Source organism: Aegilops tauschii, chromosome 6, assembly GCF_002575655.3.
Source record: "Aegilops tauschii subsp. strangulata cultivar AL8/78 chromosome 6, Aet v6.0, whole genome shotgun sequence".
NCBI classification, from domain to species: domain Eukaryota; kingdom Viridiplantae; phylum Streptophyta; class Magnoliopsida; order Poales; family Poaceae; genus Aegilops; species Aegilops tauschii.
The window spans coordinates 473,193,672-473,264,395 of record NC_053040.3 but is presented as its reverse complement, the minus strand read 5'-3'; the positions used below and the strand labels follow the sequence as shown (position 1 = coordinate 473,264,395).

Here is a 70,724-nt window from a genome sequence, read left to right as displayed (position 1 = left end):
ATGAACCATTACTAGTCGATGATTCACCTCTCATCTCCCGCCACTTGAGGACCATAGAATTTAGATTCCTTGACCTCGTAGATTCCTCAGTAGATTTCTCGGGCTGCCCAGTATTAGAAGAGCTAACAATAGAAAGATGCTACGTCGACGCAGAGAAGATATGTTCTAATTCACTAAAGCATCTGCGGTTAGTTGGGAATTGTACCTTCTCCGAGGATATCCACATTCCTATTGCTGCCCCGCGCCTTATCTCACTGGAATTAGGTAGTTTTCAGTGCTTGAGTCCTTTCCTTGAAGAGATGCCATTACTGGAAAAAGCATCTATTTTGCTTGGCAATGGGTGTTACAATGTGTGTCATAGTGACCGTAAATGTGGTGGATGTTCTCACAAGAAGTGTCTGCTTCTCAACGGATTATCCAATGCTGTTGATTTGAAATTGATTGCTGCGCCTGAATTGGTATACTTACCACTATCTTACTCCTACTGTTATTTGCCAGTTACCACCCGTGGTTTCTCTTGTACCTATAGTATCTATATCCATTGTTAGTGTTGCATATAGTCAAGTTGTTTATTTTCATCTCCACATCTTGCTAACTCTATCTTCACTCGGTGGCCCTTAAATCAATATATTAATAACATGATTTCTTGATAAAATAAAATGTAACAGTTCAGGGCCTATGGTGTAGTTTTCCTTTTCCCTAATTTTGTGTTTGAAGTACCCAACTATATTTCCTAATATATTGTATTAGAGTCTGAATTTTTTTTCTGTTCATTTGCAATTTGTCCAGCCTATCTTCAAACGGGATTTGGAATGGTGCCCTGAATTTGACAAATTAAAGACTCTGAAACTCAATGATTGGTTTACGGCTACTGACCTAGTTTGCATTCTCCAACACTCTCCAAATCTTGAGAAGCTCACTCTTAAGATCGATTTCCCTGAGGTATTTGATTCAAATATGTTGATGTATTAGTAAAGGTTTTATCTTGTATGACATTTTGTCGCAATGAATTTGTGTATCTTGTAGAACTTTGTAGGGGGAGAAGGATCCAGGCAATCATTTGTGTGTCCGCCTCATTTGGTTGTGAACATTAAATGTAGAAAAGTTGATAACGGTGTTTGCAAGATTTTGGACGTCTTGAGGACATGTGGCATACTTCTTGAGCAGATTAGCATCAAGTGTCGTGATCGCACTTAGATTGTAAGTTACCTCCATCTATATTTGCTATCCCTACCTACTTGTTCTAACCGGTCTGTTGTAATTACACATCAATTAGAATGTACGACAAACCTTTGAAATCTATCCATATTGTGGGTTTGCATGCCGATGGAGTGTAAAACAAATGTCAGATTTAACACAATTTATTATTTAGTAATTTGTGGTGACACTAGAGTAGTTAGCACACATTTCTGGTGTGCCTATAAATCTGTACCGTACATGCAAGTTTTTTATTCTCTTACCTTTTATTATTTTCGGTTCAAGAATTTACAATTTTCCTTTTGTTTCTTAGTTACTAGTGAAAATAGCATCTCTTAAAATCCAGCTTAGCTCTTCTCTCGTATTCCATTTGGTAGAATACATTTTATAATAATTGATAGTGGGTAGAATGCGCACTATAGTACTCTACATCCATCTAGCAAGGACCGCCTTTGCCTCATTGTTTTTACTGTTGTCCAAGCCTGTTGTCGGTATGATTATCAGAGATCCGTAGTCAAATTGCATGGGTTCCAACTTGTTTCAAGCCTAAAGCGCTCTTGGGTCTTGAGGCCTCTTTGAATGGTCATATTTTTCGTAGAGTTGCCTCACAAGGCTAAACTATTCAACTACCCAATTTTGCTCAGGAAGTAGTTTATTTCCTCTAAATCAAAGTACTATTCAGGATATTTGAAATTTTCATCTACGTCATCTGGGTAAATCTTTGAAGCAAACTTATTGTGCTTTGTCTTGTTTGGGCAGGTTCCATCCACTGATTGGGACTAAGATGTGAGCTCAGTCATGATGTTTGTTTGCCGATTTATGTTTCTCTAAAGAGTCATCAATAATGGTGCCATGTGTCGGCGGTTAGCCTGTTACCATGATGTTTTAGTTTTTCCTTCCCATGTATTGTCCCAGCTGGAAACCTATCATTGTGGTTTCTCTTGTGCAACTTAGCAAAACAGTCTAAACTTTGTTGAATTGTTAATGTGCAACTTAGCAAAATGATGGTTGTCAGAACATTGTTTTTTATGGAAGTTTGGAAGCGCATTGACATTTCATGTTCTTGTCATATTTAGTAGATCATTGATATTATACCAGAATTTTCTGGCTAGCAGAATTTTAGTTTATGTGCGTGCATCCTTTCATGTCCCTTTGCCCTGCTCAAACCTAGTTCTTGTCGTCTGATTGCACATCACCCAGAAATCCTGGGTGTCCATGGCTAATGCACTGTGCTTTCATGTTTCTTAAGAGAAAAAACCTTCTTGAGGGAAACAAAGACCGGCAAAAACCTTTTGTCTAAATCACCTAGTATGCATACTGACATTGGCACGTTATCACCCGAAGACACAAGTTGATAACTAATTGGTACATAGATTTTGTTGATGGGTAGTATACTGCACTTAGATATTTGCTTGGTAGCCATTGAAATCTGGGCATGCACGGTTTGACATTGGAAAGTCATGATGCAGCCATGTTTTGACTTAGTTTAGTGTACATGTCTAACAAAAAACAACTGGGATATTATCAGGTCCTAGAGCCCTGTTGGCATCCATTGAAAGCATGTTTAATTTCCTCCTCGAAGAAATGTCTAGTTAAACCTAATCATCATCATTTTTTCAAGGTCATGTTTTCCTTCCAAATATCAACATAGGATAAATGATATCTGAACTAAACAGAAACAAGCCTCCGGTGGAAGGTTGTGAAGATCGTCGTATGACAGCGGAAGAAAGTCAAAAATTGCTCGTTAGTCAAACTACATTTCAGTAATCCGTCTGGCCTTAACCTCTACGCAAGGAGATCTTAAGGGAGGTGCGGGATACGACCCATATCACATTCTTGTGCCATAGCTTGCAAAATCATTAATCGCTTGCGGAAAATTTTTCTGATCCTCAAAGTCATCCTTACTGACGGAGAAGCGAATGTGCAAATCCTCTCCACCACCCCTAGTTGTGGCCCAAGGTTCAAATGGAAGTACAAAAGTATAGTACTTTCTTGGGATTATTTATGTATTAATTGATTAATTAATTTTTGCCAACACTTATTTTGTTTTTGACATGTGATCAAAATCAAAAGACCATTATTTCGTTTTTTCCATGTAATCAAAAGCAAAAGACCAAGATTGCTTGACACTTACTCTACAACCTTCCACCCACCCACAAATATTCGTGATCACTCGTTGGGAACACCTTTGACCCATCCCCATATGGCCTGATGAGCCCCCTTAGCAAACCTCTCCCCTCTCGTCCATCTTCCTCTCACGTCCTTGCACGACAAGTTGCCTCGTTCTGTGTGTATCGCTATCAATTTAGTGGTTGTCGTCGTAAGTTAAGGGCATCTATCTAAATATTCCTACCCTTAACCCTGACCTAGCGCTCACTGTTGACGCGTCCCGCTCGAGTCCAATCATGCATCCATCAAGGGCATTGCCTCCAGCTCAACATGCCTTTGTAGGCCATAGTACCTCTTATTGGCATGTGTCCTTGCATGCCAATATGGAAAGAAGGGCAAATGATATCGTCACCTCCACGCCGACACCCCCTCTAGCTCGATGGCGCTGGATGAAAGAAGGACAAGTGATAGTTCTTGTTGCGGATAAAAGGATTGCTACTGAACTGGAAAGCTTGAAACCTTCTGTAAACTACTGTTTGTAGAGGGTAAATATCAAGCGAGTAAAAAACTTGGATTTTTTTTCTTGTTGCGGATAATTTAGTGTTTTTCTTATCTCGAGTTGCTTGAAAAATCTTTGGTGTTTTAGTCAATTTGGAGACGACCGTGAGGAGCACCAAGCTAGAGACGGGGATGACATGATCAGCCGTGATGTAGCCATCGAGGATGAGCCGGGGGAGACGATACCAGCTGCAAAATCACTGACGAAGAGAAGTCCGAGCATTGGCCAGATGAGAGGGAGGGAGGGATCCTCGGCATCTAGAAAGGAAGCGGGGAAGGGGTTAGAGGATGGTCGACGGGGCGAGAAAAGAGACATGCTGGGTAAGGGTGTGGTGCAACGTCGGAGCCGGCCACGGGTTGCCGGCAGGCGTGTCATCTGAAAATCATTTGACGCTGCAAAAAAATTCCGGTCGATCGAAACAGACACCCCTTTTGTTTTGAAAAAACAACGGCTGTCCGTTCCGTATCTAAACCGGCCGGTTCAGCGTGGGCCGCCCATGTCAGCTGCTAGGTGGGGGACGCCTTGACCCGTTGCGAGTGGACGCCTTGAACAGGTGGCGGGCCTCCTCTTGTTCCTCTGCTCGTCTCTCCCCTCCCTCGCCTGCAGCCGCCGCCGCCCGGCCCGCGCGAGGAAGGTCAGAACCGAAGCTCGCGACGGCGCTGTGCTGCGTCGAGGCGACGGGTCGAGGCGCGCCGTCGACCCCCATCCCCCGTGCCTGCGACCGCGTCCCAGCCGCCGCCCCTACTTCCTCTGCTCCGGTGCTCCCCTTCCAACTCCGACGCCAAGGAAGAGAGGGCTTCCCGTCGGCCGCTCGCTCGTAGCCTGTACCCGTAACGCGCGTGGAGAGGGAAGTTGGCGAGGGTTTCGTCGGCGGGCACGCGGTGGGCGGAGGACTTCGGATCTGCCAGCACCCAGTAACGGAGTCCTCCTCCTGCTGCTCTCCCTCTTCCCCGCGGCTGCCGGCGACGGGCGCTTCCGACTGTCACGAATCGAGGTGATTCCAGTCTCTTTACCTCCTTTGAGAAAGCTACATGATTCCCTGATTTGGTGATGCCACATTCGACTGCGCTTGGTTTGCTAATTACTCTCCGCTCCCGCAGTGCCCGCCACCTGTTCGACGAAATGCTCGAGATGGCTGCTGCGAGTGACAGAGACCCTTTCGGAGACCTCCCTGACGAGCTCCTATGGCGTGTGCTGTCCTTCCTTCCGGCAGAGGATGCCCTGCAGACCTGCGTGCTCAACACCCGCTGGCGCGACCTCTGGAGGCGCCTGACCAGCCTGCTATTCGTCTTTGACGGGCCAACGTTCCCGCGATACAACCGTTTCAAACAGTTGGTGAAGCTGGTCATCTGTCTCCGCGGGGACTCGCCTCTCATCAGGTGCGAGATCGATGCCTATCCTGACGATGAGCCGGAGAACACGTTCACAAACACCAGGCTGTTGATTGACTACGCTCTGGCATGCAAAGCTGAGGAACTCGTAGTAAGAGCAGCTGACATTCAGTACGACCTACCAGTGTTCGATGTGCCTCTGAGTCTCATCTCCCAACACTTGAAGACCCTGCACCTTGAAGGGGTCAACCTCGACCACTCTGCTTTGAAGTTCTCAGGCTGCCCGGTGTTAGAGGACCTAAGGATTCAACTTTGCAACATTCGTGCATGTGAGATATCATCCATGTCAACATTCGCCGACTACTGTTTGTTACCGGACAATGTCCGTCTTCTGATTTGTGCCCCGAGTCTTATCTTGTTGCATCTAGAGGATTTCGAAGGCTTGACAACCTTTCCTTGAAAACATGCCATTGCTAGAAACAGCCCATGTTAGCCTTAAAGATGGATGCCATGATTTCTGTCGCAAGAACAGGCGTAATTGTGATGATCCTTGCTGTGGTTGTCATGCCTATCCTATCAACGAGGCGGTGCTTCTCAATGGTTTGTCCAATGCTGTCAAGTTGGACTTGATTGCTTTACCTAAAATGGTACGCTTTCACTTACTACCTTTTCTGTTCTTGTTATTTGTCACCTGAAAGTTTCTCTTTTAGTTTTTCTATCCATTGTTAGAACTGCAGATAAGCAAGTTGTTTACTTTCATTGTCGCATTTTGGTACTTTATCTTCCTCTAATGCATCTCAAATCGATGGCTAATAACATAGTGTCTTGGCTGGATAAAATATGATATTTCAGGTTGTTATAGCACAGATTATTTGATCTTCTAGAGTCTGAATTTATTTTTATTCTTTGCAATTTGTCCAGTTTCTCTACAGATGGGATTTGAAATGGTGCCCCGTCTTTGGCAAATTAAAGACTCTGTTACTCAATGAGTGGTTTACAACTGTTGACCTTGTTTGCATTCTCCGACACTCTCCAGTTCTTGAGATACTCACTCTTCAGCTTGATAACACCGAGGTATATGCTGTATAGATAGCGATGTTGCTGTATTTTTTAAGGTGTTATTGTGGATGTTGTATTTGTCTTTACTAAGCGCTCTTATCTGATAGAACATTGTAGGAGCAACAGGGGCCCAAGAAACAATAACACAATCATTTGTGTGTGAACGCCTAAAGTTCGTTTATATTGAATGTGAAAAGGTTGATGAGGGAGTTCGTTCAATCTTGAGTATCTTAAGTACATGCGGCATACTTCGTGAGCAAATTAGCATCAAGGAGGATCCATGTTCAGACTCAGATTGTAACTTACCCTTCCTACCTATTTTAACATGTCTGATATAATAATTAGGATGTATGACACCACCCCCAAATCCATCCAGATTTTGTATCCATTATCCTTTAGTACTAATTGGATTTGCATGCTGATGGAGTTTAGAATGGCTATTATATTTCAACACAGTTTATTGTTCTGTAATTTCTGATGACACCACAATAGTTAGCACAAATTTCTGATGTGTCTAGATCTGTACCAGCCATGCACAATCTTTTTATTGTTCTCTTCTCTCTTTTTTTCAGTTCAATAAATTATCTAATCCTTTTGCTGTTTGGTTGGTGATGAAAATAGTAGCTGTTCTCATCTTGAAATTCAGTTTAGGTCTCTCATATTTCATTTGGTAGAATACATATCACTAAGAATGATAGTGGGTAGAATGTACGATATAGTGCTCCTCATCCATCCAGCATTGACTGCCTTTGCCTTGCTGTATTTACTTTTATCCTCCAAGCCTGTTGTCAGTTTGATTAACATTTGACTGGTAGCCAAACTGCCTTTTCCTTGCTGTATTTACTTTTATCCTCCAAGCCTGTTGTCAGTTTGTTTCAAGCCTCAAGCAGTCTCAATGCCTTTGCCATAGCTTGGACCAAAACAGCCCGACCCCCGGGTCGCCACCACAGGCGACACGGGGGAAACCCTACCCACGCCGCCGCCGGGAACCTCCTCCGTCCCTTCTCGCTTTGCCTCCGCCGGAGGGCTTGCCGGCGAAGCTGTGCCGAGCCCCGGGATGGTGGCAGCGGGGCAGATCCGTTCCTCCCGCTGCGCCCCTCCCCCTCCACCCCGAGATCCACTCCGGTGCGGCTCGGGATGATCCTCTCCGACGGCTGCTTCCCGTCCCGCTATTCCGGTCGTTCGTCGGCGCTGGCATAGCCCCCTGCTCCGGCCACTTCCCTCCGCCATCCTCTGGTTGGCCAGTTCCCCTCCAACTCCGAGTCACCGTCCCTCAGGTCCATCTTCCCCCGCCAAATCCATGGCTCCTCTGCGGAGCTGCCGGATTCGGCCCCGTTCGACGCTGCTGCGGGCCCCCGTCCCAACCATCCCGCTCGGCTGCACCTTCTCCAACCACCAGCGTCGCCTTTCCTGGTAGCTCGCTGATTTGCAGCTTGGCGCGCATCTGCGGTGGAGTTTCAGCCCCGTCCTCCGGCTGCCTGCTTCCCCTGCCGGCCACCAGCCTCCGGTGCGTGCTGCGGCCAGGCCTTGGCCTGGTTCCGGCGTCTTTCCCGGCGGCAGGGCCCATCCTCCTCTTCGGGATGGCCATTTTGTGCTAGTGGCGGCAAGTCTGGGTCTTCTCTGCCCAAATCTGTCCATGGCGGCTCGGGTGCCTGCGCTACAGCGAGGGGGGTGCCGAGTGGTGGTGGGTCTTGCAGGCGCGTCTCTCCTTCCTGTGGTGGCTGCTCCAGCCAGCGTTGTCATGTTCGCGTCTCCGACTCCGACGACTTCTTTGGGATTGTTCGGTCTCTGGCCAGGCGAAAGCCCTGCTCGGCTTGCTGATGCTGGTAGTGGCGACACCCGAGGGTGCCGTCCCCGTCTTGATGGCGCTACCATGGCCTCTCTACCGTGCCCCTTGAGCGTCAGGGGAAACCCTTGGTCTGGTTCGCCGGATCGGACCGCGGCGGCGTCATGACGTCGCATCCTTCATGAAGGCGTTGTCTTGGTGCTCATGCAGTCTCCGGCATTGGATTGTGATGTTGGACACCGTGCTTGGTCTGGCTGCTTCCCAAGGCATGGGCTATCATGGCGCAATGTGCGAAATCACTGGCACTTCCTCGAGCGCTTCCTCCTCCGGCACGGCCGAGTCCTGCATCCTACTTGCCAACTCCTCTAGGCGCATAAGGTGGGGGTACGTTGATTTGGTCTGTGTTGGGGTGGTGGCCGCGCGATGGAGGTTTCATGTGTTGGTTTTGACGCGGTTTGTGTGCCCTGTGTACTTCTCTTTGCCATCCGTGGCTAGTGTTTGGGCTAGGCGAGTGTTTTGGATGTGTAGCTTGTTAGTGTGGTGCCCCCTCCCCCCTGTGTCTCTTTGCTGTAACTATTCTCCTCTACCTATCAATGAAATGATACGCAATTCTTTGCGTATTCGCGAAAAAAAGAGTCTCAATGCCTCTCGGAATGGTCATATTTGTGTTGGTGTTGCCCTTGCAAGGCTAATAAACTCTTCTGTTAGCAACTGCAGAAATTTGGTTGGGTTGCAGTATAGTTCCTCTACATCAAAGTGCTATCCAGGACATTTGAAATTCCCGTCTATATTTGTGACTTGTCTTGGTTGTGCAGATTCATCCACTGGTAGCTACTCCACTGATAGTGACTAAGATGTGTGATCGGTCATGATGTTCATCTGAAGACTTATGTTTCTGTAAAGAATCTGCAATGGTGGTCATGTGTTGGCTGTTAGCATGTGACCGTGAAGTTCTGTTTCTGCTTCCCGTCTTTGGTCTCTGCCGGAAATCTGTCTTTATGGTTTGCTTGGTGCAATTTAGCAAGACGTTTTCCACCTTGTCAGGAATCTGCCGGGAATCTAAATGATGGTTAAAACGTTGTTATGTTTTTATAATCTGCCGGGAATCTAAGTGATGGTTACATACATGTTTTGTAGATCATCAATATATTACCAGTATTGTAAATGCATCTCTTATGTCCCTGTGCGTCATCACTATATACCGGAATTGTACGTGCATCAGAAATCCTGAGTGTTGGTTTCAAAAAAAGAAATCCTGAGTGTCCAAGTGCGCTAATAATCTTGGGTGAGGTAGCGACGTAAGTTTTCCTCTTGATATGTTGACGATTGTAGGAACAGCACTATCATGTCGGTCTGAACTTGTCGGAGTGTCACCTCAGAAAAAGTCGAAGTTAATTACATGTTCACTCCATTTCAGTGTTTCATCTTGAAGCCAGGAAGGTGGTTCTGCACCTCTTGCTTCTGTCCAGTCTGAAACTTCCTGTCTTTGTTCTGATTCTGGTCATCTTGTGCACCTCTTGCTTCTGTCCAGTCTGAAACTTCCTGTCTTTGTTCTGATTCTGGTCATCTTGTGCTGAGTATGTTGTTTTTTGAGTCTCAGATTTGGTATCTAGAGATATATAAGGGCAAGGATTGTTATGATCGAAATGATAGTGTTGTTCCCACAATCTTCAACATATCAAGAGGAAACATACAGCATGTCCCAAATATGTCAACCGTACTAAACATTGTGGCCTCACTAAAACTATTAAGAGAAAGCATTGTAGCAATTCTATATTTATTTATAACTAATGAATTTGTATCTTGACTTCCTCCCCTGAGACTTATAGGATGATCTGAAGAAGCGGCATATTAGGATGAGATTGCTTGACAAATTATTTCACTGGGTTTGTCGAGATTAATGAGGTCCGTTAATTCACTGAATGAGGAACGTTTTGGTTTGTCGAAATTGTAGCAATGTCGACTTATAGGTTTGGTGTAGCATTGCAGATTTTCTGAATAGTAATGTTTTGCATGGTAGCTTCATTCCTCTGAATGAGGAACAAGTACTAGAGTAGTTGTTTAAGATGAGACGCATACTAGTACCGGCAATACCGAAGGTAATTAGTAGCAGCGTGTGGACGTGTTCACTCTGGCCCCTCTGAAACAGTGATGAACTAGTGGTTAGAAGAGCAGCTTAGAATCGGCTGGCAAGGTGACACGGACATTATAACAGAAGAGAAGCTCAGTGTGCTCAAATACACAATCGTGCTCGAATCACGCGGCACAAGCTCACACCATCAGAAAGGGCGGGTGCCTGGATCTCCTTGGCCTCGCACCCGCCGCGTACCAGAAGTGATCTGATGACACGAACGTGCTGCTATGCAGTTTCTGCTATAATAAATGAAGCAAAAGCCCCTGCACAATGAACTCATGGTATTGCTGGCTGAGGGCATCTCCAATAGTTGTATCATGTATGACTGAGTAACTGTGATGCTTTGGCGCACATTGCCACGCCGTCTATTTTTACAATGAAATGGTCAGATTTTGTGAAATTTATATAGACACTATTTAAACTTCCTCAAATACTGGCCAATGGTCGACTCATTATTTACTCAGACAGTAGAAACATTTGACAAACTTTTAGTAATTCAAATTATGGTGCATTGATGTAGATTACGATTTACGAATGGGGTACATTTGTTCAGAGTAGGTACAGGATCGCAAGCGAATTGCTAGAAGTATTGTACAAATCATCATTGAGCATAATGTTGCATAAAAGCAGGGGAGCAACATCGTTTGAATCAAGGTTTGACCACATATTTGACTAGCAAAATGTTAATTCATGTCACCACAAATTATATTGTTAGATTCGTGTTTGAATGTAGCTTTCGATGATATTATTTATTAGTTAAAATCATGATTAAAAAATAACCCAAAATACGAGGAGGAGGACTAGTAAACCAGGACATAGGTAGTAGATACATAGGAGAATAACTTGGCTAGCAACTGCTGAATAGATGCCAAGTGTAATCTTCCAACTGGAAGTGAATATAAACTTCACTTCGAAACGGGTACTTCTGCTATTCATCGGTAATTAAACGGTGGAAAAAGCAGAGGGCCAAACCCAAACAATTTTGCATGGATGATACAGACCATTTACAGGCAACAATGGCAACATGGAGTACTTTTGTTTTTGCGGGGAATAATGTGGAGTACTATTTGCTACCATTAATTCCAGAAATTTAGCAACAATTCTCAACTCCACCAGCATGCAGTACATTTATTACTATATGATGATGAATAAGTAATATAATTGTGTTGTAAAGAGTTTCATACACTCTTGTAAATGTTTAAGTACAGAAAACATGTCAGATCAAGTAGGAAATCGCATAAAGATACAAATGATGAAGCATGTCAATGATAGCTTACATTACTAGCGAGATAAGATCCGGGTCAAATCCGAGTGTGGAATTCCTGAAGGACCACAAAGAAGTCGGTGATGCAAAGACACGTTGGTAATTTCAGTACTTTTCAGTTCGCAAAGTAAAAATTTGTTGGGCCAATGTATCTTTTCAAGAAGTTATCAAATGGGACCTTAAACAGGCGGACTGGTTTACTTCAATGTTATTTTTGGCAAATCTACTAAGGCAAATAATGAAGTATCTTTTGGCTATGGGAATGTCCTCTGCAAACTCCAAAGGTCACATTGTTCTAAAAAAAACCAGGCTCTGGTATCCCTCTTTCATGTAAATGACTATTTTCACTGGTTAATGAATAGAGGTGGGAAAGGTCTCATCTGGAATGAATCCTATATAACTAAATAGTTGATCCTCACTAATCTATTCTCTCAACATGCATACAAGACACCTCAACAAGCAAGCATGCATGTGTGGAAAAGACCAACCTCAACATGCAAACATGCATAGTATCCAGTATTAGCTAGCAAACGTATGGACTCAGACTCAGTATATCACATATATATTTTCAATTTTAGTCCTCATATGATTAATACAAATGTTCATGTTCCACACAACCAAGTCCATCAAAATATATTGCAACAAATTCCTGCAGCAACATGTGACATGGCATCTAGTAACTTGGGTAAAGAAAGACACCATGCCAGATGGAGGCATGGAGCAAAAACCAAGGGCGTGTTTGGTTGCCCGCATCGAACCCAACCAGGCCCGCGCGGGAAGGGAGAGGCCTGTTTGGTTGCCTGGTTTTCCTTTGGGCCCGCATCGCACGCTTCTCAAAGCAGCCAGAGCCTGGCTCGCTGGAAACGCTCGGATCGGCAGTTTCTCGCGAGCCAGGCTGAGTGCGGCGCGAGGTCGCACGGGCGGGAGCGAGGCGAGGGCGAGGGGGGGTGGCGGGAGATGGAAATCTGGCGCGCCGTCCCGGCACCAAATTAGCCTCACCCCCCTTTCACTCGCTCACCCATAGCCACTGTCCCCCTTTCTTCCCTACTGCCTCACCACCGGCGGCGACTGCGATTTCAGATCTGCGCTATAGGCGGCGGCGGCGGAAGAGGCGGCGGCGTTTGCGGTGGATCTGGTGCTCCCCTTGCTGTTGGCCACCGTCTGGTCGACCTAGTCTGTGCCATGGCTCCCCCTACGCCGTTCTCGTCTCCGATGCCGGTAAGCAGCACCCTTCCCCCCTTTGTTAGCTCAGTGGTTAGGCCGTTAAGCTAGGTGTAGGATCGATTTCCCACTGAACGAACCGTCGATGTCGACTAGGTTATGGACGCACGGATGAGGCTGATAATCCAGGCTCAGCACTGATTAGTGTGATTCAGGCATGGGTCATGTTCATGCACCAGAGAGCTGTTCGTCGTGCTGGGAGACCTTTGATCCGCTATGGTCCATTGTTTCCCCGGAAGAGGAGAGGATCCAAAATCTAAACTACATCTACAACTGCAATGACGTCGAGGCTCTGTGGATGCTTAGAATGAAAAGAGCACCATTTGCCAGGCTTGTCGAGACCTTCAGGAGCAGGGGGCTGTTACAAGATAGCATCAACACCAGTGTCGAAGAGCAAGTGGCCATGTTCCTCCATGTTGTTGGCCATAACCAGAGGTTCAGGGTCATTCACAACACGTTCAGGAGATCAATGGAGACCATCTCTAGGTACTTCAAGCAAGTGCTTTTTGCTATTGGGGAGCTTAGAGGAGAGATGATCAGGAGACCATCCACTACTAGGAAAAGGGCTATAGATGGAATGGCCACTAATGGCGCACCAGACATGTGGTGCGCCATTGCTATGTAGCAGTGGCGCACCATGTGCTGGTGCGCCATTAGTGTGAAATACACTAATGGCGCACCAGACACACGGTGCGCCATTAGTAACAATTTTTTTCCAGACATACTAATGGCGCACCGGGGCACAGTGCGCCATTACTAGTTCTAACTAGTAATGGCGCACCAACCACACAGTGCGCCACTACAATTTTTTTTTATTTTTTACTTTTTTGCAAAACTACTAATGGCGCACCTGGGTACAGTGCGCCATTACTAGTTTAAGCTAGTAATGGCGCACTGTTCCCTGGTGCGCCATTAGTGTCTTTTTTTTGCAAAACTACTAATGGCGCATCGCCAGCAGGTGCGCCATTAGTAACCAGGGTTACTAATGGCGCATTAGGTGGTGGTGCGCCGTTTGTAACCTGGGACGAGTTAGATATTTTGGACAGCCACACCTACCCACTCACTTTCCCCACTTCATTCTCTCCTCCTCCTCCTCCAAGCTTGTCTCGGCTGCCTCCACCTCCTCACCTCATTTGCACCATAAATTCATCCAAATTAAGTGGTTAAACCCCTTTTTTTGATAGGTAAGTAAGGGGGAAGCTATCTTTATGTTGTTCTCCCTCCAACAACGTGCACATGCACTTTTTATGTCCTAGCTAGATCTATGTATGTTTGTGGTGTTGCATATGTTTGTGGTGTTGCATATATGTTTGTGTTTGCAGGTACCGGTATTTGAAATGCGCTAGTTGCCAATATTTTGCCGGAATGTTGATTCATTTCCGTTTCGGCGAGAATTTTGGCACTATGCATTCTTTTTGGTCCTATTTTTAGGGAAAGTCATGCCAAATTTTTTCTTGGTTCTAAAATATCGTTTTGCTCTACCCCGCAGGCGACCATGGTCCGCACGATGACCGAAGGCATCGTGAATAGGTTTTTGAGCTCCGCGAAGGCCGGGATGCTTGAAAAGAACGAGACGGAGATAAGATGTCCGTGTCGAAGATGCAAGCTGAAGAGCCTTATTGCGGACCCGGATTCCGGCAGGTCGGGACCACCTGCTCTTGCGTGGTTTCATGGATAGCTACGGTGGCAAGGTGATGAAGATGACTATGAAGTCGTCCATGGGGGTCGGGCAAGAAATGAGGATGGGCAGCAAGACAACCACCGCGGCTCGGGCGGGCGAGAAGACGAAGAATCTCCAGGACATGATCACGACGGTGATGTTGTACACAGTCATCATGTAGAAGATGCCGGACATGATGATGAGGAAGATGCGGGAGCAGACGAAGGGCATGATCATGAAGATGAAGATGCCGGTGGAGCAGACGACGATGGACCATCGATGGGCTGGGTGCAGGACCCTCATATTCAAGAGCTGCTTCTCAAGCAGACGGATAACGCAAGAGCTGCCGCCCGAGAGAAAGCCAAGCTGGATCAACTGGAGATAGACGCGGTTACTCCATTGTATGAAGGATGCAGGCCCGAGGATACCCGCCTGAAAGTAACGCTCATGGCTCTGGAGATGAAGGTAAAACACAAAATGACCGACGCCTGCTTCGACGAGAACATGTCATTCTGGCACGAACGTCTTCCCAAGGGGAACAAGTGCCTGACCAGTTTCGAGGAGGTGAAGAAAATCGTGTGTCCTCTGGATTTACCGCACGTGAAATACCATGTGTGCATGAACAATTGCATCATTTATCGGGACGAGCACGCGGAGTCTACCATATGTCCGGTGTGCGGCGTCACTCGATACAAGAAGAGAAAGAAAGCTCCTCGAAAAGTGGTGTGGTACTTTCCGATCACTCCTCGTCTGCAGCGGTATTTCGCGGACCCTAAGGTAGCAAAGCTCCTGCGTTGGCACCCGGATAGGGAGGACAAGAAGCGAGAAGATGACGCAAATGATCCAGAGATAAATAAAAAAGACAAGATGCTGAGTCACCCTAAGGATGGGAGCCAGTGGCAAGCGTTGAACTTCGAACACCCAGAATTTGGGAACGATCCAAGGAACATCATGCTGGGCGCGAGCACCGATGGAGTCAATCCGTTTGGCAGCCAGAGAAGCACACATAGCACCTGGCCTGTGTTTGTGTGGATGTACAACCTTCCCCCTGGTTGTGCATGAAGAGGAAGTACATTCACATGAGTATGCAAATTGAAGGGACGAAACAACCAGGGAACGACATCAATCTGTATCTGGGGCTGCTGAAAGAGGAGCTAGACACGCTGTGGAAAACGCCAGCCTATACGTGGGACGCCGCAGAGAAAGAATATTTCCCTATGAGAGCCGCACTGCTCACGACGGTGCACGACTATCTCGGTTACGGATATCTCGCGGGGCAGGTGGTCCACGGATTTTCTGGATGCGTCAGGTGCATGGATGACACAACGTATCGCCAGCTAGATAGAGATCCCGGGTCTTCGAAAACCGTGTTCATGGGACATCGAAGGTGGCTTCGCGACGATGACCCGTGGAGGAAACACAAGGATCTGTTCGATGGTGAAACCGAACCCCGAAGACGCCCGCGTACGAGGAGCGGCGAGGAAATAGTGTTGGGGAACGTAGCAGAAATTCAAAATTTTCTACGCATCACCAAGATCAATCTATGGAGTGATCTAGCAACGAGGGGAAGGGGAGTGCATCTACATACCCTTGTAGATCGTGAGCGGAAGCGTTCAAGAGAACGGGGTTGATGGAGTCGTACTCGTCGTGATCCAAATCACCGATGATCCTAGCGCCGAACGGACGGCACCTCCGCGTTCAACACACGTACGGAGCAGCGACGTCTCCTCCTTCTTGATCCAGCAAGGGGGGAGGAGAGGTTGATGGAGATCCAACAGCACGACGGCGTGGTGGTGGAAGTAGCGGGGATCCCGGTAGGGCTTCGCCAAGCACTAACGGGAGGGAGAGGTGTCACGGGAGGGAGAGGGAGGCGCCAGGGGCTAGGGTATTGCTGCCCTCCCTCCCCCCCAGTATATATAGGGCCAACGGAGAAGGGGGGGCGCAGCCTTGGCCCTTCCTCCAAGGAAGGGTGCGGCCAGGGAGGAGTCCATCCTCCCCAAGGCACCTCGGAGGTGCCTTCCCCCTTTAGGACTCTCCCTTTATCTTATCTCTTGGCGCATGGGCCTCTTGGGGCTGGTTCCCTTGGCCCATATAGGCCAAGGCGCACACCCCACAGCCCATGTGGCCCCCCCGGGGCATGTGGACCCCTTGGTGGACCCCCGGACCCCTTTCGGCACTCCCGGTACAATACCGATAATGCGCGAAACTTTTCCGGCGACCAAAATAAGACTTCCCATATATAAATCTTTACCTCTGGACCATTCCGGAACTCCTCGTGACGTCCGGGATCTCATCCGGGACTCCGAACAACTTTCGGGTTACCGCATACTAATATCTCTATAACCCTAGCGTCACCGAACCTTAAGTGTGTAGACCCTACGGGTTCGGGAGACAGGCAGACATGACCGAGACGACTCTCCGGTCAATAACCAACAGCGGGATCTGGATACCCATGTTGGCTCCCACATGCTCCTCGATGATCTCATCGGATGAACCACGATGTCGAGGATTCAATCAATCCCGTATACAATTCCCTTTGTCTATCGGTATGTTACTTGCCCGAGATTCGATCGTCGGTATCCCGATACCTTGTTCAATCTCGTTACCGGCAAGTCTCTTTACTCGTTCCGTAACACATCATCCCGTGATCAACTCCTTGGTCACATTGTGCACATTATGATGATGTCCTACCGAGTGGGCCCAGAGATACCTCTCCGTTTACACGGAGTGATAAATCCCAGTCTCGATTCGTGCCAACCCAACAGACACTTTCGGAGATACCTGTAGTGCACCTTTATAGCCACCCAGTTACGTTGTGACGTTTGGTACACCCAAAGCATTTCTACGGTATCCGGGAGTTGCACAATCTCATGGTCTAAGGAAATGATACTTGACATTAGAAAAGCTCTTAGCAAATGAACTACACGATCTTGTGCTAGGCTTAGGATTGGGTCTTGTCCATCACATCATTCTCCTAATGATGTGATCCCATTATCAACGACATCCAATGTCCATGGTCAGGAAACCGTAACCATCTATTGATCAACGAGCTAGTCAACTAGAGGCTTACTAGGGACATGGTGTTGTCTATGTATCCACACATGTATCTAAGTTTCCTATCAATACAATTTTAGCATGGATAATAAACGATTATCATGAACAAGGAAATATAATAATAACCAATTTATTATTGCCTCTAGGGCATATTTCCAACAAATAGACGAGTTGTTGAAAAATTGGAAAGATTGCCCACTGCCGGGAAAGAAGCAAAAGGCGCCAGAGCCGGGAAAGAAGCGAAAGCTTAAGGCGCCAGAGCCGGGAAAGAAGCGAAAGCTTAAGGCGCCAGAGCCACTGCTGAAGGTATGGAAAACGAGGTCTGTTTTCTGGGACTTGCCGTACTGGAAGATCCACCGTGTGCCTCACAGCCTTGATGTCATGCATATCACGAAGAACGTGTGCGAGAGTCTGCTTGGTACCCTGCTCAACATGCCAGAGAGGACCAAAGATGGGCCGAAAGCAAGGGCAGACTTGAAATCAATGGGCATCAGGGAGGAGCTTCACGCTAATGATGATGATGATGATGAGGCGAAGCAGGACACAGAAAGTCGTTGCAAAGGCAAAAAGGCGAAGAAGACCGGAAATGACTTCCCTCCCGCGTGCTTCACTCTAAGTCAGGAGGAGATCGATCAGTTTTTCACCTGCCTCGTAGGAGTAAAACTTCCTTACGGTTACGCGGGGAAGATAAGCAGATACCTAGACTCAGCGAAGCAGAAGTTCAGCGGGATGAAGTCTCACGACTGTCACGTGCTGATGACGCAGATACTTCCAGTTGGAATCCGTGGGATCATGGACGCGCACGTCCGTGAAACGCTATTTGGCCTATGCAACTTTTTCGACGTCATCTCTCGGAAGTCGGTTGGCGTGAGGCAACTCAGAAGGCTACAGGAAGAGATCGTGGTGATACTATGCGAGCTTGAGATGTACTTCCCGCCCGCATTATTCGACGTTATGGTGCATCTGCTGGTCCATATCGTGGAGGATATCATCCAACTCGGGCCGACGTTCCTGCACAGCATGATGCTGTTCAAAAGGATGAATGGTGTCATCAAAGGATACGTTCGCAACATGTCACGTCCAGAGGGAAGCATAGCCAGGGGCTTTCTGACCGAAGAGTGCATCTCCTACTGCACGAATTATCTAGGCATCGAGAACCCCGTTGGTCTGCCCGTCAACAGGCACCTCGGCAGGCTCGCTGGATGGGGTCACCGGGAGGGTCGCCGCGAAATGCATGTCGACTTCGATGGTCGACTCGCCGACTTTGAAAGAGCAAACCTAGTCGCGCTACAACACATAGACGTGGTCGATCCTTGGGTGGTAGAGCACAAAACGTTTATTGAGAAGACGTACAATGACCGAGGCCAACAGAGGACGGACGGAGATATAATCAAAGAGCACAACTCATGTTTCACGCGTTGGTTCAAGCAGAAGCTTCTGTCGTACCCTTTACATGAGGATTCTTCCGCGGAAGAACAACTCTTATTCGCCTTGTCACAGGGCGCCGAGCACAACCTGATGACGTATGAGGCGTACGATATCAACGGCTACACATTCTACACCGAGGACAAGGACATGAAGACCGATGGTTATCAGAACTCCGGGGTAACGATGGAATCCTACACCGGTAACGACAAGGACAGATACTACGGAAGGATCGAGGAGATCTGGGAGCTGAGCTACGCTGGAGAGAAGGTCCCGATGTTCCGTGTCAGATGGGCCAAGAGCGTCATAAAAGAAGACCGGTATTTCACCACCATGGTTATACCCGAAGCCAAATCCAAGACCGCAGGCGCGAACGTCACCGCGAAAAATGAGCCATGTGTTGGAAATATGCCCTAGAGGCAATAATAAATAGGTTATTATTATATTTCCTTGTTCATGATAATCGTTTATTATCCATGCTAGAATTGTATTGATAGGAAACTCAGATGCATGTGTGGATACATAGACAACACCATGTCCCTAGTGAGCCTCTAGGAGACTAGCTCGTTGATCAATAGATGGTTACGGTTTCCTGACCATGGACATTGGATGTCGTTGATAACGGGATCACATCATTAGGAGAATGATGTGATGGACAAGACCCATTCCTAAGCCTAGCACAAGATCGTGTAGTTTGTTTGCTCGGAGCTTTTCTAATGTCAAGTATCAGTTCCTTAGACCATGAGATTGTGCAACTCCCGGATACCGTAGGAATGCTTTGGGTGTACCAAACACAACGTAACTGGGTGACTATAAAGGTGCACTACAGGTATCTCCGAAAGTGTCTGTTGGGTTGGCACGAATCGAGACTGGGATTTGTCACTCCATGTAAACGGAGAGGTATCTCTGGGCCCACTCGGTAGGACATCATCATAATGTGCACAGTGTGACCAAGGAGTTGATCACGGGATGATGTGAGTTACGGAACGAGTAAAGAGACTTGCCGGTAACGAGATTGAACAAGGTATAGGGATACCGACGATCGAATCTCGGGCAAGTAACATACCGATGGACAAAGGGAATTGCATACGGGATTGATTGAATCCCCGACATCGTGGTTCATCCGATGAGATCATCGTGGAACATGTGGGAGCCAACATGGGTATCCAGATCCCGCTGTTGGTTATTGACCGGAGAACGTCTCGGTCATGTCTGCATGGTTCCCGAACCCGTAGGGTCTACACACTTAAGGTTCGATGACGCTAGGGTTATAGGGAAAAGATATACGTGGTTACCGAATGTTGTTCGGAGTCCCGGATGAGATCCCGGACGTCACGAGGAGTTCCGGAATGGTCCGGAGGTAAAGATTTATATATGGAAAGTTGTTGTTCGGGTTCCGGGAAAAGTTCGGGTTTTTCGGTATTGTACCGGGAAGCTTCCAGAAGGTTCCGGAGGATTCCGGAGGGGTCCGGAGGTCCGGAAAATGTTCCACCACGTCCAATACAGCAGCATGGGCTGTAAGGGGGCGCCCTAGCCTTAATGGGCCAGGGGCACCAGCCCCCCCAAGGCCCATGCGCACGGGAGAGGGGAAACCCTAAGGGGGAGGGCCTCCACTTGACTTGGGAGGCACTCCTCCCCCCTTGGCCGCCCCCTTGGATGGGATCTAGGGCTGGCCGCCTCCTCTTTGGGTGGGAAACCCTAGAGGGGGCGCAGCCCCCTCCCCCCCTATATATAGTTGAGGTTTGGGCTGCCCAAGACACAGGAGAACGTCTCTCGTTCGGCGCAGCCCTACCCCTCTCCCTCCTCCTCCTCTCCCACGGTGCTTGGCGAAGCCCTGCGGGATTGCCACGCTCCTCCATCACCACCACGCCGTCGTGCTGCTGCTGGATGGAGTCTTCCCCAACCTCTCCCTCTCTCCTTGCTGGATCAAGGCGTGGGAGACGTCACCGGGCTGCACGTGTGTTGAACGCGAAGGCACCGTTCTTCGGTGCTTAGATCGGAATCAACCACGATCTGAATCGCTACGAGTACGACTCCTTCATCCGCGTTCTTGCAACACTTCCGCATCGCGATCTACAAGGGTATGTAGATGCACTCCCCTTCCCTTCGTTGCTAGATTACTCCATAGATTGATCTTGGTGATGCGTAGAAAATTTTGAATTTCTGCTACGTTCCCCAACACCATGGGTACTGGCTTCCCAAGTGGACCAATGCTTCTTCATTACCGATCCGCCAAAGCCCAGTCGTGTTGTCGTGAGGAGAGGCAAAAGGAAGATCATCAGAATGGATGGAGTCGCCAATGAGCAAGACTTCGACAAGTACGGCGACCCGAAGATGGAACATGACGACGACGATGAAGTATCAGCATACACCACAAGAAGAAGCAGGACCACCCTACCTAAAGGACGTCCGTTCAAGAGAAGAACTCCATTTACAAAAAATAAGGGCAAGAAGATTGTGAACAGATAGCTAGCTAAGATCGATTATATTTAAATTGTAGTCTTCATTTCTCGATTGTATTTCATGGGCACTTTTTGAACTCATGAATGTTTTTAAATTTCATGGACACTCGATCTCGACCCCCCTCCATCTCGATCGCTATCCCACCTCGCCAGATCCGGTCCCCCTCGCCGGCGAGCACCCCCCGCACCATCTCCCCCGCTCCACCGGCCACCGCCGCCGACCCCCCGCATCCTCCCCCACTCCACCGCCGCCGACGACCCACCGCACCCTCCCCCGCTCCACCGCCGCCGAGCACCCCCCGCACCCTCTCCCCCGCACCCTCCCCGGCCCGCTCCACCGTCACAAGTGAATGCAACTAAAATTGCAAAAAAAACCAAACTTGATTATATTTTCAAATAACAAAATTGATGATCTTTTCAAATAATAAATTTGATGATATTTTCAAATAATAAATTTGATGATATTTTTAAAAAAATTATTACTGTTTTTATAAAAAATTATTACTATTATGATTTAAACAAGTTTGAACATATTTAAACACAAATAAATATCAAACATCATTTTAAATGCTTAAAAAAAATTGGGGAGCCTGGGAATCGAACCCAGGACCTACTAGTGTGTGTGCTGTGTGCTGACCAGTCGGGCTAGTGGGTGTGTTCTGATGGAGATAGGGTTAGGTGGAATATAACCTGACCAGTCGGGCTAGTAATTTCTAATGGCGCACCAGGGTGAGGTGCGCCATTGCTATCGTCGTACTTATGGCGCACTTGGGGGAGGTGCGCCATTAGACATACATCCCGCACTCCCCTATTCCCCTCGCACTGTGGCCTCCCTCCCTCCCTCGCCAGATCCCCCACTCGACCCCAACCGTACGTCGCCGCCCCCTTGCTCCGCCCCCTCCGTCCGCCGCGCCTGCACGCCGTCGGCGACGCCGCCGCCACTGTGGTCTTGCGCTGCCCCGATGCCGCCGCCCCGACCCCCGCGGGACTCCACCCCCGCGCCCCCCGAACGAGATCGGCCGAGCGCTCCTCTCCTCTCCTCCTCCCTCCGACGAGCGAGGGCCTCCTCCGGCCCCTGCAGCAGCCGGCGAGCGCAGCCCCGACGTGCCCACACCCCGCCTGCCCCTGCCGTCCTCCGCCACCGGTCACCTCCGCAGCAGCCGGCGAGCCAAGGACGGTGCCGTGACCCTCGCCGCCACCTCCCGCCGTCTCTTCCTGCGCGTGGCCAGCGGCTGTTCTCCTTCGACCACGGCCTGGGGTGAGCCTCTCTTCCTTGCCTCTATGCTTCTTGTCCATGTCACTGTTCCCTGTTCCTCTCTTGTTCATGCTGCTAGTTACACGGATCAATGGATGTTAGATAGATGTATGTATGTTGATGTTAGTTAGGTATATGATGCTTGATGGATGGATGGATGAGTTGTGCTAGTTGCTTGCTAGATGGATGGATAGTAGTTTGGTTCTGTTTTTGCTGCTGTTTGGTTCTGAAGATGAGTAGCAAGTATAGTAGGAAGATGATGCATAGTAGTTTTATGTTGTTGTAGTAGTTGTAGTTGTAGATACAGTAGCAGTATCATGTGCTACAGTAACAAGTGTCATGTTGTTGTATTAGATACAGTAGCAGTGCTTATATGGGTGAAACTTCACTTGTTTTTAGGCTAGTGCAGGGTGTTGCTTTATTGTGATGCCTCTGAATTACTTGTGATCACATTGAGAAAGACTTGCAAAGATGATGATCATCTTTTACAGAAAACAATTTCTGTAAACACGTCAGTAACTTTGCTAGTTTGCTGGGTTTTGTCTCCGACCATTGTGTCGTGATGAATTAGCAGGTACCCCGAGAGGCCCTTGAGTTTGCTGGAATGTCGATTAACTTCCGTTCCGGCAAATTCGGGTACTCCATATGTCCTATTTTCAGCAAAGGTCATGCTGAAATTTTCCGTGAATTTTAGCATGACTTTGCTAAAAATAGGACATATGGGGTACTTGTGACTAATGCATGGGCCGGGGTATCTTAGTACTTAGTTAAGTAGGATCAACTGCCTCGCCATTCTTGCTGCATTAAACCATAGGTGGCAATAGAGCCAAGTGATTAGGCCCAACTTAGAATTCTCCTTAGCATCGATAAACCCTAGATGATAAACCCAACATAGGTGGCAATAGAGCCAAGTGATTAGGCCCAACCTAGGGTGCCTCGGCATCGATAAACCCTAAATGATGAAAACTTAACTTAGCATTTAGGGTGCCTCGGCGTCGACAAACCCTAAATGATGAAACCTTGGCTTCTATAGGGTGCCTCGGTGTCGATGAGAACCTAAATGATGTACGCTTAGGCTTTTAGGGTGCCTCGGCGTCGACAAACCCTAAATGATAAAAGCTTAGCTTTTAGGATGCCTCGGTGTCGACAAACCCTAAATGATGAGACCATGATCTTGTTCCTTGACAATAACCAACTTTTTGACCAAATTTTTTTCCTATTTAGAGCGAAACATGGCCCACAACGATGAGGCCGGCGGTTCGGGCGGCAAGCAATTCTGGGAGCTGTCCTAGGAGATGGAGGAAGAACCTCACCGCTATGAGGACGCCACGGAAGACACCGATCCTGACTACACAACCCCTAGTGGCGTCGGGAATGACACCACTGATGGTGCTGCCGAGGATGCCACCACGATGATGGCGGCGCACGCACAGATGGCAGCCAACCGAAGAGGCAACGGAAGGACCGGCGCCCGAACGTGCTCGGCACCGTCAAGGAGGAATTTACTGAAGTGAACTCCGACGGGCATCCAACGGCGCCCAAACATGTAGTCAAGGGGTACTCAGTTCAGCTCGGGTGCATTCTCCGGAGCACCGTCTCGATCAACACCGAGAACCTAAGGCATAAGGACCGAGGGAATTTGCGCAGCCTCCTCTTCACGAAGCTGCACGAACGATACAAGTTCCCCGCTGAGTTTGCAAACACACGCCTCTCAGGGAATAAAGTGAACAGTGTCGCCCTCACGAGGATGAGCACGGCCCTGTCTACATGGAGAAGCACGGTGAAGGCAATGATTGAAAAAGGTGATAGTTATGACAAGATCAAGGCGAAATATCCTTTGATGAGCGAAGATGACTACAAGGAGTTCAAGATCAAGCGCGAGAGCAGCGCAACCTCCGAATCAAGTCAGTCGGGGAAAGAAATGCGGGAGTTGAACTTAGGGGTCCACCAACTCGGTCCCGGCGGTTACAGAGTGGCGGAGCCTATATGGGACAAGGAGGACGCGGAGCGTGCCGAGCAAGGCCTACCGCCCAGCTTTGAGAAATTACGTGACAAGCAGACCAGGAACTTTGTCAGGGCCCGGTACAAGGAGGACCCGGTAACAAAGGAGCTTACCACGGATCCGAAGACTAGGGCGCTTGAGCTTGTTCTGGTAAGGAATACACCCCCGCGTAATTAGCTCCATATGGTTGCATTCTAATTAATGAAGCCAAATTTCTAAATGGTTCACATTCCTTCCGCAGGAGGCTGAAAGCAGTAGCGCGGGGTCGTCTCAGAGCTCCCCTTTTGACACCCCTTTAAATAGGGCGTTGAACGTAATGAAAAACAAGGATAAGCTCAGTAAGCCGTCGTCAGCTGGTCGTGTGGCCGGCAAAGGCTTGTCCACAAAATGGTCGTCATACTATACCGCTGGTGGGCGAAAGGAGAAAAAGACCAGCTCGGAAAGCCAGTCGCGCGAGGTTCAAGAACTCAAGGCACAAGTGGCGCGGATTCCGGAGATTGTCCAAGAGCAAGTGCAACAACAACTGGGAACGACGCTCACCGCCATTGTGCCTACCTTGATTCAGGGGCTGACGACGTGGATTGCGGGCGGCCAACAGGGGCCTCCCCCGGTTCCCAGCTTCACGGCCAGCAACTCGCACAACGCGCAGGCGGCGCCATTGGTGTCTCCGGTGGAGGTGGTATTCGTGTCTCCGGCGCCGGCACGAGCATTGGAGCTTAATGCACCCGGGTGTACGCCGGCCGGCACCTCGCCAGCAAGCGGCCCCTCCGTCAGTTGCACATGCACGCCCGCCGTTGGCGGTGCCTCGACATTAGCCGAGCTCGACGGCATCACGGTAACTAAGCCTCTCGGCCGATGACTTCATCTCCTTGCCTTTGACTGGGCATCCCTGACGCCCTACATGTTTTCGCAGGGCGCCACCGATGTTCCTTGCACTCTCCTGCACTTCGTGGGCGGCGAGTTGGTCGATGTCGCCAAGGGCAGAATCGTTCAACCGGGCAACCGCGTGTTCTACGGTAATCCGATGCCACCCACCTTGTATAGGGTTGAACTGGTTCGGGTGCTGCCAGGCTGCGACGAGTTGTTACCTCCGATTCGACCCGCTGGGGCCGACGAAGATGATGTGATGACCCTCAGCGCCTGTGTAAGCTGGCCCCTGCTTTGGCCGAAGAGCCAGATTCGTTTGGGGGCGGGGGACACCACCCCACAGACAAGACCGCCAGTCGTGCCAGCGCCAAGCCATGGCAAGAACGCCGCAACGCTACCGGACATGCCGGACATCCCTATGGCACAGGATCCAGACATGCATGTGGCACAGGATCCGGACGACGACGACAACGACGGTGGTACATTTTCCAACGTTGATAAGTACTTTGCCGAATGGGTACGGTGACGAGTTCTGCGGGCCTCCTTCTCAAGAACCCAACCCTGAAAAAGACGACCGCGATCTAGCTGGTACGGCGGAGAAACCCAATTGCAACAGGCGTCGTCTGGCGTTCAGTTCTCAGGAGACGCCTCCAGCTGCCGCCTTCACCGAGCCTCAGATAGCTGAGGTGCCAAATATTATCAGCCCCAACACGCTCAAGAAGGCGGTCTGTGAGCAGAACTCGATCCCATTACAGCAGATCAGGAAGAAGGGACGGAAACGAAAGACTAACAAGGGCGCCAGTGCGAGCCAGCCGGCACCGAGTACGATCCGTGCTCAGGACGGGCCACCTTCACCTAAGGATATCTCGAGGAGGGTGCATGTGGCGGGTAGGCCGATGCTACCGACAAATATGCTCAATGCTGCAACTGGTGCTATGCGGAGTCTGCATGACAGTGTTCTTTCTTTGGAGAAGCGGCGTCTCAGAGAGAACGATGTGGCATACCCGGTTTTCGTGGCCAAGGTGCCAGAGGGCAAGGGCTTTGTGGATAGCGCCGTCGGGGGTACGATCGTCCTGCGGTTTGATGACATCTTTGCTATGCTTAACCTTCATCCGCTGCACTACACCTTCGTTCGGCTGTTTTCGCTGAGTATGGAGATGCGGATCATTAGAGACAAGACCCCGGACATCGTGATAGTCGACCCCTTCTACATGCGTGCCAAGATCTTGGGCAGCGCTAGGGACCGGCAAGTCGCGAGTTCACACCTCGAAGGCGTCATTCTGGCAAACCCAGATAAGGATAACTTCCTCGTGCCTTACTTTTCCGAGTAAGTCATCTCCTAACCGCCCCGTAACATATGATTTCTTAGATTTCGATCGTTCTTTTTTTTTCTAACATTCCGTGTTCTGTGCAGTGACACACATTGCACACTCATCCTCTTAAGCCCGAAATATTCCATGGCCACGTATTTTGACCCGGACCGTGACTCCAAGATAGACTACACAAATATCAAGAAAGTTCTTGATGATGCTCTCCCCGGCTACGCCGCATCTGGAGGCACCTTTAAGAGGCTAGTTCGTAGGTACGGCAGGCACATGTTCACCCACAATACGACGTTCTCCTGCGTCAAGCAGCCGTCTGGCGGTCAGAAGGATGCCTACTACGCCCTCCATCACATGCGGGCGATCGTGCGGGACCATAATCACCTTCTGCTACCAAATAATCTCAAAGATTGGGCCGCAAGCTTGGCGGCAATCCAGGACGCGGACATCCGACAAGAATTCTTTCGCATCCAGACGGAGTTTGCAGAAATCATCCATCAAGATGTCCTTCGTACCTCGGGGCAGTTCTACCTCAAATTTCAACCGTCCAACAGCGAGATAGACACAACGCTACAAATGCAGGCTGACAACGCCCGCGACTTCATGACCATCACGACAGACGGCGGCTTCATCCACGCTCCGGTCCCATGAGTCGAGTCAAAAGTAGTGATGCTATGTGTAGTTCTGAAACATTGATTAGCTCATGTTGTAATTAAACTTTAATGAACTTGTATGTCTCTTTGGTTTGGACAGTCGTCCAACTTAGATGTAATCGATGCTATTTGTTAGTAGGACCATGAATCGTGCTATTAATGTCTTGCTTTTCTCTTCCGATCCTTTTGTTGCATACTTATATATTGCTTATGTATTGTCTGTTGTTTGGCTAGTGCATAGAGATGCCGTCATATGTCGTGTACAAGGGTAAGGTTCCCGGAGTCTACGACGACTGGGAGGAGTGTCGGAGACAGGTTCACCGTTTCAGCGGTAACAGTTACAAAGGGTACACCACTAGGGCGGAGGCGGAATCTAGATACGCGCGCTATCTAGCGGGAGAGAGGAGGGAGCGTTGGAGGAACCGGATGAAGACCAGTTTCATCGCGATGATGCTCATCGTGATGACCGCAGCTCTCTTCTATGTGATGGTAGTTTAGATGATCGATATCGACTTGTAATGTGAAGACAAACTCGCTACTCGCGGTCTCGAGACTTGTAATGTTCTATCTTTGTTCGGTCTTTTGAATTCGGAGACTAATATGATGAATTGTATTCGGAGACTAATCTTCTATTGTATTCGATGAATCTGCTGTTGCTGTGTGGTGCTGTTTATATTCTGTCCAATAATATATTTTGTAATCTGTGCAAAAATCAGAAAAGAAAAAAATCCCTAATATACATACTAATGGCGCATCACACCAACGTGTGCCATTAGTATGCCAAAGGATACTAATGGCACATCACACCACGGTGCGCCATTAGTATGCCAGAGGATACTAATGGCGCATCACCCAGCAGTGCACCATTAGTATGCCGAAGGATACTAATGGCGCATCACCCCGCATTGCGCCATTAGTACGGCAAAGCACATGGGTATATATGGCCCCCTGGAGGCATACTAATGGCGCACTGCCTGGTGCGCCATTAGTATACCAGATACTAATGGCGCACCAGCGGTGCGCCATTAGTAAAAAATACTAGTGTCGTGGTGCTAGTGGCGCACCAGTAGTGCGCCATTAGTAGGCAAAACTGGTGCGCCACTAGTAAGCCTTTTTCTAGTAGTGATCTGGTCAGACTCCACCCAAGATTCGCGGAAGCCCAGGATGGTATCCATACTTCAAGGTGAGCATTGACAATATACACTTTTCATGGCTTGATATGCTTGTATTGTTCAAGTTGAGCACTAACACAGGCTTGTGATGCCATTTTCAGGATTGTATTGGGGCAATAGATGGTACTCATGTCACTGCCAGATTTCCTAGGTCACAGTCTACAGCATACAGGGGGAGGAAGCACTACACAAGCCAGAATGTGCTTGCTGCTGTTGACTTTGATCTGAAGTTCACATATGTGCTGGCTGGCTGGGAGGGGTCAGCGCATGATGCTAACATTCTCACCGACAGCATGAGTAGACCTGATGGGATCAACATCCCCGACGGCAAGTTCTACCTTGGAGATGCTGGCTATGCATGTCGGCCAGGTATTCTTCCACCCTTCAGGAAAACAAGGTACCATCTCAACTAGTTCTCTGGTAGGAACTATCCTAGTACTGCACAGGAGCTGTTTAATCTCAGACACTCCAGCCTTAGAGTAACTGTTGAGAGGGCATTTGGAGCTCTGAAGAATAGGTTTAAGATCCTGGATAAGAAGCCATTCCACCCATACTCCACTCAGGTTAAGCTAGTTCTTGCTTGTTGCATTCTGCATAACTGGATCCTCCAGTGGGGCTTTAATGAACACGTGCCTGAGGAGGAAGATGTCGAGCCTGACGATGTTGTTAGCTCTGGGCATGGTTTGGAGGCATTTGACAATGACGCTTGGAAGAACAAAAGGTTGGAGTGGGCAGAGGCGATGTGGCTTAACAGAGGTCAGTGCAGGATTTGAAGATGGAAGAAGAACAAGAAGCAACAGCAGCAGTAGCAGAAGCAACAGCAGAAGCAGAAGCAACAACAGAAGCAGAAGTAGAAGCAGAAGAAGCGGAGAGGAAGAGGAAGATCTGGTAGCAGCAACACCGATGAACTATCCCTTATTTAGCCAATGGCTCTTAATAATTTGAACTGTCATTTGATACTAGTTAGGATGAACTGTCATTGTTTAAGTAGATGGCGCTACATGTTCAGATTCGGTGTGGTAAGCTCACCACTAGTTTGAAGTGGTGATAACACCTTATGCAGGTTACAACCAAACACCATGGCATATGTGCGCCTAATGCAATGCGGGCAACCAAACGCTGGGTCGAAAATGGTTGTCTCATGCAACTAGGGGCATGCAGGCAACCAAACTATGTGCATCTGGTGTTTTTTGGCCTGCATCCCGTCAAACCGGCTCAATAGAGCCAAGCTCGCCGAGCCAGGCTGGATTGGCAATGTAACCAAACATGCCCCAAGTGACTCACACTTTTGTGTGGGGGCACCTAATGCACGTCAAATAGTAATTTCCATATCATGATTTTTTTCAGATATGTCGTCAATGACTATACAAGCGGCACAAAAGGAATAGCATGTTGCCATCGAGACGATGAGTTCGAACAAACTACCGGATTATTTTTCTTAACACCTCCTTTAAGTCTGCGCCTTGCACTCATATCTTGATTGTTGATGAAAGTGGTCACATGAAGTAGATTTTTTTGCTGGTACATGAAGTAGATTGCTGATGATATATGATCATGTTTCCAACCTTCGCCTAACAAGTTGTATTGATATTTAAGAACAAAAGACGCTATAGGTGAATTGTCACTATCATTTACGAAGTGAGTTGATATGATAAAACAAATGCTCTTAAACTAGAGAACCAATTACTGGTTGGGCGTAGATCCGGGCATTTATTCCGTCGGGTTTTAGCAAGCCCAATCCCCGTTCGAAATAAATCAATAGTGCTATTTGCCCATTTAAAATAATTTTTTAATCGTAATATGCATGTATTTACACTAAAACCTTTTTTTGTCCTTTACCTGGTTCTGGGCTAGGCCATCAGGCCAAGAAATGGAGTCGAGCTCAAAAGCCATCAAGCTTCTAGGTTGGGTTTAGATTTAAGTGGGTGGCTAGGGCGATGGTTTGTGCCTAGTCATGAGGATCAAAATTTTGATGTCGGGTGTATTTATCATGGCATTTTTTATAACATCGTCAATCTCAAACAAATTTAATCCTCACTATATATTGTGAGTTTGTGCATGTTTCATGTTGCGTGAGCGCATCTAGATTGTACTCGGTTTTTAAAGGAAAATCTATGACCAAGTAAATTTTGATACAAACCCACAATAAGGGAACAAAATACGATGGTACAACTTGATCCATGCGAAAGAAAAGATAGATAAGGATATGCAAAAAACAAAAGATAGATAAGCAAAAATAAACTGAAAATACTAAAAAAAAAACGTCGGCCCCACAAAACCAGAACGCCCGCGGGTTGCATGGGCGCTCCCTCCGGCGGTCTTCTCGCATTCTACTCGCGTACGATTTCTCTGCGGGGAATGAGCGCGGCAATAATGGCGCACGGGGAGGGGAATCGAGGTCGACGGACGGCGCCGAACCCTCTCCTCTCCCCTTCTTGTGATTCGTTAAATACCGTCGGGGTGGGATGGTAGGAGGCGTATTCCTCTCCCGGCCTGTTCTTCCCCGCGGCTGCCGGCGGCCGGAGCTTCCGCCTGTCGAGTGTCGACGAGTCGTGCTCAGGTGAAGCTGCAATCTCTTCCTTTTTTCTCCAGAATCAGATCGACTTTGTGGTTCCTTTTTTTTTCTCTCGTGTTTCTGCTGATTTTCTTCCCCAATCCCGCAGCACCCGCCACCCGTTCGACGAAATGGGCAAGAAGGCTGCTGGCACCGGCGAGGATCCCTTCCGCCTCCTCCCCGACGACCAGCTCGACCACATCCTGTCCCTTCTGCCGGGAGATGATGCCCTGCAGACTTGCTTGCTTGACACCCAGTGGCGTTACTTTTGGAGGCGCAATCCCTGCACTGGTGTGGACCATATCAGTTTCAAACAAACCAATCGATTGATTAACGAGTACATTTTAAAGTGCCGCTGTGTTCTGTGGACGCACCAGTATCACCTGGTACACGTCTCATCTCCCGCCACTTGAGGCACACAACATTTTATTATGTTGACCTCATAGATTCCTCGGCGGATTTCTAGGGCTGCCCAGTATTAGAGCAGCTAACAATACAAAGTTGCCTTGTTGACGCGTTTGAGATTTTTTTTGTTGTTGAAAAGGAGGCGTACCTCCGGCCTCTGCATCAATCGATGCATGCTGCCCAGTATTAGAGCAGCTAACAATAGAAAGTTGCCTTGTTGACGCGTTTGAGATAGTACGTTCTAAATCACTAAAGCATCTGTGATTCATTGGGGAGGACAATATCTTCCCTGAGGATATCCACATGGATAGTGATGCCCCATGTCTTATCTCGTTGGAACTAGGAGATTCTCAGGGCTTGACTCCTTCCCTTGAAGAGATGCCATTACTGGGAAAAGCATCCATTTTGCTTGGCCGTGCGTACTGTGGTGTCTGTGAAACTGACGAGGACGATTTTCTTACATGTGGATGTGCCAGCGAGAAGTGTCTGCTTCTCAACGGATTGTCCAATGCTGTTGAGTTGAAATTGATTGCTATGCCTGAATTGGTATGCTCTGCACTATCTTTCTTACTCTTACTGTTACTTTGCCAGTTGCCACCCATAGTTTCTGTTGTAGCTGTAGTATTTATATCCATTGTTAGAGCCGCATATAGTCTAGTTATTTATTTTCACACCACAGCTTCCTAACTTCATCTTCACCCATTGGGCCTGAAATCAACAAATTAATAACATCGTGGCTCTATTGGATAAAATGTGATAGTTTGCGGACATAGTATAGATTTTCTTTTCCTAGTTTTGAAATTAAAGTATCTAACTGAAGTTCCTAGTATATTGTACCAGAGTCTCAGACTGTTTTTTTCTGTTCATTTGCAATTTGTCCAGCTTATCTTCAAACAGGATTTGGAATGGTGCCCTAATTCTGACAAATAAAAGACTCTCGTACTCAATGAGTGGTTTACGGCTATTGACCTATTTTGCATTCTCCAACAATCTCCAAATCTTGAGATACCCACTCTTCAGTGTTATGACACCGTGGTATATGCTGTATGGATAACAATGTTGCTATATTATTTAAGGTGTTTTCATGGATGCTGTATTTGCCTTACTAAGTGCTCTTATCTGATAGAACATTGTAGGAGCAACAGGAGCCCAGGAAACAATAGAGCAGCCACTTGTGTGTGCACACCTTAATTAAGTTTGTTTACATTGAATGTGACGAGGTTGATGAGGGAGTAGTGAAATTTTGAATATCTTAAGTAGATGCGGCATACTTAGTGAGCAAATTACCATCAAGGCGGGTCTGTGTCCATACTCAGATTGTAAGTTACCTTTGTCTATATTTAGGATCCATTATAGGTCAGATTGTATGACAACCCTTCCAACATGTCTGATGTAATTACACATGACTTAGAATGTATGACACAGACCCCCCCTCCAAATCCATCCATATTTTGTATTCATTATCCTTCACTATAAATTGGATCTGCATGCTGATGGAGCTTAGAATGACTGTTATATTTCAACATAGTTTATTATTCTGTAATTGCTGGTCACACTACAATAAGTAGCCCACATTTTTTATTCTCCTCTTTTTTTTCTGTTCAAAAAATTATAGATCTGTACCATCCATGCAAAATCATTTTGTATTCTCTTCTCATTTTTTTTCAGTTCAAAAGTTATCTAATCCTTTTACTGTTTATTGGGTGATGAAAATAGTAGCTGTTCTCATCTTGACATTCAGTTTAGGTCTTCTCTCGTGTTCCATTTGGTAGAATATATATCACTAAGAATGATAGTGGGTAGAATGTACAGTATAGTGCTCTGCATCCATCCAGCAAGGACTGCCTTTGCCTTGCTGTATTTACTGTTGTTCCCCGAGTCTTATCTCACTCTAGTTGGATGATTTTTAAGGTGCCATTGCTAGAAACAGCCTATGTCCGACCTAACGATGGATGTCATGATTTCTGTCACAAGAACAGGCGGGATTTTGGTATTTTATCTTCATCTAATGCACCCCAATCATTGGCTAATAATAGTGTCTTGATTGGATAAAAAATATATGATATTTTAGGTTCTTACAGCATAAATTATTTAATCTTCTAGAGTCTCAGATTCTTTTTTGTTGTTTGCAATTTGCTTAGTTTCTCTACAGACGGGATTTGAAATGGCGTCCCATCTTTGGCAAAATGAAGACTCTGTTTCTTAATGGTACTTTATCTTCATTGTCGCATTTTGGTATTTTATCTTCATCTAATGCACCCCAATCATTGGCTAATAATAGTGTCTTGATTGGATAAAAAATATATGATATTTTAGGTTCTTACAGCATAAATTATTTAATCTTCTAGAGTCTCAGATTCTTTTTTGTTGTTTGCAATTTGTTTAGTTTCTCTACAGACGGGATTTGAAATGGCGTCCCATCTTTGGCAAAATGAAGACTCTGTTACTCAATGAGTGGTTTATCTTCATTGTCGCATTTTGGTATTTTATCTTCATCTAATGCACCCCAATCATTGGCTAATAATAGTGTCTTGATTGGATAAAAAATATGATATTTTAGGTTCTTATAGCATAAATTATTTAATCTTCTAGAGTCTCAGATTCTTTTTTGTTCTTTGCAATTTGTTCAGTTTCTCTACAGACGGGATTTGAAATGGCGTCCCATCTTTGGCAAAATGAAGACTCTGTTACTCAATGAGTGGTTTATCTTCATTGTCGCATTCTGGTATTTTATCTTAATCTAATGCACCCCAATCATTGGCTAACAATAGTGTCTTGATTGGATAAAAAAATATATGATATTTTAGGTTCTTATAGCATAAATTATTTAATCTTCTATAGTCTCAGATTCTTTTTTGTTCTTTGCAATTTGTTCAGTTTCTCTTTAGACGGGATTTGAAATGGCGTCCCATCTTTGGCAAAATGAAGACTCTGTTACTCAATGAGTGGTTTACGGCCATTAACCTAGTTTGCATTCTCCGACAGTCTCCAGTCCTTGAGATACTCACTCTTAAGCTTGATAACACTGAGGTATATGCTGTATATAACGATGTTGCTGTATTATTTAAGGTGTTATTGTGGATGATGTATTTGTCTTTACTAAGCGTTCTTATCTGATAGAAAATTGTAGGAGCAAGTCCGTTTACGTTGAATGTGAAGAGGTTGACGAGGGAGTTCGTGCAATCTTGAATATCTTAAGTACATGTGGCATACTTCATGAGAAGATTAGCATCAAGGAGGGTCCACATACGAACTCAGATTGTAAGTTACCTTTGTCCATATTTAATATTTATTACGAATTAGAATGTATGACAATTGACAACCCTTCCTACTTGTTCTAACATGTCAGCTGGAATTACACATCAATTATAGTATCTCCACATCAGACCAAAAAACAGTCTTAGGTGTGGAGAGAGAAGATTTTTGGTCTCCATTTTTTTCTGCTTTTGCAGTAATTGCAATGTTGTAAAAACTGGAGACCAAAACTTTAGATTCTACTTCTACCACACATCTTTGTGCACTTGCAAAATAATATCAAACTCATTTCAAATTATTCCAAAACAAATAAAGCACTAGTACTTATTTATTACATAGTCCATCAGTCACAACCCCAAATTCAACACCCTTATTCGTCTAACATAACACAAAGTGCATCAAACATAACATGAAACATAGAAGTAGAAGTGTAGAACTAGTGGTCTTGTTGCCCATTCCATGTTTACACTCCGCCACGAGATCTTGTTAAAGACGTTCATGACTATCCACATCTTGAATTTCTTGATGAACTTCAAGAAAGTGTCGGATGCGGGTTGTCCTTCTACGAGGATGCACCACCCTTCCTGTTAAGTCAGAGTAGCAATAATCCAAATCTTGGCCAAACTCATGCTCAATGATTATGCTGTGCAAGATCACTGTGGTAGTCATGATGTATCGAAGGATTTCTTGTTCCCAAAACAGAGCCGGTCCTCGCTTTATGATTTCAAGTGATTTTTTCGACCAGAGCTCAATGATTTCAAGTGATTTTTTCGACCAAAATTTGAAGTTTAGAGTGTGGGTGCTGCGGAAGAACTGCGCCAGCAGGCTCGAGAGAGACATCACGCACCGGGAGCATGTAGGGGAGCTGGCGAAAGCGAAGGGCGAACTTGCCGTGACGGTATGCATCCCAGTAAACCCCTGGGTTCCTAGAACTTCCAGGTGCCACCTTCAGGAGTGACGAACTCGCCACCCTGGTTGTCTGCGTTACCCCGATGCTCCCGTATCCCGAAGAGCTGATTGAGTTAGCACACGACACGCGCGCGCGAGGCCGAGAAGACGTACTATTGAGACCGGAGCCACCTCCGGGAGTGACAAACTCGCCACCCTGGTTGTCTGCGTTACCTCGGGAAGGGTTATCCCGACCACCAGGCGGGGTTTCTCCACCACCCTTCTGGGTGCAGTCCCTCGCGATGTGGCCGGGTTGGCCGCAAGCGAAGCCGGTGAACCCAGTGTTATTGCCCGAGAAACGCCTTGGCTGGCCCCGCCTTCCACGCCGACATTCCTTCCTTGAATGATTGTCGTCGGGGTGCAGCTGGCAGGGCTCGTCGTCCATGACCTCCGAGGACAAAAATGATTTCGTCTTCTTGTTCTTGGGCTCGGCGGCGTCGTCCTTGTAGTTTGGAGGGAACTTCATCAGTTCCTCCATGGCCACAAGGGCATCGCGACGAGCTTGAGCGCTCGGCGTGGTGGCCTTGCTGCCTCCGCAGCCGCTCACCGGTGGCGGTGGCTCCTCCAGCGGCGGTCTCATCCAGTCATGGCCTCCTCGCGCAGTGCCATGGTGGACACGGTCTTCGTCAGAAAATGTAGGGTTCCCTATAGTCCGACTCAGCGTGAGGCGGTGCCCAGGTCGAGTGGATACGGACCCAGCATGAGGCGGTGCCCAGGTCGACACCGCGCGAGGAGGCCATGTTCGTTTTTAGCCCCATCGCGCCGGGGGCCGGCCTATGGCCCCCCGTGAGACCGGCGCACGTGGGGAGCGCCGCCTCTTGTTGGCTTCGTTGGAGGGCGGAGCCGACGCGCCACCTGGAACTTCCCGGAGCCACCTCCGGGAGTGACGAACTCGCCACCCTGGTTGTCTGCGTTACCCCGATGCTCCCGTATCCCAAAGAGCTGATTGAGTTAGCACACGACACACGCGCGCGAGGCTGAGAAGACGATGAACGGAGCAGAGCCACCTCCGGGAGTGACGAACTCGCCACCCTGGTTGTCTGCTTTACCCGGGAAGGGTTATTGCGACCACCAGGCGGGGTTCCTCCACCACCCTTCTGGGTGCAGTCCCTTGCGATGTGGCCGGGTTGGCCGCAAGCGAAGCCGGTGAACCTAGTGTTATTGCCCGAGAAACGCCTCGGCTGGCCCCGCCTTCCACGTCGGCATTCCTTCTTCGAATGATTGTCGTCGGGATGCAACTGGCAGGGCTCGTCGTCCATGACCTCCGAGGACGAAAATGATTTCGTCTTCTTGTTCTTGGGCTCGGCGGCGTTGTCCTTGTAGTTTGGAGGGAACTTCATCAGTTCCTCCGTGGCCACAAGGGCATCGCGACGAGCTTGAGTGCTCGGCGTGGTGGCCTTGCTGCCTCCGCAGTCGCTCACCGGTGGCGGTGGCTCCTCCAGCGGCGGTCTCATCCGGTCATGGCCTCCACGCGCGGTGCCATGGTGGACACGGTCTTCGTCACAAAATGTAGGGTTCCCTGTAGTCCGACTCAGCGTGAGGCGCTGCCCAGGTCGAGTGGATACGGACCCAGCGTCAGGCGGTGCCCAGGTCGACACCACGCGAGGAGGCCATGTCCGTTTTTAGCCCCAGCGCGCCGGGGGCCGGCCTGTGGCCCCCTCGTGGCCTCCTCGCGCGGTGCCATGGTGGACACGGTCTTCGTCACAAAATGTAGGGTTCCCTGTAGTCCGACTCAGCGTGAGGCGCTGCCCAGGTCGAGTGGATACGGACCCAGCGTCAAGCGGTGCCCAGGTCGACACCACGCGAGGAGGCCATGTCCGTTTTTAGCCCCAGCGCGCCGGGGGCCGGCCTGTGGCCCCCTCGTCGCCTCCTGGCGCGGTGCCATGGTGGACACGGTCTTCGTTACAAAATGTAGGGTTCCCTATAGTCTGACTCAGCGTGAGGCGGTGCCCAGGTCGAGTGGATACGGACTGTCAGTAACCGGATACTGGGGTACCCCATTTCCCTGGATTCCGAGCACGCCTCTCGGACAATGCAGGATTGACCTAGGAGGATTCCAGCAAGGAGATGTCGGGAACATCTCTCAAGACGCACGAGAGAAGCACCTCGCATCACTTCTGGAACGGTGGAGCCCTCCAGCTGGTTCCCACCGCCCGACAAAGAGCACAGCACATTCAATGCGCTAGAAGACAAGCATGCACCGCTGACAGGAGGCAGCCAACACCTGGCGGGTTCCCTCACGCCTACTCAGCCCAGGGACGGATCGTTTGGTCTTAATCCAGTTTTTGTAAGAATGTGATTTTTCGACCTCCTCCGAATCCCCTAAAATTTTGCACACATTATCTCATACATAAACATAGATAGACTGTGCAGGTTTTACAGTATTTTGATTTATTTTAAAAAAATTACTGCCCCTTTGAATTTCATATCAAAACCTCGACCCCGGAAATTAGTCCGGGCCCAGACGGCTCGGCTGGGACGTGTAGGAGCAAGGAGACGCTGCCGCCGTCAGTAGCGGCGGACTGGTTGAAGTTCGTTATCGCCCTTACGCCGCACGCCTTGACGACCGCGGCGTCGTATGCTCTGGCGGCGTCCCTGGCGGTGTCGAAAGTGCCGGGCCAAATGTGAGCTCCACCTGGGACAATGTCAACTTTCATATTTCTTGAGGATTGTTAGGTAATGATGTTTAATACCTTCATGCTACCATGTACAACAAGTTTGGGCAGATTCGGAGATGGTCGAAAAAACGACTTGCTTAGGGACGGACCGTTTGGTCTTACTTAATCCAGTTTTCGTAAGAACGTGATTTTTTGACCTCCTCCAAATCCATCTACTGGATTATCTCTTTCACTTGTTTGATAAGAAAGGGTGGCCCCACAAATGCGAGAAATCACACAGAAAATAAAAACATGATAGGGGTACGGAGGAATGGGGAGTAGGCCGGAGCTTGATCGTCAAAGGGGCGGGGCGATTCCCGGCGGTGGCGGGCGGCGAGGCGAGCGATCGACGGAGGAGAGGGAGGGAGCTGCTCTGCTCGCCGGCCTCTCCTTGTCATAAAGTGGCGGCGCCGCGGTCGTCAAGGCGCGCGGCGTAGGGGCTATAACAAACTTCAACCAGTCCGCCGCTACTGACTGCTCGCCCCACTCCACCGGGCATGGCCACGGCTCCTTGCAGAAAAGGAATGCGCCGGATCTTGAGGCCATGGAGCTGTGGTATATTAGTTCAAATTTTAAAATGTTGGAATTTGAAATAATTTTAAAGAAAAGCCATGGAGTGGTGGTATATTTGTTCTGGATTATCTTGTTTTCGAAAATACTAAGGTAAATGGTAGGAAAAGATCCCACTACAATTTTCGAATTTTAAAAAATTTCGAAAATGTTTGCAACATTTTTTGAAATATTTGTTCCGAATTATCGTGTTTTCGAAAATACTAAGGTAAAGGGTAGGAAAAGACCCCCCTACAATTTTCGAATTTTAAATAAATTAGAAAATGTTTGCAACATTTTTTGAATTTCAACAATTTTAAAAAGAGTTTCAGAGTCATTAAGGGTTGGATTGATCGGCCCTAGTATTTCCTGTACGTACTAAGGAATTTTGCCGATGAACCAAAGAATTTTAGTTTTGCTTTCACCCAATCCTGGGCAATACACTTCAAAACAGTATTGGCCAGAGTATTACCCATGAGGACATAAGGCGCAGTAATGGCCAGCCAACGACGAGTTATAACAAAGTACTGCATTGGGGCATGCCCCAGGTTCACAAAGTACAGACAACCAAAGTACCAGAACAAGGCACAACCAACAGACAGGGAGGTAGAATAATAGCAGACAACGATCACATGGTCCTCGCGTCCAATCAAGCGACATTGCCTCGCCTTGTTCTGCTAGGTAGGATATTTCCTGGTATTCAAATGATTCCCCATAATGATAATTAGAAAATTGCAAAACTTCACAAATGATTCATATATGGGTTAGATGTAACTGTACCTTGATCCATACTGTTTCTCCTTCCTCTCCCTCGAGTTGTACCTCTCCCTCCAGCTGTACCTCTCCCTCGAGCTGAAATTGGGATCATTTGGACATGGTCGAAAAAATCACTTTTTTTAAGGACAGACCGTTTCTTCTCCACTCAAACCAGCTTTTCTAATAACGTGATTTTTTCGACCACCTCTAAATCACCTCAAATTTGTTGGGGATCGTAGCAGAAATTTAAATTTTTTTACGTATCACCAAGATCAATCTATGTAGTCATCTAGCAACGAGAGAGAGGGGAGTGCATCTACATACCCTTGTAGATCGTGCGCGGAAGCGTTCAAGAGAACGGGGTTGATGGAGTCGTACTCGTCGTGATCCAAATCACCGATGATCCTAGCACCGAACGGACGGCACCTCCGCGTTCAACACACGTACGGAGCGGGGACGTCTCCTCCTTGATCCAGCAAGGGGGGAGGAGAAGTTGATGGAGATCCAGCAGCACGACGGCGTGGTGGTGGAAGTAGCGGGATCCCGGCAGGGCATCGCCAAGCGCAAGCGGGGAGGAAGAGGTGTCACGGGAGGGAGGGAGGCGCCAGGGCTTGGGGTGCAGCTCCCATGCGCCTCCCCACTATATATAGGGGTGGAGGGGGCTGGTTTCTTGCCCTCCAAGTCCATTGGGGCGTTGGCAAAGGTGGGGGAAAGAAATCCCATCATTTCCCTTCCCCACCGATTGTTATCCCTCATTTTTAGGGATCTTGATCTTATCCCTATGATCTTATTCCTTCTAAGGTGGGATCTTGGTGCGCCTTGAACAGGGGTGTGGGGCCCTGCCCCCACTACCCACGTTCATGTGGGTCCCCCATGCAGGTGGGCCCCACTTCGGAACCTTCTAGAACCTTCCCGGTACAATACTGAAAAATCCCAAACATTTTCCGGTGGCCAAAATAGGACTTCCCATATATAAATCTTTACCTCCGGACCATTCCGGAACTCCTCGTGACGTCCGGGATCTCATCCAGGACTCCGAACAACTTGGTTAACCGCATACTAATATCTATACAACTCTAGCGTCACCGAACCTTAAGTGTGTAGACCCTACGGGTTCGGGAGACATGCAGACATGACCGAGACGACTCTCTGGTCAATAACCAACAGCGGGATCTGGATACCCATATTGGCTCCCACATGTTCCACGATGATCTCATCGGATGAACCACGATGTCGAGGATTCAATCAATCCCGTATACAATTCTCTTTGTCAATCGGTACGTTACTTGCCCGAGATTTGATCGTCGGTATCCCAATACCTTGTTCAATCTCGTTACCGGCAAGTCACTTTACTCGTACCGTAATGCATGATCCCGTGACCAAACACTTGTTCACATTGAGCTCATTATGATGATGCATTACCGAGTGGGCCCAGAGATACCTCTCCGTCACATGGAGTGACAAATCCCAGTCTCGATTCGTGCCAACCCAACAGACAATTTCAGAGATACCCGTAGTGCACCTTTATAGCCACGCAGTTACGTTGTGACGTTTGGCACACCCAAAGCACTCCTATGGTATCCGGGAGTTGCACAATCTCATGGTCTAAGGAAATGATACTTGACATTTGGAAAAGCTCTCGCAGACGAACTACACGATCTTGTGCTATGCTTAGGATTGGGTCTTGTCCATCACATCATTCTCCTAATGATGTGATCCCGTTATCAATGACATCCAATGTCCATAGTCAGGAAACCGTAACCATCTATTGATCAACGAGCTAGTCAACTAGAGGCTCACTAGGGACATGTTGTGGTCTATGTATTCACACATGTATTACGGTTTCCGGATAACACAATTATAGCATGAACAATAGACAATTATCATGAACAGGGAAATATAATAATAACCATTTTATTATTGCCTCTAGGGCATATTTCCAACAAAATTTGCTACACATGATCTTGTAGACAAACATAGATAGATTGTGAAGTTTTTACATTTTATTGAATTTTTTATTTTTATAATGCCCGGTTGAATTTCAGGTGAAAACCTCGGAATTTAGCATAAAGTGACACTCTAAACTTCAAATTTTGGGAAACTTTCTACATATTTCTATTTGTTACATGTATGTCATCATGTATGCCAAAATTGGGGTTATTTTGGACATGGTCGAAAAAATCACTTTTTTTAAGGACAGACCGTTTGGTCACTCAAACCAGCTTTTCTAACAACGTGATTTTTTCGACCACCTCTAAATCATCTCAAATTTTCTACACATGATCTTGTAGACAAACATAGATAGATTGTGAAGTTTTTACATTTTATTGATTTTTTTTATTTTTATAATGCCCGGTTGAATTTCAGGTGAAAACCTCGGAATTTAGCATAAAGTGACACTCTAAACTTCAAATTTTGGGAAACTTTCTACATATTTCTATTTGTTACATCATCATCTCTCTTTTTAGTTGACTTAGGTGGATAGGGTATAGGTTTTTGAACTCACGGTTCTCTTTCTTTACCGTGTTTTCTAGCAATAAAGTCTCATTTATCATATCATGTATTCTTGGGTTGTTGGTTATCAAGATCAACTGCAGGTTCTATCTCAACATCATTGTCTTGTTTGAGTATTTTCATAAACCTCATCATTATCTTTTTCATTATCAGAAAGTGAGTGATCTCCCATGCCCTTGCGGATGTGGCCCAGCCCACCTGTTGGATCTTTTGTATCCACTCCGTAGCGGCACATCCCAGCTCCTGTTGGATCTCCCATCCCCTAGCGGCTGCGGCTCATCCCAGTTGGAGCAGGAGCCCTTGTTGGTAAAACTTGGCTTCCACAAATCATATGCATGGTTTGTCTTGGAGACCGGTATATTGTGTGCATTTTGTGGCAGTGCTTCTTGGCCTGAACGCTGCTTAAATACTCTAAATTTACTTTCCTATCAGAATTGTTTCCTATCAAATCCCAAGTGAGAATGAGAGCCACAGGGCGGGCCTACACCCCTGGCGCGCCCTAGTCGTAGACGTGGGAGACATTATTCCTAATGATGTTCTGCATGATCGCATGAGCAGTCATCACCTCCCGCAGCTTTTAGGTGCTTCATGTTCTTAAAATGTGTCGAATGATAACCTACTAAATTGTTTATTTGGATGAGTTGCGAGCATAGAAACTGAATGGGGCCCCACCGTTGAGTTACGAGCCCGTCCATACCAGTATGCCAGTGGAGAAGATGGTGGTGCCGACTGTAGGGACAAAGCATTGCATGTAAGGTTTGAAGTGCTACTCACTGATTTTTATCATCCTAGGAAGTTCCGCACGGTAGGTGCTAGAGTGCAATGACGAAACCATCCGCTGGATTTCCTAGGATGATCAAAATCAATGAGTAGCACTTCAAACCATACATGCAATGCTTTGTCCCTACAGTCGGCGTCACCATCTTCTCCACTGGCATACTGGTGTGGACGGGCTCGCAACTCGGCGGTGGGGCCCCATTCAGTTTCTACGCTCGCAACTCACTGGCGGGGCGCGCGAGGAACTCCCTCAAAACGCCATGCTTCTTGCCGAGGGCGTCGACGACGGCCTGGGTGGGTAGGGTCGAGGCGATGCACTCGACAGCGGGCCCGGAGAGCGCGTCGGAGGTGGCGTCGTCGTCATTGCCGATGACGACGACGGAGGACGAGGAGGATGAAGCCATCGCGTTGCACTTCTGCACTTGGTGCCCTTGGTAGCTTCTGCCTCGATGACGACGGTGTCCTGCCCGGCCGGAGGAGAAGCAGATGAGTCACCTTTGGGTTTTCTTTCTTGTAATCTGGTCTGGTTCGAGTGTGTGTTGAGGCAAATTAAAGCCAAGCACGTCTATTTCAGTTGCCTCCTCCCGTTTGCTCTTCTTCTCGGACAACGGCAGCGTATCGCCGCGCGCCTCGCTTTTCAGCTGCTCCATCCCTGCTGCCGGCACCACCTTCAGTTGCTCTGTCCGTACAGTCGGCGCAACCATCTTCTCCACTGGCATACTGTCAACAATGGTGTGGACCTACTCCTAGTGCACAAAAAACAACAGTAAAATACCTTTCCCTGTGAGTGTGCTCATTAGAAAAGGGGGTCGAACTCTTACCTACGGCACTAGTAGAACGGGGAGAAGGCTGAGGTGGTGGTGTTGGTGCGCCAGCGAGATTAGCGGACAAGGCCGCAACAAGATTTGTCTCCCGGAGGTAAGGCCGGAGATCAACCGCGGCACCGCGTGTGCCTAGCAGCTTTTCCACCCACTGGCTCTGCTTGCTCATTAGCACCAGGTTTGTGGACAAGCTCCTGGATGGTGGCATGCCCAGCCACCGGTCGTGTGTGGCGTTGGCGCGCGACCGATGCCGCCAATGCCACGCGCCGGCCGGCTCTGGCTCCTGCTCTGCATCGCCATTGTTGTGGTGGTGGTGGGCATGGAAGGGCACACGCGTGGCGTGTGGCCGGGTAGGGTAGCGGGCCGGCCGTTCCCGGAGAACGCGACGCGGGCGGAGGAGCTGGAGTGGTTGTTCATGCAGTGGGTGCGCTACGTGGGCGGCCTCAAGCACAGTACGTACCACCACGTGCAGCTGGCCCGCGTGTTCCCGTCCTACTCGCTCGTCGTCGACAAAGACCCCGCGGCTGGCAACTTCACGTCCGTCCAGGCTGCCGTCGACTCGCTCCCGACCATCAACCTCGTCCGCGTTGTTAAAAAAATTCAAAAGTTTGATTAACATTTTTATATACATTATCGAAATGTTACATCATTTTTTCATATTTGCTCTTCTATACGGATTAACATTTTTCAAATGCTTCATTAAAAAATTCATGAATTCAGGCACCGGAGCTCAGTCCCTCCCCCTCCCCCCTCGCTCAAGGGTTCAGCCGCCGCTAGGGTTCCAGGCGCCACGACCCCTCCTCCCTCGACGACGGGCGGCCTCCTCGGAGCCCTGCCGGAGCCGGCGAGCGCGGCCCCAACGCCCCCATGCAGCCGGCCGAAGCAGTCCTCGGAGGTAGCAGAGACCATCATAGGCAAGGAGGCGATGCGCGCCGATCGCGACGCAGGGCGTGGACACCCTCGTGTGCGTAGGAATTGGAAAGGTGGGCCACGAGCTTCGCGCCGGGTAGATCGGCGAGCTTATCTTGGAAGGTAGCAGAGGCCATCATATCCGGCGGCCAGGAGGCGGTATCTTCTCGGTCATGGGGCTTAGGCCTTGCCTCAGAACCATCTTCATCCTCTCGCTCCTGTTTCCCAGCAGCTCCCATCTCCACCCTTGTGTTCTATTCTACCTCTACATGGCAGTTTCCGCCTAGCCGGAATACTGTTCCGCGTCCCTCGATCTCTTTTTGCTCCGCCTCCGACGCTGCCGTCGGAGACCACTAATGGCCCGTCGCGAGCCTTGAAGATCTCGACTCGGCGACATGCGCAGATGAACAAGTATGTGAAAAATGTCGATCATGTATTTGAAAAATATTGAACAAGTATTTAATAATGTTGAATCAATATTTGAAGAAATATTTTTCATTTATAAAAAATGTTGAACAAGTATTTGGAAAATGTTGAACAAGTATTTAGAAAATGTTGAAAAAGTATTTTAAGAAATGTTGGGAAAATGAAAAAAAGAATTTCCCAAAAAAGGAGGGACCTGGAAATGAAAAACAAACCTACAATAATATGAATCCTCTTCTGGGGGATCGTAATGTCAAGTTGCTTTCTTACTCGAAAGCTGTTGCGCGGTACTCGAAAGTACTAAATAGATAGGCGTTTGGGCTAGGTAAACGAAAAGAGGCAAACTACCGTTGTTTTAGGAGGTATGGGAGGGCGGAGACCGATCAAGAGATGTGTCTTTTCTTGGCTATCCGGATTTATTGCATCATTCCTTCCTGTGATGCCTTTTCCCCCATCCATCTCCTATGCTATGCCTGGAGTTAGCACAGTCTATGAGTCGGTCCTGGAACTCCTTCTTTCTATGTATAGACATAAGGAGGTTCTGCTTTCTATTTATAGGTACTGGATCGTAGTATTTCCTAAAAAAAGTACCTATAATCACATGAAAACCTATCACAGTTGGGGGTTGTAGCCTTTTTGTTTCCGCTGCTTCAATAGTTCCGTCCAGCGAAGAGCACTCTGGCAGCATCACATGAAAACCTGTCACAGTTGGGGGTTGTAGCCTTTTTGTTTCTGCTGCTTCAATAGTTCCGTCCAGCGAAGAGCACTCTGGCAGCAACCCTATATTGGATGTAGCACCAGTTGTTCCTGTTGTATAGCTTGAAGACGACGATGATGGAGGAGGACGAGGAGGAAGCCATCAAATTGCACTTATGCACTTGGTGCCCTTGGTGGCTTCCGCCCCGACGACGACGACGACATCAGAGGGCTTAGACGTCACGAATTTGTCCTCCCGGGACGCGTGATCATGCAATGTAGCACCTTCAGTGCAGCCTTCCAGTCGGCTGTCACCGTCGTGTGTGTTGGGCATGGGCGAGCATGGTGAACATGGGTCAAAGGCAGACGTGGCACGCGTGCCGGACACTGGGGCGGGGCAGCCAGCCGTCTTACTGGTCCGTTGGCAAGCGTCTCGGCTTCCTGCCGGCGAGGAGCACGGGAGGAAGAGGCGGCACTGAACAAAACAAGCCATCTTACTGGTTCTTTTCTTCTTGCTCTAACCCGCCGTAAGAGTCCCGTTCTCCTTGGTCCAGTTTAAAAACAATGTGCTGGACTATACACCCTCAGTGGCTCGGCCTCCTCTGTTTGCTCAGGTCTAGGTTGAACTGGACGAACTCATCAGCAGCCGGTGGGTGCGCTCTTTCATAGTTCTTTTCTGTTTCCTTCCGTGTTCTTTTCTTCTTTGACCTCCTTCTTGTTGTTCCTCTTTGTTCCTCTTGGGGTGACAGTTGCTTGATGCGCTACTCAGCGACTCAGTGTCTTCCTCCTCATCTTCGTCCTCCTCCTCGTAGACCCCCCACGGCCATCTCCTCTCGCTGCTGAGGTCAATAACCTCGATGCCTTCCCCATCCCGATCCTAGCTGTATGCCTGTATCTGCTTGTTGTCTCCTTGCTAGACCACGCATAGCTGCCGCCCGGAGATGGAGGGTGCCACCGGGCTTCACGCCGCTCTGTAACCTGGTAAGGCCATCGCGCTTTCATCTCCAAGCTACTTTCAACATCCTGCTCCCACCTGCATCTCTAGCTTTCGGGTACTGCGGCAAGCACTTGCTCGACCCGAAAGCCGTCGTGTTCCTAATCTCAACTTTTGTATTCCGGAGGTCACATCGGTACACATGGATGCCTCAGCCTCGACATCGGCACGGAACATCCTACCCGACACGCGCGGTGAGGCTGAGGAGACGACCGACCGAGCCCCACTGAAGTTTTTGATCATACCGTCGAGCACGGGCACCATGGAGCTTACCGTCGCACATGTCTTGAGAGGGTTCTCTCCAGCAATGTAATTTATGTCGGGTCCTATTCCTGTGTTGTCGCCTGCTTAGGGATGAACTATTTGGTCACTTAAGCTAGTTTTTGTAAGGAAGTAACTTTTTTGACTACCTCCAAATCACTCAATTTTTTACACATGATCTCTTATACAACCCTAGAGAGAATTGGAAGTGATTTTTTGACCTCCTCCTTGAGATAATTGGGAGATGGTCTAGAAAATCACTTGCTTACCTGATATCTTGTTTATGATCTGCATGCGACCATCTACCTGATATCCTGTTTATGACCTGCATGACACGAGGGAAAACAATTTGGGTTGATTCGGAGATGGTCGAAAAAACCTATTGCTTAGGGACGAACGGTTTGGTCACTTAAGCAGCTGTTTGAAGCTAGCAGCTCTATCATAACCACAAACTGTATTTCATTTTCACCATATGTATTTTAGAACCACAACATGTATTTTATTTGGGAAAAATGTATTTCAGATGCCCAAAATGTATTTCAGTTGTTCAAAATGTAGCACTAGTAGAACGGGAGAAGGCTGAGGTGGTGGTGGTGGTGCACCAGCGAGGTTAGCGGACAAGGCCGCAACAGATTTGTCTCCCGAAGGTAAGCCCGAAGATCAACCGCGTCATCGCGTGTGCCTAACAGCTTTTCCACACCCATGCTGCCGTCAAATACCATCTTAAGGTATAGTCCTAGATTTTGACCTAAGATCAGAAACTGGCCTCACATTCTCTTGACATATTTGTATGAGATCATGTGTACCAAATTTGAGTTGATTTGGAGGAGGTCGGAAAAATCACTTGCTTGCAAAAACTGGCTTAAGTGAGACCAACGGTCCGGTCCTAAGCAAGTGATTTTTTATCTCCTCCAAATCAGCCTAAATTTGTTTTACACGGTGAAATGCAGGTCACAAATAGGTTTATCAAGAAATTTTCATAAAATGTGAAGTTTACGATGCCCCCTTAAGGTATAGTCCTAGGTTTTGACCTAAGATTCAACGAGTCACTATAAATTCAAAAAAAGAAAAAAAATGTAAAACCTTCACATTCTCTTGATATATTTATATGAGATCATGTGTACAAAATTTGAGTTGATTTGGAGAAGGTCGAAAAAATCACTTGTTTACAAAAACTGGCTTAAGTAAGACCAAACGGTCCGTTCCTAAGCAAGTGATTTTTTATCTCCTCGAAATCAGCCTAAATTTGCTTTACATGGTGAAATGCAGGTCACAAATAGGATTATCAAGAAATTTTCATAAAATGTGAAGTTTACGATGCCCCCTTAAGGTATAGTCCTAGGTTTTGACCTAAGATTCAACGAGTCACTATAAATTCAAAAAAAATCAAAAAATGTTAAACCTTCACATTCTCTCGATATATTTGTATGAGATCATGTGTACAAAATTTGAGTTGATTTGGAGGTCAGAAAAATCACTTGCTTGCAAAAACTGACTTAAGTGAGACCAGACGGTTTGTTCCTAAGCAAGTAATTTTTTTTTATCCCCTCCAAATCAGTCTAAATTTATTTTACATGGTGAAATGCAGGTCACAAATAGGATTATCAAGAAATTTTAATAAAATGTGAAGTTTGCGATGCCCCCTTAAGGTATAGTCCTAGGTTTTGACCTAAGATTCAAAAAGGCACTATAAATTCAATAAAAAATAAAAAATATTAAACCTTCACATTCTCTCGATATATGTGTATGAGATCACGTGTACAAAGTTTGAGTTGTTTTGGGGGCGGTCAAAAAAATCACTTGCTTGCAAAAACTGGCTTAAGTGAGATCAAACGGTTCGTTCCTAAGCAAGTGATTTTCTTGATCTCCTCCAAATCAACCTAAATTTGTTTTACATGGTAAAATGCAGGTCATAAATAGGATTATCAAGCAATTTTCATAAAATGTGAAGTTTACGATGCCCCCTTAAGGTATAGTCCTAGGTTTTGACCTAAGACTCAATGAGGCACTCTAAAATCAAAAAAAAAGGAAAAACATTCACATTCTCTCGATATATGTGTATGAGATTACGTGTAGAAAGTTTGAGTTGTTTTGGAGGCGGTCAAAAAAATCACTTGTTTGCAACAACTGGCTTAAGTGAGACCAAACGGTCCGTTCCTAGGCAAGTGATTTTTTTGATCTCATCCAAATCAGCCTAAATTTGTTTTACATGGTGAAATGGAGGTCATAAATAGGATTATTAAGAAATTTTCACAAAATGTGAAGTTTACGATGCCCCCTTAAGGTATAGTCCTAGGTTTTCACAAAATGTGAAGTTTACTCGCTCGACTACGTGACCAAAAGTGCCTCCTTAGAATTTGTGTTGAACTTCACTAGCATTTCCATGTTTGATTTAATGTGGGAACATAACAGCCTGCTTTTTCGATATGATGTTTCGGTCTGCGAGTTGGCATGCCCCAGCTATGTTTCCAACATTGTGTTAGGCGATGAGTCAGACATTCTCGAGCAACATCTCGACTCGGAAGTCTGTGTTGTTAAGTTGTTGATGGTACTTGTAATCTCTGAGCCATGTAATGGATCATCCGTTTTTTTAGATGATTTTCCTCCCTTTAGTTCTTCCAGAAGGATTTGATGGATTCTTTGTAAGCTAAATTACTTTTATTGTTTTGTTGGTTTCATTGCTTTTTCCCTAGGTAAAGATGTTGAACTTTTTTTCTTTTCTTTTCCTTAGTGTGTCCCTTGCTCAAAGGTCGTGCACTTCAATTCTGTGATGAATCTTCAATTTATTGTAGAGTGGGACACAAACATACTAGGCGATCTTGATAATAAGAGGATAAAAAAAGTGCAGCACCTCTGCTCCGTCCCTACACAGCATTGGCTCACCAGCCTGCTAGAAAATCTTCACAGTTTTTAAAAAATGTACGCATATAAAAAAAAGTCTTCGGAATTTTGAAAACAAATGTTCGGTAAAAAAATGTTCATGATTTTTTAAATATGTCGTCTATTAAAAATGTTCATGAATTGGACAAAATTTAGTCAATTCAGAAAATATTCAAGTATTGAAAAATATCATAAAAATTCAAAAATTGTTGGTGAATTACAATATGTTTTATTGATTAATAAGTTTTTTGCTGATTAAGAAAATTATTGTTAAATTAAAAAACGTTCGTCAATTTCAAAAATTGTTCTACTAATTTCTATAACTACTCCTGGGACTCGGCCAAACGGCCTATAAGATCGCAGGACGGGGACACGTGTCAGTTGTTACCAAATACAATCCGAGTTTGCAAATATTTTTTTTAAAGTCTTCACGGTTTTTAAATGTTTGTGCATTTAGAAAATGTTCGCGGTTTTTAAAAATGTTCGCATATTTAAAAAAGTCTTAAGAATTTTGAAAACAAATGTTCGGGAAATGAAAAATGTTCATTATTTTTTTAAGTAATTCGTCTATTAAAAAAGTTCATGAATTGAACAAAATTTCGTCAATTCATAAAAAAAATTATTGTTCTACCAATTTCTATAACTACTCCTGGGACACGGCCCAATGGCCTATAAGATCGCAGGACGGGGACACGTGTCAGTTGTTACCAAATACAATCTGAGTTTGCAAATAAATTTTTAAAAAAGTCTACGCTGTTTTTAAATTTGTGCATTTAGAAAATGTTCGTGGGTGTAGTGTCTTTCTATAAGTGCTTTTATACTGGTCCATGGGTAGTCCATGGGCAAGCATCTCTATTTCCTGCCGGCGAGTTCCTGTGGGACGGGTAGTTCAACATAACCCAGTTGTTCGGGTGGAAGTAGCGGTCCATGGTGTTGGTGGGGTCGTCGGTGGCCGGCGGCGGAAGCGTGGGAGGTAGGCGCTGGTGATGAAGCGCGGTAGAGCTAGCCTAGTAGGGAAGACAACCTGGATCTAGTTGGTGCTTGTTTTGCAGGTGTTGTTGTAGAAAGGAAAGGAGACAGTGAGAAGCAGGAGTGGAGACTGATGGCCCAAGGCCAGCCCATCTACGAAGACGGAGGAATCCCGGCAAGTCAAGGACCCTCACCGCGGGGTCTCTGAAGCGGGAGATTCGGTCTTCATCCCAGTTGTGGAGGAAGCGGGTGGGGAAATTGTCAGGACAGTATGCCAGTGGAGAAGATGGTGGCGCAGGCTGTAGGGACGGAGCAGCTGAAGGTGGTGCCGGCAGCAGGGACGGAGCAACCGAAAAGTAAGGCGCGCAGCGACACGCTGTCGTTGCACGGGAAGAAGAGCAAATGAGAGGAGGCCCTTGCGGGTACTCGCCGGTGGGAAGGCGAGACGCTCACCCAGGGGGGTGCCTCGATGACCAAAGAGACGGTAATGCTGGATTGCCGCCGAGCAATATTGTCACCTCCTTGTCCAAACGAACGATAATGCTATATTTGCTGGGGAGAATTACCGTCGATTACGTGACCAAAACAACAGTAATGCTCTTTTGTCCACGAGCAATACGATCATCTCCCTGACCAAACGAGCAGTGATACTCGCGTTGTAAATCAGCACTACCATCCACTCGGGCCGCAAAGACAATGCAATGGCGATGCGTGTCCTCCTCCTTGTAGCATAAGGCCGACACGTGTCCTTGTGCTGGACCTTATAGGCCGTTGGACCGAGGCCCAGGAGTAGTTGATGGCTTGGCCTGGCCCAACAGATCCGAGTTTGCAAATAAATTTTTAAAAAAGTCTTCGCAATTTTAAATGTTTGTGCATTTAGAAAATGTTCGTGGTTTTTAAAAAATGTTCGCATATTAAAAAAACTCTTCGGAATTTTGAAGACAAATGTTCGGGAAATAGAAGATGTTCTTGATTTTTTAAATATATCGTCTATTAAAAAAGCAAGTACGAAAGTGCCTCCTTTGTGACTTCTCATTGATATTTTTATGACTTCTCATTGATTTTTTATTCTCTTCTCTTTTTTCAGTTCAAAAAATTATCTAATCCTTTTACTGTAGCGGGTGATGAAATTAGTAGCTGTTTTCATCGAATAATCACGAGTGGACATGGTTCCACGCGAGGATGGAATCACCTCCGTCCATGCGTACGTGATTTGTGTAGTATTTGTACAACCAGCCCGTATATCTATTTCTCAGCACCGCTCCAGTGTAGTATAGGCCTAGTATTCCACAGCCAATAAGTGAGTAAGGCCCACTGCATAATAACTACACTGATCCATGCTATTGATTAGAGGATTTAATCTCATTTATTTGTACATTCAACGGCAGCGTGCACCACCCCATGCATTTTCTCCCCATTCATCGTATCCATCCCGCAGCTCGTCCCTCACTCAACTAGCTTCTCTAGTCCATGCACACGGAGATCTAAGAGTTCCTTCATCCCAACAATGGAGTTGTGGAATTGTAGCTATACTAGAGTCGATATCTCTCTCTCTCTCTCTCTCTCTCTCTCTCTCTCTCTCTCTCTCTCTCTCTCTCTCTCTCTCTCAGCGCCAGGTTGAAGATGAACAATATTGGGCGACATATGTGACATCTTCACCTGGCACACCTCAACCTGTATTCATTTATTAGGAGCAGGCTGTGAAGTGTTAACTTGGAAGCATGCACCCTGTCCATAATCACACCAGCTCTCTCCACCTAGCATTGTTCAATTTAGAAAGTGGGGTATTTTAGTTTCGTCACTTGTTTCAACTATTGGTTTAGAATTGAAATCCTTACATTTATCAATTCCTTACTGAAAAATCAATTAACTCCATTCTTCGTAGTTAACTCGAATCATGAAAAAAAGTAGAATTTGAATTTTAAAATGCAACATTAATAAAAAAATCATTTCGTCTATTAATAGAAGATCAGGCAAAATTCTACATAAAGGTTAAAATGTTCTTACATGGCTTATAGAGAATGAGGTTTCTTTTCACGTCTTCGGTTTTGATCTCAGCTTCACAAGCATACATGTTAACCAAAAATTACAATTCCCATTTTAAAAAATTAGAGACATCAAAATCAACTCCGCACATATATTTCTAGTTGAAAACTTACGATATGAAAATATCTGCGAGCTGCATTTAATTATCTAAATATATGGGAGCAAGTTTGTCATGGTTACAGCTAAATTCGTGTGCTTAGTCGATGTTCTATGTATTAATACTATATTAATATATGTAGTAGTAATATATTAATTGGTAAATTAGGACTAATCATCATACAAGTGTGTTTAATCATTGTGCCAGTTATTAGCTCTGTAATATCTAGGGCTAATTAGCCTATGAGTCTTACTCTATACACTAAACCATCTAGTTTGTCATGAATCAGTTGCTATGAATAAAGCTTCTTGTATCAGCATTCCGTTGATTCATCTGCCTATTGATGAGTAGCACATTAATACATAGGCTTGGCCACCTAATCACAAGTGTCATAAAAGAAGTCTGCAATGCAAGGAGACGAACATGTTGGATATATGTCAGCGCGTGCGTATACCCAAGAAAGTAAAACGCAGGATCAGTATCGATATGCTATAACATGTGTATCAACGTTTCTGCGGGGGCCATCTCCTCTTGTTCTTCTGCTCACCACAGGGACGCAACTCACAGAGGAGCTACAGTGCAGTTATGACAGATATGAGAATTAAAGAACGACCCAACACCTGCAAGGGGCGTTGCTACCAGACAGCTAGTATCCATACGAGAATTAAACGAGACCTGGCCCATGCGTGTCAGGTATAACGTTACGTATTTACTCTGGCCTGCAAATTACCCGCCCTGTATTTTGCAGTGGCCTATATTAAGGGCTAGTTCTTTTGGTGGCTTCTAGAATAAGCTGCAAAAAGCTGCCCCCTACCCAGCTTATTCTAGAAGCCCAACCAAATTTATTTTTTTAGAATCCTAGTAGTTAAGACTTGATTAGTAGGCTTCTAAAAAGGAAATTTTGGTTGGGCTTTTAGAATAAGCTGGGTAGGGAGCAGCTTATTCTGGAAGCCCAAAAAAGCTAGCAAAAGAACTGGCCCTAAGTAGCAATCGTGATGCATATGCGGATGTGCGAGATTTCGGCATCGCATGCCACCATGTCCCAAAAATCCGGGTCCGTGTTTTCATCTTGAAATTCAGTTTAGGTCTTATCTCGTGTCCATCCCATTTGGTAGAATACATATCACTAAGAATTCAGTTTAGGCCTTTGCCTCACTGTATTTGCTGTTGTTCAAGCCTGTTGTCAGTTTGATTAACAGAGACCCGAAAGTCAAATTGAATGGGTTCCACACTTGTTTAAGCCTCAAGCAGTCCCGACTCCCAAGGCCTCTCTGAAAGGTCATATTTGTGTTGGTGTTTTGCCCTTGCAAGGCTGCAGCATAGTTCTGTTAACAACTACAGAAATTTGGTCAGGCTGCAGCATGGTTCCTCTACATCAAACTGCTACCTTAGGATATTTGAAATTCCCTTTCTATGTTTGTGACTTGTGTTGCTTGTGCAGATTCATCCGCTTATAGCGACTAAGATGTGCGGTCGGTCATGATGTTCATCTGAAGACTTTTGTTTCTCTAAAGAATCTGCAATGGTGGCCTTGTTTTGGCTGTTAGCCTGTAGCTAATTTTTTTAAATAATACTCCATCCGTTCCATAATGTAGTGCCTATAGATTTTTTGAAAAGTCAAACCTCATAAACTTTGACCAAGTTTGTGGAGAAAAATATTTACATCTAGTGTGTGAAACATATATCACTAGATTCATCATAAGATGTAGTTTCACATTATATATTTTTGTTATTATAGATATAAATATTTTTCTCTACAAACTTGGTCAAAGTTTGCAAAGTTTGACTTCTCAGAAAATCTATAGGCACTACATTATGGAACGGAGGGAGTACCATTTTTATATTAAATTTCAGAAATACTACGCCGTAATTATATATTTTTTTAAATATTACCCAGTCGGCCTACTGCTGACCGATTGGATCCAGTCGGCCCACTGCCGGCTGATTGGATCCAGTCGGCTCACTGTTGGCCGATTGGCCCCAGTCGGCCCACTGTTGGCCGATTGGCACCCAGTCTGCTTCCTCTAGGCCGACAGGTGCTTGCACCCATTTATCTGTTGAATAGGTATTTGAAAAAATGTAACCGTGAAGTTCTGTTTCTGCTTCCCATCTTTGGTCTCTGCCGGAATTCTGTCTTTATGGTTTGTTTGGTGCAACTGCAAGACGTTCCACTTCGTCAGGAATCTGCCTGGAATCTAAATGATGGTTACAGCGTTGCTATGTTCCTATAATCTGCCGGGAATCTGAATGACGGTTACATACATATTTTGTACTCCTGGCAGTTTCTTTTTCCCTGTGCGTCATCAATATACACCGGAATTGCAGATGCATCTCTTATGTCCCTGTGCGTCATCAGTGTGCACCGGAATTGTACATGCATCAGAAATCCTGGGTGTCCATGTGCGCTAATCCTGGGTAAGGTAGCGACGTAAGTTTCCTCTTAATATGTTGAAGATTGTGGGGACATCAGTGTCATTTCGATCTGAAGAAAGAGTCGTGTTGCTGCTTGAGTGTCACCTCAGAAAGAGTAGATGTCAATTACATGTTCGGTCCGTTTCATCTTGGTCCCTTTTTTTTGCGAACAATTTCAACCTTCCTGTCTTGAAGCCAGGAAGATCGTTCTGTACCTCTTGCTTTTGTCTAGTCTGAAACTAACTGTATTGGTTCTGATTCTTGTCATCTTGTGTAAGTCTCTGCATATACGGCTTCTGAATTTGCATCTCAGATTTGATATCTACAGATATGCAAGGGAAAAATCGGCCAACCAGATGATACTATAGAATTCTTTGAACATTCCAGCATATCCTAACTATGTGAAGCTGATGCCGAGGATGCTAAACATTGTGGCCTCACTTTTTTTAAAGCATTGTAGGAAGCAAAATAAAAATAAAAATAGTGGGAATCATGCATCTAGATGTTGGGGGATGGACGCAGTGCAAAGAGAGGAATTTCACATTGTAACTAATGATGTATAAATGCAGTTCCTCTCCTCTTTTACTCCTTATAAATGGTCTCAAGAAATAGCAAAATCAGGGAGAGATTGCCTGGCCAATCAATTCACCAGGTTTGGTTACATTATCTGGCCAGTTAACCAACTAGGTTTGGTGTACATATTGCTGTAGCACTGCAGAGTTTCTGAATAGTAAAATTTTGCATGCTGCAGAGCATGATAGCTTCATCCCTCTGAAATGCTGAACCAGTACTGGAGCAGTTTTAAGTTGAGACTCATGAGTTGGACCGCCGATACTAGCAAGGTTAACAGCGTATGAACATGTTCACTCCCCCGCCTCTGAAACTTCTAGAGCGACCTCGACAATTGTCATGAGGCCAGTTGGAGTAATTGATTCACTAGGTGTGTTGTGTTACAATGCAGAGAGAGCGACTTGACCGAAGAAAATTTTGCAAGATGCAGAGCATGGTAGGCCTTGAACTTCATCCCTCTGAAATAGTGATGAACTGTCACAAGAGCAGTCTAGACTCTGCTTGCAAGGTCACACAATCACACAGGAAAATTCACTGGTACTTGAATCACGTGGCACAAGGCCTCGCCGCCTGAAACGGTCGGTGCTCCTCTGCTTCCGAGTGCCATGGATCGGCGGCGTGCTCGCCTAGTTGCCTTCCCCATCTTCTTCATATGTTCAACGAAATGCATCTATTGGAACTGGGAGGAGGAAGGAAAGCGTGTGAAAACTCAACGCTGATTTGTGTATGACTCCAGATCCCGCCCGCTTCTGCTGTGTCGGTGCGAGTGCGGCGTTTCTACTCTGGCACAAGTTCCTTGTTCGTCAGGATTATCATCCGGACCGTGCATGCTCTATGGCAGGCGTGAGTGAGGTGGAGGCCTGCTCCTGCTCGCAGCAATGTTTTTCAATGGCAGTTGGGAAGCGCATTGATAGGTTTGTGTTATCGCCTTATCGGTAACGAAAACAGTTCGGATATATTCTGGCACTGTCCTGGAAAATGAAGCAAATTTGCTCACAGTGCATCCATCCGCTACCCACAGGAGGCCTCAAGAGTTAGCCTCGTGCTCATTGATGCATTTGCACAAGAGGCCTCAAGAGTTTCAACACATGTACTTCCTCCGTTCCTAAATATAAGTCTTTGTAGAGGTTCCACTAGAAACCACATACGGATGTATATAGATACATTTTGAGTATAGATTCATTCATTTTGCTTCGTATGTAGTCCATTTAGTGGAATCTCTACAAAGACTTATATTTAGGAACGGAGGGAGTAGTAGTTAGTAGCAAATGATATTTTAACAGTGCATGCCAGTCCAGTTCTTTCATGTTTGAGATAAACCCAACCATTTGGCAGTATCTATCTGCCATGAAGTATCTTTTATTTCACCACGTGGAATTCTTATGTCGGGTTCCACTATGAGAAATAACAGAAGAAACCTAACAAGTGCGGCATATCATTACCACAAAATGCAGGGGCACTGCTAGCTACAAGTATCAGGATGAGATACATGTACATCCATGCGATACGCAGGGTCGCATACAAAAGATCAGCGCATCACCATCGCAACCGGCCTACTAACCGCTGCCATGATGTTATCTAGACTTTGTTTAAAGATTTCTACATCAGAAACTTGGATAATAAGCGGCATGGTCCACGAGTCGGCCCTCAGACTGTTGATAGTAGTCGCATAACAACAAATTTCAACACAAGAAGTGGCCACCAGGGCGGAAGCAGGCAGGCCCTTGGATTTGCTGCATGTGAGTATGAGTAAACTGCATGATCAGATCCAGCCCTTGATTTCCGCAAAGGCAGCGGCCGCAACTAGGGCACCCCCTAGATGAGAAGAGCCTGACACGCGACTCTCACCCTACAAAAATGAACGGGCAAAAGTTAGTTCCATTCTAGATCAGAAAAGGTATGAAGAATTAATGGTTATCAAAACATGAATAGTACTTGGGTACCCGATTATCAACGATAATAGTTATGCAAAAATGAGAGGTTTCAGACAGATAGAGATCTTTAAGGAATGCTGTAGTTTGACATGGCTTGACTAGCATATTAAATGGTTGATGCTGTCAGGCGAGACATTGACTTGAAGTAGACGCAATGCATTAAAAAGTAGAAGCAATGATCACCAAAAAGGTGCAAACATTAGAAGAACAAACAGGGATAAGTACAACCAGCCTCCCTAGGTGTGAATATTGAGCTATATTTCCAACCCCAGGTCGATTAAAGACCAGGAGTTCTATATACTGTATGGTTCGTGTGGTTAAGAACCACACACGTGCATTTCACAAATTTTCAATATATCAGTAACAATACATGAAAGTAGCAGTGACACTACCCGCAAAAAAAAAAGTAGCAGTGACACTGTCAAAAAATCATGGCCAATGAACATAAGCAACTGTGGCACAAATCACATTCATTTATTATTAGATTTGTTCGGTACCTGGATTTAGCAGAGAACAAATATATAAACAAAACCAAATATATTGTAGATGAAAGTTAGATAAGTACCTTCTTGACCCTCCACAAATCAGCACCAATCAAACCAACTCCCTGAAATAAGTAAAGTCAGAGAAATTTATGTCCTCACTACCTAGCACACCCACATGTTTATCAGATTTCTTTTTAGTAAAAACAAAAATCTTCTCACCATTAACGCAGCTGGAACGGGAATGAAAAGGTGTAAGTATAGTAGCTTCGTCGGATGCAAAAATATCTCGAGAAGAATAATTGCATTAACTGCAGCACTTGCACCCTGAGTGACATGAAAGGATCATATTTAGTGTGTAACAACCGACACCCTTCTGTACAAATTCACTAATGGTGTCCATTGTATCGCCTCTGATCACCAAATTTTCCATCCAAATAATTTTTCTTGGTGTACGGTGTCAAATAGTTGGTCGATTGGGGCAAATTTCACTGTAATATATGATGTAGCTATAAGACAGGAAATCACTTACAAGACAGGGAGTTTTCCATCCTCCAAAAACCTGCAAGAGAAGCATTACTTATTAGATTAGGAAGAGTATCGTGCAGCTTGAAAAAAGGATCTTGATCCCAGAAGTTTTGCTGGCACCAAGTAGCTAGCATGGGCAGCAAAGTGACTGAATACCAGTCTTCTCACATGAAAGTAACAGGAAATAATATGTACTAAATCAGAGATAATATAATCATACCATAGGATTTTATTTGATAATCGTGGCTGAAAACATATTACCTCTTTTCGTGGAGCTAGAAAAATCTTTTCTGCCAGGTAGAATACAGACCCAGTAAGTGCTCCAGTCACGTACAGTTGGAAAAGGAAACCCGGACCAAACGTGCGGGCAATCTGATGCACAAAAGAAAAGAAAAAGATATTCAACACGAGCAAGAAAGGTAATAATTTGTCATCACAGAAACATATCAAAAGATAGTACTGATAATAAACCACAAGGTTGGTGATAAGGTATCATTGCTCTTTGTTAATCCTAAGGAATCCGGTTGAAGTTACAAAAAGTCAGTCCAACAGAGAGCATATATCTCCAAGTCGCATATACAATAGTACCACTTGTATAGCTATAAGACGACAGTGTTGCTTCGCATAGAAGATTTAAGGTAAACTAAGTGCTTTCGTTAGAGTAATGTTTATTGTTAGTTCCACCGGGTAAAAAACAGCACTCCCTCCGATCCATATTACTTGTCACTCATATGGATATATCTAGATGCATCTAGATACATCCATTTGAGCGACAAGTAATATGGATCAGAGGGAGTGGATAAAAAGCATGGTAGAGCCAATTCACTCCTGTCAAACATGATATTATTTCTTGAACACGGTCATATGATTTCAGCATCTCTTTAATTAGGAACAAGTGAGTGGTACTGCACACTTGTTTGGAATGTAGATTACGCATTGCGAGTCAAACAAAAAGGCATTTTCCAGAGGCAATACTACTACTGCAGCAACTCCTAGATCATGTATAATGTTGGTCTGAGTGCTAATACAGGAAAGATAACAAATAATTACATACAGGAAAGCCAGTTCACTCCTTTTTCAGATGAAGGAAGCGTTATTGATCTTCGACAAGTACATGAACCAAAGTTAATGCAAGTAAATTTCTACATTTAACTGATAGAATTGAACCAAGACCACTCCCGGTTGAGAGATTGCGACGCTAATTCAGTAATCAGTCCTATCAACCAAAATTATGCAATTTCAGCCTGACAAACAAACGTGGGTTCCATTTCTGTATCGTCAACAGAACAGAAGAGATGACAGAGTGACAAGAGTGAGTGTCCGTCTTACGCTCGAGCCGAAGAAGTAGAGGCCGACCATGTTGTTGAAGAGGTGCTTAAGGTCCATGTGGCTGAAAGAACTGGTGAGCATCGTGTGCAAACGCCCACTCGTGAAATTGTCCAGCGAGGTCTGCTCATCAACGAAAACCATCAGGTCATAGGCTCAAAGTACCACTGTCTCCAGAATCCAGACCACCACATTAGAAATTAACTACCAACCAAGCACCAATCATGAAATGTTTCCTCATGAACATGGGATCCACGTTGTTCCAGGCGCTCATGAGCAGCGTGTGCAGCCGCCCGCCCAAGTACATGTCCAGCCAAACCTGCTTGCTCGTCCACAGAATCATCATAGTGAATTAGTGATACACCTTCCAGCCAGCTGCCGGCACCAGAAACCATGGCCAGCACTTGTGAAATCAAAGCAAAAGAAGTCACTCGGGTAACCATCAGGTCACCAAGACACTACTAACCATGTGAGGATCCGTGATGAACCTGGGATGCGCGAGCACGCGCCAGAGCATGAAGACGGACAAGTTGGCGCCCATGAGCGCGCCCACCATGTCATCAGCCGTGGCCGATGTCCAGAGCGCCCTAGGGAAGGGAGGGGTGACGCCAGAGCAGAAGCTGTGAGCAGACGATCAAAAAAAGGCACCAACTTTCTTGTTTCTTCTCCCCGGAGGGAGACGGAGCAAGGACGTACGGTACGGACCGAAACCTTACCAGGGCGCCGCGGCGTGGAGCAATGCCGACGACGGAAGGGGCCAGCCCGAGGTGGTCCGGCCTCGCTGCGGAGCGGAGATCTCGAGGCCGGGGGACCCAGCGCCGCGCGCGGCCGGCACGACGGCCGCGGCGCTCGTCGGCAGGAGCGAGCCGGGCGGGGAGCGGGGGCCGGGTGCGGGCGGGGAGGGGAAGGGGGAGGCCGGTGCCGCGGGCGGGGAGGAGGAGCCGAGGAAGCGGCAGCGGGGGATGGGCGGTGGGACGGCACGGCGGAGGGCTTGCCGCGCGAGGAGGGAGAGGGGAAGGGGAAGGAGGAGCCTTCTCCCCTGCAGGGCCGCCATTCTGTTCCGCCTAGCTTCCACGCCAAGGCCAAGCTCGGGTTGCTGTCCCCGCCGGACCCGCCTCTGGGTTTTGATTTGGTGGAGTGGAGTTTGGGAAACGGATTACCTCGCATGACAAAATTACACATTTGGTTTTTGAAGTCTCTCGCTATGAATTGGTCTCATAACTCAAGAAACACTACAATACGATCTTTGTACATGAAATACATAACACTCTACGGTATCTTTACGGCTCCCTCGACGGTAGAGCCGCTGCACTTTTGAGGAAAACCCCTCTTTTTTCACGGAAACAACCCGCGGTCCCCCGGTCCACGCGCCCTGCCACCCGGTCCACCGTCCACGCATCCTGCACCGTCATTGCTGGGCCCGCCGTCGTGGAATCCAGTGAGAATCCATTGAAAGTTGCATGCGGGCGGTTCCTGACATACCGTGCGGACACGATTTCTTTCTCGTTCAATGCCCTTTTTCAATGGCCTCAAAGAGATAAATTTTCCATTTTTATCTATGGGGTCACAACCGGCAGCCACAGTCGCATTGTGCTGCCCACTCCGATGGTAACGTATCATGATGGGCCTATTATGATGTCAGGCGGTTTCCATCACTCCTCGGGTCTGTTGGCATTTCTAGCTCACCCTGTTCGGCGTGGACCAGAGATTGTGCGGGGACACGCACGTGGGGGGTGGCGCTGGTGCACATCTTCGACTAGATGGTGCCAGATGGGGTGGCCGGGATGGAAGCGAGAAACTAAAGGTAGCGAGTAGCGATAATGGCCACCATCTCAAATTTACTAAGAGAAACACAATAGGCTTTAGACCAACATCATGGCTGAGCACACACCTCAGGCGCCACCCGTGCTAGAAGCCCCCCATGCTTTTGGAAACTGAAAACTGCAAAAAGGAAGAAAAAAAGTGACAATAAAGAATAAGTTTGGCTTCAAGATGTCCTCGATTGATATACTATAGAGGAGAATAGCATGGCAAGCAGTTTGATGTAGAGGAATGCAGCTTGACCAAAAATTCCTTTTTTTTGAAATCAAAGTGCCTTGACCAATTATCTTTGTTAATAACATGGGCATATGGCCATCAGACGCCTAAAGAGTTAAGACTCACAAAAGCTTCACACTGACGATAGGCTGGGAATAACAGTAAAACTGAAAACAATGAGCCAAACAAAGATAAACAACATTTAATCCTTGCTGAATAGATGCCAGTGTAATCTACCAACTGGAAGCAGAGCTAAACTAAATTTAGGAACAGGAACATCTGCTATCTTCATCGACCTTTCTACATTTATTACTATAGGATACTAGATACAAATATGTTTTGCAAAGGGTTTCATACACGGGTTAATGTGTAAGTACAGCAAACTTGTTAGAACAAGTAGGAAAACTGCATAAATATACTAAATATGAAGTATGACAAAAGGTAACTTACAATTTGAGAAAGAACACTTTTCCTTGATGCTGATTTTCTTATAATGCACACCACATGTACTCAGGATATTCAAACTTTTGCGAATTCCCGCATCAACCTTCGTACATTCAATCTTCACAACCTCTAGGTGGGCGCAGACAAATGATTGTTTTGTTGTTTCTGGGACTGCTGTTGCTCCTACAAGGTTCTATCAGAAAAATTACCTTTAGTAAGATCAATCGAATATACATGATATTTCTTTTAATAACAGAGCAATATCTTTATATACAAATAATATACCTCAGTGTTACCAAGCTGAAGAGTGAGCATCTCAAGGAGTGGAGAGTGTCGGAGAATGCAAACTAGATCAATAGTCGTGAACCACTCATTGAGGAGCAGAGTCTTTAATGCGCCAAATAGGGGGCACCGTTCTAAATCCCATTGGTAGATAAACTGGACATATTACACGTGAACAGAAAGAGAAGTATAAGGCTCAAGATAAAATAACTGAAGTTAGTAGGAGCTTCAGGTACTATTAATTTTGAAAGTACACCTAAGAAAAGAGAAGACTACGCCTCAAGCACCGGAATAACACAGTTTATTCAATTAAGACTCCATGTTATTATTAAACCAATGATACAAGAGCCATTTGTATAGATAAAAATGCCAAGCAGTGGTAATGAAAAAAAGGAAGTTGCTTAGATGCAGGTCTAACAATGGATAATAAGCAAGTGCAAGCGTACCATTACAGGTTCAGCTATCAACTCCAAATTGACAACATTGGACAAACCATTCACGAAAATCACAACCCCTCGTGTTCTTCTCACAGTAATAATGACACTCATGGCCAAGCCCAATATAGGCTGTTACTAGAGATGGCATATCCTCAAGGAAAGGTGTCACACCATCAAAATAATCAATTTGCAATGAGTTAAGATCTGGAGCAAAAATCTGAATGTGGAAATCCTCAGAGAAATTCAGAGCGCAGCATGTAACCTGTTCAAGGTGTAAGATCTTCAAGTGACGAGAGAGGAGAGGCATATCTAGGGTAAGTGGGGAATCTTCAATGTGACCAGCGTTGAGCAGAAGCTCCTTAACTTGGCACTCTAGAGCGTACATGATCAACACCTCCAACAGCTCAGGGTTGGTGTATAAGTCTTCATGATCCGGATAATCCTCAGGGCATGTACTGATCTCGCACTTGGTGAGAGGTGAGTTTCCACGGAGTTGGATGAACAGGTTCACCAACTGTTTGCATCGCTCGCAGTCGAAAGCACCGAAGTGCAGGCTGGTGGTGCGCCTCCATAGTTCGCGCCACCTCGTGGCCAGCACACAAGTCTTCAGGGCATCTTCGGGCGGAAGAAGGGACAACACATGCCGGAGGAGGTCATCGGTGAGGTCACCGAGGCGGTCCTTGCCATCCTCAGCGGCCATCACAAGCTTTCCATCGAACATTTAATGGGTGTTGAGGGAGCAAGCCAAAAAAATCAGTAGAAGCACGAGAAAGCACAAAGTCGATCAGGGTGACAAGGTCTTAAGAAAATGGAAGAGAATGCAGCATCACCTGGGAAGGATGCTCTGGCCGCCGGAAGCAGCGGAAACAAACAGGGAGAGCAAGATGCCTCCTCCCATTCCTTCGGTATTTAAACCACAAGGGAGAGCAGGCGATTCGGTGCTGTCCCTGGATTCCCTGGCATTATTATCATGATCATGAAATCGTACTATGCTCCGCTAATAATTGCCGTGATCGAAAAAAAAATCTTATGAGAATAGGTCCGTTTTCTCTAGACCCATGTAATCACGTGCCACGTGTCCCCACAGATTTTCCTTTTTTAGAACAGTCCCCAAATATTTCAAAACACCATTTTTCTAAAAAGCCGCTGTTCCACTTTTCTCTCTCCTCAAATCCACAAGATCGTAGGTTAAAAGCAAAATCCACAAGATCGTTCCACAAGATCATCTGTGATATTTCCACGAGATCTTCCCCAGTAAGGCATTCATCGGCGAGAGCAACCAAGAAAAATCAGCAGAAACACCAACCAGATCGAGGAATCATCTGATTTCGCCCCTTCCTTTAGAGCAAAACAAGAAAAGAAGAATGCAACATCACCTTACCTAGAGTCGTGCACTGGTGGAAGAACGGGAAGGGCAGCCGAACGACAATTCACCCATCCTCCTGTATTTATTGCTGGGTGCGAAACGGGATGGGAGGAGTAAAAATGGCAAGACCACTTTTTTTAGGGCCAACAAAGTTTGAGAACCGCTTGTTCTCGCTACGCTAGCAAATAGAACATGGGCTACCAGGCATGTTTCTCTAGGGCGATGCTCAAACTATATCTTCACACAATCTCTCGCCATTTGCTCAAAGTGGCAACACTAGAATCAGTCGTCGACACGTCCGTCCGGTGCACTGATCATAATTGCTCATCGTTTGCACCCACCTCCACACAATCAACCTAGAAGATCAGTCAAAATTCACCTGATCGTTTGGTTTGCATCGTGAAAAGACCTTGATGTAGAGCAAGCGCTTCAGACATGCTTGCGTCCTGTGCTATATCAATCTTGATGTTTGCCGCAGCTATGAAGTTGACCGTGCTAACCTAAATGGCAGCTCCAGTGGCTCCTCTCAGCTATGTAGTTGATTCAGTTATTTTCTCATAGAAAACATTTAAACGAAAGGTTTTGCCCAGCCTTTGTTTCTAATATGACCGTTATTTTCTTAAGCAAACTCTGTTTATTTCCTTCTCTAGCATGCAAATTTTCATATGCGTTGTTTTCCTTCTCTAGCATGCAATATTCATATGCACACACGAACAAATAAGGTTGAACACTTCAACGGGAGGAAACAAATATGCATGCTGCATGCACAAGAACTAGGCGTCGCCTTCCTTAAACCAGGTTGCAATCCGACATCTCATCTAGAAGAAGCCCAACATCTAAACAGTTTTTGCTAAAGTAATTGAAGTAAAACTCATATAGAAAGAACACGCGGAGTCACATACGAGCCCAATTTCCATTACTGATAGCGGAATGATAGCAGTGTTTTGACAAACATGACATTACAAGTTCAACAAACTGAAAACCGTGTCACTGACTTGCATCAAACAACCAACAAAGCCAGTTCACAACACAGGACCAAAAGATAGAAAGCAAACACACTGCCGCCATTACAAATTTATTATCCGGAGAAATATAGAAGGTTGGTGACAAACATCACGGCAGAATACACATCTCAGGCGCCAATGGTGGTGGAGGCCACAGCGGCTTCACGGCTCTTCTTGAAACTCAAACTGCACAATACATGTCAACGCATAATAAATTTGGCTACAACATGTGCTTAGTTGATATATGCAGATAGGGGAATAGGTTGGCTAGTAGTTTGATATAGAGAAACTATCATGCAGCTTGACCAAATTTCTTTCCTTATTTATTTATTTTGTCAAGGCGGTCTCTTGACCAACTTTCTTTATTTGTGAGGTCAAGATATACTTGACCATTCAGACGCCTCAAGACTCCAGGGGCTTCGGAATGACAATATGTCAGGAATAATAGTGAAACTGAAAACAATTAGGGAAAGAAAATTCTCTTAGCTGAATATATGACAATAAACTCTAGCAACTAGAAGCACTAGTTTCATCAGTAATAATTAGTCAAAAGCCCGAGGACCAAACCAAAATATTTTGCTTGGATGGTACAGATTTGTAGGCACACGGCAATATGTAGTAACTATAGTATTTTTTTTGCCCAGAATAACTATAGTATTACCATCACTAACTATGAAACTTAACAACCATTCTCAAATCCAACAGCATGCAATCAAATTATTACTATCAAATAATGGATAAATGGATTTGTCATAGCTAATGCGTAAGCACAACAAACATGAACGAGTCAAGTAGGAAAACTGCAGAAATATACAAAGCATGAAGGATATCAAAGGTAACTTACGGTATGACCGAGAATATGGGTCCTTGCTGTCGATTTGGTCACGAAGTATGCCACATGTACTCAAGATATTGACAATTTTGTGAATCCCCCCATCAATTCTACATTCAATGTTGACAACCTTAGGTGTGCACATACAAATGATAGTTCTGTTGTTTCTTGAGCTCCTATTGCCCTAACAAGTTTCTATAAGGCAGAAGACATTCAGTACGATCAATACAATATACATGATAATTACTTTAGTAACACAACAACATATTTCAGTACACAACATAGACCTTAGTGTTCTCAAGCTGAAGAGTGAGCATCTCAAGAATTGGAGCATGCTGGAGAATGCACATTAGGTCAATAGCCGTAAACAACTCATAGAGTAATAGAGTCTTTAGTTCGTCAAATATAGGGCGTCAATTTATATCCCAGCTCTAGATAAACTGGACAGATAGCAAAGCAACAAAATGAAACTCTCACATGTTGGGGGACGTAGTTATTTCAAAAAAATTCCTACGCACACGCAATATCATGGTGATGCATAGAAACGAGAGGGGAGACTGTCGTCCACGTACCCTCGTAGACCGTAAGCGGAGGCGTTATGACAACGCGGTTGATGTAGTCATACGTCTTCACGATCCGACCAATCCAAGTACCGAACACATGGCACCTCCGAGTTCTGCACACGTTCAGCTCGGCGACGTCCCACGAACTCACGATCCAGCAGAGCTTCACTGGAGAGTTCCGTCAGCACGACGGCGTGATGACGGTGATGATGATGCTACCGACGCAGGGCTTCGTCTAAGCACCGCTACAATATTACCGAGGTGGATTATGGTGGAGGGGGCACCGCACACGGCTAAAAGATCAAACTGATCAACTTGTGTGTCTATGGGGTGCCCCCCTCCCCCGTATATAAAGGAGTGGAGGAGGGGGAAGGCCGGCCCTCTACTATGGCGCGCCCTGGGGAGTCCTACTCCCACTGGGAGTAGGATGCCCCCCCCTTCCAAGTAGTAGGAGTAGGAGAGAAGGAAGGGGAAGAGAGAAGAGAAGGAAGGAGGGGGCACAGCCCTTCCCCCTAGTCCAATTCAGAGTAGGCCTTGTGGGGGCGCGCGGCATGCCCTAGGCAGCCCCTCTCTCTCTCCCCTAAAGCCCAATAAGGCCCATATACTCCCCGGCGAATTCCCGTAATTCTCCGGTACTCCGATAAATACCCGAACCACTCAGAACCTTTCCGATGTCCGAATACAACATTCCAATATATCGAACATTTCGAGACTCCTTGTCATGTCCCTGATCTCATCCGGGACTCCGAACAACCTTCGGTACATCAAAACACGTAAACTCATATTACTGATCGTCACCGAACGTTAAGCGTGCGGACCCTACAGGTTCGAGAACTATGTAGACATGATCGAGACACGTCTCCGGTCAATAACCAATAGCGGAACCTGGATGCTCATATTGGCTCCCACATATTCTACGAAGATCTTTATCGGTCAAACCGCATAACAACATACGTTGTTCCCTTTGTCATCGGTATGTTACTTGCCCGAGATTCGATCGTCGGTATCTCAATACCTAGTTCAATCTCGTTACCGGCAAGTCTCTTTACTCGTTCCGTAATGCATCATCCCGCAACTAACTCATTAGTCACATTGCTTGCAAGGCTTATAGTGATGTGCATTACCGAGAGGGCCCAGAGATACCTCTCCGACAATCGGAGTGACAAATCCTAATCTTGATCTATGCCAACACAACAAGTACCATCGGAGACACCTGTAGAGCACCTTTATAATCACCCAGTTACGTTGTGACGTTTGGTAGCACACAAAGTGCTCCTCCGGTATTCGGGAGTTGTATAATCTCATAGTCATAGGAACATGTATAAGTCATTAAGAAAGCAATAGCAATATACTAAACGATCAAATGCTAAGCTAACGGAATGGGTCAAGTCAATCACATCATTCTCTAATGATGTGATCCCGTTAATCAAATGACAACTCATGTCAATGGCTAGGAAACATAACCATGTTTGATCAACGAGCTAGTCAAGTAGAGGCATACTAGTGACACTCTGTTTGTCTATGTATTCACACAACTATTATGTTTCCGGTTAATACAATTCTAGCATGAATAATAAACATTTATCATGATATAAGGAAATAAATAATAACTTTATTATTGCCTCTAGGGCATATTTCCTTCATCACGAAGAATGTAGGTTCATAGGAACTTTGGGTAGATAATATAATTTGAAGCTGGAAAAAAAACAAAAGAATAAAACAGGACTCAAGGACTCAATAAGACGAAATAATTTAAGTTAGCACGGTAGATAATTTAATTCAAACATAAAGAATGGTGAATTTTACTTTTAAGACCCATCGGTGAAGAGCAAACTGTGGTAATGAGCATAAGTATATGCAGGTTTGACAATGGATAGCGATATTTACAAGAGAAACTATGGGTGGCAAATAACAAAAGGAGTGAAAAAGGAAGTAGTGCAGGCATACCGTTTCAGTTTTGCAAGCAGCTAGCAACTCCAAATTCACAACATTGGATAAACCATGGAGAAGCACACCCTAGTGGACTAGATAAACATGACAACTATAGTCCTTAACATCATAACCCTTGCAGATACATTGCACACATCACATCATAGAGTGCCAAGCCCAACATAAGATGTTACTTGAATTGGCATGTATTCAAGGGAAGGGGTGAAGCCAATAAAATTTGAATTGCAGTAAGATAAGACCCAGGGAAAATATCTGAACATGGAATTCGTCAGGGAAGTCATAGTTGATGGTAATGCACAAATGCTTTAGTGATTTGGACACTGTCTTGCGTGCAACAATGTAGCAATTTTGCATCTTTAGATCATCCAAAGCAGGGCAGCGTGAGAAATTCAGACTAGAGGTTTCCAGGGTAACCTTGTCAAGTCGTATGGTATTTAAGTGTTGAGAGATGAGAGTTACATTGGGTAGCCGGGAAAGATTGACAACGTCTAAGCGAGACGGGGGTCTTGGGTTCAAGAATCTCCATTCGTTCAATATAGCAATTCTTTCAAGACAAGCATGAAGGTTGCTCCAGAACACAAATTCCCTTTGTGCCCGAGTACTGTCTGCGAAATACTATCCAGATGGACAAATCTTAAATGCAAAGCCTGCAAGGGGAATATCATATACATGGAGAAGCATATTAAAAGGGGTCCATCTACTAAACAAACACATGATATGGAGAGTGGGGAATGGAAAACCTATTAATATATGGAACGATACTGAAGGAAATATGCCCTAGAGGCAATAATAAAGTTATTATTTATTTCGTTATATCATGATAAATGTTTATTATTCATGCTAGAATTGTATTATCTGGAAACTTGATACATGTGTGAATACATAGACAAACAGAGTGTCACTAGTATGCCTCTACTTGACTAGCTCGTTGATCAAAGATGGTTATGTTTCCTAGCCATAGACATGAGTTGTCATTTGATTAACGGGATCACATCATTAGGAGAATGATGTGATTGACTTGACCCATTCTGTTAGCTTAGCACTCGATCGTTTAGTATGTTGCTATTGCTTTCTCCATGACTTATACATGTTCCTATGACTATGAGATTATGCAACTCCCGTTTACCGGAGGAACACTTTGTGTGCTACCAAACGTCACAACGTAACTGGGTGATTATAAAGGTGCTCTACAGGTGTCTCCGAAGGTACTTGTTGGGTTGGCGTATTTCGAGATTAGGATTTGTCACTCCGATTGTCGGAGAGATATCTCTGGGCCCACTCGGTAATGCACATCACTATAAGCCTTGCAAGCATTGCAACTAATGAGTTAGTTGCGGGATGATGTATTACGGAACGAGTAAAGAGACTTGCCGGTAACGAGATTGAACTAGGTATTGAGATACCGACGATCGAATCTCGGGCAAGTAACATACCGATGACAAAGGGAACAACGTATGTTGTTATGCGGTCTGACCGATAAAGATCTTCGTAGAATATATGGGAGCCAATATGAG

General features: G+C 46.2%; 4 protein-coding genes across 7 annotated transcripts in view; 3 read left to right on the top strand and 1 right to left on the bottom strand.

The window, feature by feature from the left end:
* The window catches only part of LOC109774865 (F-box/FBD/LRR-repeat protein At5g22660-like), a 2,879-nt gene extending 626 nt beyond the window's left edge, over positions 1-2,253 (top strand). Inside the window, exons 2-5 of the mRNA XM_045229465.2 lie at positions 1-458; positions 790-942; positions 1,027-1,200; positions 1,957-2,253. The exon at positions 1-458 is cut by the window's left edge and continues 401 nt beyond it. Coding sequence (XP_045085400.1) covers positions 1-458; positions 790-942; positions 1,027-1,197 — 782 coding nt within the window. The 3' untranslated portion in view covers positions 1,198-1,200; positions 1,957-2,253. The remainder of the gene's footprint in view (positions 459-789; positions 943-1,026; positions 1,201-1,956) is intronic.
* Positions 2,254-5,655: 3,402 nt separating this feature from the next.
* LOC109774866 (uncharacterized) lies at positions 5,656-9,208 on the top strand. Its single transcript, XM_020333634.4, has 4 exons — positions 5,656-5,843; positions 6,118-6,270; positions 6,363-6,552; positions 8,857-9,208. Exons 1-4 carry the CDS (start codon positions 5,661-5,663, stop codon positions 8,892-8,894), a joined length of 564 nt encoding a protein of 187 aa, XP_020189223.1. The 5' UTR covers positions 5,656-5,660; the 3' UTR covers positions 8,895-9,208.
* A 21,652-nt stretch (positions 9,209-30,860) lies between these two features.
* LOC120966659 (putative F-box/FBD/LRR-repeat protein At1g66300) lies at positions 30,861-49,965 on the top strand. Of its 4 annotated transcripts, none has more exons than XR_005760841.1 (8): positions 30,861-31,092; positions 31,196-33,481; positions 33,633-33,699; positions 33,878-33,972; positions 34,122-34,216; positions 34,369-34,521; positions 34,612-34,752; positions 42,324-42,849. XR_005760841.1 is itself a non-coding variant. In XM_073502538.1 (8 exons), the coding sequence occupies exons 1-3, from the start codon at positions 30,998-31,000 to the stop codon at positions 32,406-32,408; spliced, it is 312 nt and encodes a 103-aa protein (XP_073358639.1). In that variant the 5' UTR covers positions 30,861-30,997; the 3' UTR covers positions 32,409-33,699; positions 33,878-33,972; positions 34,122-34,216; positions 34,369-34,521; positions 34,612-34,752; positions 42,324-42,849. The 4 variants fall into 4 exon arrangements, 1 of the variants encoding a protein (XP_073358639.1); XM_073502538.1 differs by having other exon boundaries at positions 31,196-31,377; positions 32,374-33,699; XR_006665682.2 differs by lacking the exon at positions 42,324-42,849 and adding an exon at positions 44,489-49,965 and having other exon boundaries at positions 31,196-33,699.
* Positions 49,966-57,444: 7,479 nt separating this feature from the next.
* Positions 57,445-60,690, bottom strand: LOC109738057 (RHOMBOID-like protein 12, mitochondrial). The gene is made up of 7 exons (XM_073502209.1): positions 60,508-60,690; positions 60,299-60,418; positions 59,231-59,341; positions 58,974-59,003; positions 58,664-58,768; positions 58,525-58,566; positions 57,445-57,874 (listed from the first exon to the last, which is right to left on the bottom strand). Exons 1-7 carry the CDS (start codon positions 60,688-60,690, stop codon positions 57,788-57,790), a joined length of 678 nt encoding a protein of 225 aa, XP_073358310.1. The 3' UTR covers positions 57,445-57,787.
* Between the last annotated feature and the right edge of the window lie 10,034 nt (positions 60,691-70,724).

What these genes read in the sequence shown, in the direction of transcription:
- LOC109774866 (XM_020333634.4), top strand. Translation starts at nt 5,661, where the DNA reads ATGCCATTGCTAGAAACAGCCCATGTTAGCCTTAAAGATGGATGCCAT. An exon ending in TGATTGCTTTACCTAAAATG is followed by an intron (nt 5,844 to 6,117) that starts GTACGCTTTCAC and finishes CAATTTGTCCAG; the next exon opens with TTTCTCTACAGATGGGATTT. An exon ending in TTCAGCTTGATAACACCGAG is followed by an intron (nt 6,271 to 6,362) that starts GTATATGCTGTA and finishes CTTATCTGATAG; the next exon opens with AACATTGTAGGAGCAACAGG.
- LOC120966659 (XM_073502538.1), top strand. Translation starts at nt 30,998, where the DNA reads ATGGTAGGAGGCGTATTCCTCTCCCGGCCTGTTCTTCCCCGCGGCTGC. An exon ending in TGTCGACGAGTCGTGCTCAG is followed by an intron (nt 31,093 to 31,195) that starts GTGAAGCTGCAA and finishes CCAATCCCGCAG; the next exon opens with CACCCGCCACCCGTTCGACG. An exon ending in GAGGCGCAATCCCTGCACTG is followed by an intron (nt 31,378 to 32,373) that starts GTGTGGACCATA and finishes CAATTTGTCCAG; the next exon opens with CTTATCTTCAAACAGGATTT.
- LOC109738057 (XM_073502209.1), bottom strand. Translation starts at nt 60,690, where the DNA reads ATGGTTTCTGGTGCCGGCAGCTGGCTGGAAGGTGTATCACTAATTCAC. An exon ending in TTCTAGCTCCACGAAAAGAG is followed by an intron (nt 59,004 to 59,230) that starts GTAATATGTTTT and finishes CTTCTCTTGCAG; the next exon opens with GTTTTTGGAGGATGGAAAAC. An exon ending in CCGTTCCAGCTGCGTTAATG is followed by an intron (nt 58,567 to 58,663) that starts GTGAGAAGATTT and finishes TACTTATTTCAG; the next exon opens with GGAGTTGGTTTGATTGGTGC.